Genomic DNA, 70,830 nt, shown 5'->3' on the forward strand with positions numbered 1-70,830 from the left:
CTGATAACATCATTGTTCTGATCCAATGTTTTTTGCCAGCATTTGTGGTTGAAATTTAGTTTACCTTACCCTTTCTGTCTTTGTGTTGATGTGGTCTCTATACCTTAACCTCCCCCACCACCACCCTAACATTTACATGAGGTCATCAGTATGCTCTGCCTGGTAGGATTCTTTTGTGTTTAACGGAGGACGACTGCACTGGCTTTGTGGACAAACACTGCTGCAATGCAACTGGCTGTAGTTGTTTCATTTTGTAGATTGGTTTTGCAATCATTTTACTATACTTTTTTTATTTTTAATAAATACATTGATGATAAAGTATGTTTTATTGTCACACACCAGATGGGTGAAGTGAAATGTGTTGTTTTACAGGGTCAGCCATCGTAGAACAGCACTCCTGGAGCATATGAGGGTTAAGTGCTTTGATCAAAGGCACATCGACAAAATATCCGTGTGTTGTCAAATCCTACTGCAGCTGGAGAGAGAGACAGTTCTGACATATGGAATTGTTTTAAGATGGTCACACTATGGATTATTTCGCAATTTAATTTAGAATTTTAAGACCCTTTCAGATATATGTACTTTTTTTGGTTTATAAAATATAGAATTTGGCCTTTACTACTATAGCCCAGAGAAACGCATTGAATAACACATTCATAAATGGCAAAAAAAGATGGCAAAAAAATTGCAAAAAAATGGCAAAAAAAAGGCAAAAAAGTAGCATAAGAAGCAATATTTTGAAGTGTTTGTCCTATAAATATGAGTCCCAGTCAACTTTGGACACACCTACTCATTCAAGGGTTTCTTTAAAAAAAAAAAACTGTTTTCTACATTGTAGAATAACAGTGGTGACATCAGAACTATGAAATAACACATATGTAGTAACCAAAAAAGTGTTAAACAAATCAAAATATATTTGAGATTCTTCATAGTAGCCACCATTTGCCTTGATGACAGCCTTGCACACTCTTGGTATTCTCTCAGCCAGCTTCATGAGGTAGTCACCTTGAATGCATTTCAATTAACAGGTGTTCATTGTTAATTTGTGGAATTTCTTTCCTTAATGTTAATGAATTTGAGCGACTCAGTGTGGAGTAGTATACAGAAGATGGCCCTATTTGGTAAAAGACCAAGTCCATATTATGGCAAAAACAGCTCAAATAAGCAAAGAAAATGAAAGTCCATCATTACTTTAAGACATGAAGGTCAGTCAATTCAGAAAATGTCAAGAAGTTTTAAAGTTTCTTTAAGTGCAGTCACAAAAACCATCAGACGCTATGATGAAACTGGCTCTCATGAGGACCGCCACAGGAAAGGAAGACCCAGAGTTACCGCTGCTGCAGAGGATAAGTTCATTAGAGTTACCAGCCTCAGAAATTGCAGCCCAAATAAATGCTTCACAGAGTTCAAGTAACAGACACATCTCAACATCAACTGTTCAGAGGAGACTCCGTGAATCAGGCCTTCATGGTCAAATTTCTGCTTTGAAACCACTACTAAAGGACACCAATAAGAAGAAGAGAATTGCTTGGGCCAAGAAACACGAGCCATGGCCATTAGACCGGTGGAAATCTGTCCTTTTGTCTGATGAGTCCCAATTTGAGATTTTTGGTTCCAACTGACTTGTCTTTTGTGAGACAGATTAGGTGAACGGATGATCTCTGCATGTGCGGTTTCCACCATGGAGGAGGAGGTGTGACGGTGTAGGGGTTCTTGCTAGTGACACTGTAAGTGATTTATTTAGAATTCAAGGCACACTTAACCAGCATGGCTACCACAGCATTCTGCAGCGATACGCCATCCCGTCTGGTTTGCACTTAGTGGGACTATCATTTGTTTTTCAACAGAACAATGACCCAACACACCTCCAGGTTCTGTAAGGGCTATTTGAGCAAGAAGCAGAGTGATGGAGTGCTGCATCAGATGACCTGGCCTCCACAATACCCTGACCTCAACCCAACTGAGATGGCTTGGGATGAGTTCGACTGAAGAGTGAAGGAAAAGCAGCCAACAAGTGCTCAGCATATGTGGGAACTCCTTCAAGACTGTTGGAAAAGCATTCCAGCTGGTTGAGAGAATGCCAAGAGAGTGCAAAGTTGTCATTAAAGCAAAGGGTGGCTACTTTGAAGAATCTTGTGCAGCCTGCTTCCATTGATCATCCTTGAGATGTTTCTACAACTTGATTGGAGTCCATCTGTGGTAAATTCAATTGATTGGACATGATTTGGAGAGTCACACAGCTGTCTATATAAGTTGACAGTGCATGCAGAGCAAAAACCAAGCCATGAGTTCGAAGGAACTGTCCATAGATCTTTGCGACAGGATTGAGTCAAGGCAGAGATCTGGGGTAGGGTACCAAAACATTTCTGCAGCATTGAAGGTCCCCAAGAACACATTGGCCTCCATCATTCTTAAATGGAAGTAGTTTAGAACCACTGAAACTCTTCCTAGAGCAGGCAACCTGGCAAAACTGAGCAATCGGGGGAGAAGGGCCTTGGTCAGGGAGGTGACCAAGAACCCGATGGTCACTCTGACAGAGCTCTAAAGTTCCTCTGTGGAGATGGAAGAACCTTCCAGAAGGACAACCATCTCTACAGCACTCCACCAATTAGGCCTTTATGGTAGAGTAGCCAGATGGAAGCCACTCCTCAGTAAAAAGCACATGACAGCCCACTAGGAATTTGCTAAAAGGCATCTAGAGATCATCAGATCATGAGAAACAAGATTTACATTTTGGAGATGAATCTGTCTCTCTGGGGAGGCACCAGAGTGTGGAGGTGTTGATGATGATATTCATGGGGCCTGTAGCTGCTAGACCTCTGATGGGGACCTTCTCTGTGGATCCTGCTTTGTTTTTGAGGAGGACTTGGTCCTGGAGGTCCAGTCAAACGAATAATTACCAAGTTATTAGGAATTAATCAAGGAAATAATTTACTTTTTGAAGCTTATCCAACTGAACTGTGATTAACAAAGATTTTTTTGCAATACCATCCCAAGATAATTTGTAGGTCTATATGTCCAATGTAGGTCTATTGCATGTCTTCCCATATTTAAAAGATGTCTGTGAACTGAACATACAAAACTTCAACTGTGTTGCTGACGCCAACTGCAACTGAGGAATCAACAGAACCCACAACTTGTGAAAGCCTACTGTCTCAGTCACGGGCCATGAACGGATAGGCCAGGTTTGGTCAGTCACATGTCCATTATGGATCTCACATGAGATTCCCAAGAAAGACTGAATCGCATGACACTCCTGGAGCCAGGATACTTCCTGCTTTGCAGAGGGGGTTATTATCCATTATTAAATTGTGCAACAAAATGGTTGGAATGAAAAGGTTGCTTTCAGACCAGTTGTAACATCAAGAGTTAGAAGTTGTGGTAAATTGGGTTTAATTGTCCTATGGAACTGGTTGTGCTTCTCACTGCCCACAGCTTCTTTGGGGAGCTTGTGTTTTCAGAGACATACATTGTGCCTCAGCACTAAATGTTCAGTACAGGCCCAAATGGAATTTCCCCCAAGCTATCTGGACAAAAGGCCTAGAACAAAAAGTTTCAGAACCCTAGTGCCAGTTTTAGGTTGAATACAGGGCAGTGTCACTGTGGTCAACCTCCATTATTTAAGCAGTGCTTAAGTCTGCACACAAACAGCACCGTTCAGAGCAGGTCAGTGCTGTAAACTGTGTCCAACACAGGATGATCAGAAAATACAAATTAAGGAGTTGGAACTTGGATGTACCCTGGCTCCTGTAGTATCCCACAATGAACTATATTAAACTTTATAGGTGATATGGCGCAATTTAGAACCCAGTCCTTGTTTTCTCTAGAAAGAAGCACCACATGCTTATTATAATGTCTCATGGGACTGTAGACCTTTCTGACACAGTTGGAGTGCACACAATGGTTGTTTAACCTGACCCTTATCTGGGTAAAGGGTTTTATGTTGGGCCAGACCACACTGATAATGTTCCTCCACGGAACAGGTTTTCACATGACAGGAGTGCACTGGAGCGGGTCAGATCTGGGCAATTTTTAAACAACTTGCCTCCACACTTACATTCTCACCTGTATTAGCCAAATGACAAGGCAGGCCAAGGGCCCTATTTTGAAATGATTATGGAAATGGCAAAATTGGTCCCAATAATATACTTCATCATGAACACTGTATATTCCCATTCCCAGTTTGTTTGCTAAATGAATAGCACAAAACCAAACGGATTTGACTTTTTAATAGATAAAAAAAGGAATACAATTAGATATGATTCCGACTACAGTAAAAGTACATTTGAATAAGAGGCTTCAGAGCCTATTTAAGACATGCATCTACAACAATAGACACGTCTATTGATAAACGATGACAGACTACAAAAGATCAGACTAATTACATAAGTCAATATTGTTTGTCTGGAAAATACTTAAATAGGTTTTCATACAAGAGATAAGGGACTACATCAAACTCAAGCTACAAGAACAATAGTCTCAAACTCTTAAAGGAAGAGACAGGCAGGAAGGTCAATAGAACTTGGGCTTTGGGAGTCTCAATACAATACATGCATTTAAAAAGCATAGATTTTAGATAGTGGGATACTTGGTGGGTTACACAGTACAGTTAGAGGTCACGAGGCCCTTCTTGCTCTTCGCTTGGCGCACCTCCTCCATGAGGTCCTTGAGATACTGGATCTCATTGGCGATGGAGTCTGCTTTCTCCGCAAGCTTGTGGTTCCTTTGCTCGAGGTCGTCGCACTCCGCGCTCAAGGCCTCCTGCTCAGTCTTCTTTTTCTGGCGGTAGCGCGTGGCCGCCGTCTTGTTCTGCGCCATCTTCTTGAGCTTCTTCTCCTTCGGGGGTCCTCCAGTGGAGGACTTCATTTTCCCACTCGATGTGGTGGTGGATGGCTGGTCTGGATGTTGTGGCCTAGACTTGGGGGTTGTTGGGTACGGTTTGCTCTCGTTTTGGAACCTTGACTGAGTTGTGGCGATGGAGGGCTGGTTGAGCTGACCAGAGGAGCTGAAGCTGCTGTCACTGTCAGAGAGGATCTCTGGGATGGTGATAGTGGTGGTTGTCACACCGACCTCCCGTTTAGGGGCCAGGAGGACGACGATGCGGGTCGGGGAGAGAGACAGCACAATGCTGGGGACCGGCTGGGGAACCTCAAGGTGAAGCGGCTTCTCGCTGACGCTCGCGGAGACATACACCTCACTGCCCAGCTCTAAGGTGAAGGTGGGAGATGGAGGAGGAGAGGGAGCTGGGGACTGGGGCTCCGACTTGATCTCCAGCTCCTCCTGGGCATCAGGGACGCAGGGGGGAGGTGAATGAAACCCCTCCTGAGGGTCTTCCTGGGGCTGTAACATGGTCGGGGGGAGAAGTGGATCAGTGGTGGTGGGGAGGTCCGTGGGAGTAGGGAGGGGGAGTAAGTCCAGCTCCATGGGACACTCAAAGGAAGTGATGAGGTCTTCAGGGGAGCTGGGGGAACCGTCTGGGCTGCAGGAACCAATAAGGGAGTCCAGATCAAACTCACTCAGGTCTACCCTCTCGGCCATCCAGTCCATGCCAGAAAAGGCATCTTCTGTGAAGGACAAAGAGAGGGTTAATCAGCTGCTCAATAGCTAAAGTAATACACTGGAATTACAATTTGTGATAAGTCCTTACCTTTTCTATACGGCAAAAACAGATGGGAATCAAATATAAATCGCTATGGATTTCTACACACTGTCGACCAATATGAACATACATGGGAAGGACTAAGGATGTTATGGTCCTCACCTTTCCCATCATCTGCACCAATGTGATGGGTGTGGCCTAGCTGGTCAGCAGATAGCCAAGGGAAGGACAGCAAGTCTGCCTCAGCCTTCTCTTCCTGGAGGAGCAGTGACGGCGGAGTGGGAGGGGGGGATAGAAGAAGTGGAGAAGAGGAAGATGACGAGAGGGGTGAAGCCCCCCCTCTATCGAGGCAACTTCATCTTGGTGGCGCAGCGACCCCATGGGGTCAGCCATGAGAGAGGAAGGCCCCCAGAGTAGGGCCTCCATATCGTCCAGGCCAAACTGTGAGCTCATCATGGTCATAGCTCTGTTGTTCAGTCACTAGGATCTGAGACGGTAGGTACGGCAGTAAGAGGTTGAGCGATTCTTTTATGCTGTCAACTACAGCAGTGCTGAGGGTTTCCAAAAGGGACCTGGGAAAGAGACAGGATTAGAGATGGTGAGTTCATGTAATAATGTAAACAGTAGCTCATAATGTAGGCAAATTAGCTTTTTCTCCTTTGTTGATTTTTATATTATGTCATGGTCTGCAGTGTTATGTTGTGTAATGTAATATTTGGACGCACATTTTTGATTGGGTAGGAAAAACATTAAGTCTGAGCTTATGTTTATATATGTAATGTGTTTTGTGCACAACACTGCCCCTACCATTTTACAACGCTGGCACTGAATACCCTCCCTGCCTTTGTCTTGTGACTCGCAAACGCGCCAAATGAGGTCAGTTTCCACAGCAACCATCGTCAGAATGGAAGTGTGTCTAGCGAATGAGATGGCGGCTTCCGCCTCCCTGACCAACAGCCACACTTGTGCTCACCCTCCCGCGTTAAACACTGATTATATCGCCATTTTGTTCAACAACAAAAAAAGATCACGAACCATTTTGTTTGCCACGTTGGCATTCCTGGAAAATTCCATAAAACCGTACCATCTATTTTTTAACAATTGGTGACAATGTCTAACGCTGTAATTATGAAACTACTCACTGACCATTTTGCCCGAACGAAATACAATGTGACATTCTCTGATCTGACTCGTGACGTTGGTATCCAATGTCATTCCAAGGATTTGTCTGGCGAATGGCGACCTTACGGCAAGTTATACTATATGTATTTGGAAAATACTTCGCCAGACAACATAAGCAGGCTAATAGCTTCACAAATTGACGTTCGAGCTCATTGGCGTCATTGGGCTGTCAGATTCACGTTACCTAGCAAATTGCTTACAAATAAAATCCTTAAATATATACTTACGTCATTTTGACAAATATGAAGTTGAAGCAGTGCACTGGGTTGATGCACTGTTGGATTTGCTGCTGCTAGGACCGCCGCAAGCCGTTAAACTGCCATTTCGCTCAAGAGAGCGGTGTCACTTGAATGTTGATATTGTTGGGCGCTGGTGGAAAATGGCGCATTTTGAGAGCGCCGCGTAATATACAACTCCCAAAAGACCAATGATTTATATATACACACTAGAACACTTATAGGAGTCGCTGTTTTGAAGCCTCCCATCGTGGTACCCCCGCCATTATAAAACAGATTTTGGAACTTATAGAAAAGCATTTATTAATGTCTACATTCATTTTTGTCACGTTTATTCTATTACCTTAATGCATACTTTTAAATTATATTATGTGAGATAAATATACAAATAAAAAGTGAAAAAATGCATAACATTTTCCTTAGTCACATTTTTAGAGGTTACTAATGTTACTGTCCTCAACTACAGCAAAAAATACTTCAATATATGTAATTTTGTCCTTGAAACATTTAATTGAAATAGAATTCCATTCAGTCTTATGGCGGACTGAGCGTACTGGTGAGTACCAATATGGCCGACCGGTGGCTTCAAAGCCACTACATAGCGTAAACTTTCAAGGGTTTATATACATCGTTGATGTAGACCTAGGATATCCTTCCACAGGTCCTCGCTAGCTTCTATAACCACAGTCATAAACCCCACTTATTTCTACAAATTATCTTCTTAAAATTTGATATTAAACCTACCCTATCCACACTGCTAACCGTATGCCTAACCCCTCAATTTGAATTAAGACCAACATTTTTGACTTGGTGGCTGTGGAATCAGACTTTGTGGCTATAGAAGCTACTGGGAATCATATCATTCCGCACATTGGGGGTTAACAGGGGCCAGTTTTAGAAATCATCCTGTGATGTCTTATACTAATCACATTTATGTGAGCCAACAACTTTTCAATAAAGTTTATTGCTGTCCTTTTTAATATTCAGATCATTCACAAATAGGATATAGATAAAATGTCCCATGGATATTCTCAGCAGTACACACTGCATAATAAAACATTTCACACATACTCTTACATTTTAAATACTTTATTTGAAACCACAAATCGCATGACAGCATACAGCAAAGCTGTATCCATACATGAATCCATACAGCAAAGCTGCCCAAAACAGCGGACACCGAGCAGTACAGCTGCTTTGCCTTTGTCCTATGCAGGCCTGCAATCTGAAAGCCACTTACTGTCAGCCTATGTACATGGCTGAGACTCCCAAATATTAGTACTGCAAGTTTGCACTGATAACCAAGGCTGTTCACAGGGGCTGAAATTTCAGCAATTTGTCAGCAAAGTCTGGCTTCATGTAGGCTTCATTAGGGCAGCCCACTTCAAAAATGAGCACCTCCCTACGCCCCCCCCCCCCCCCCCCCCCCCCCCAAAAAAAAACAAACAATATCTTGCATGTGTCCAAAAAATTGCCAGACATTTACTGCAATAACGACGGCAGACACACACCTCAAAATCTACTGGCTGCTAGAAAGAAAGTCTGCCACACTTGGTGCAGTTCATTGAGCTCCTCCTGTAGCTCTTGGGTCACACCACGGATCCTGGTGGCAAACATAGTCTCAGAGCCCTTTTTCAGCCTCTGGCCATCCTTGTCAGTATAATACAGGTCCATGTCTCCGGCAAATCCTTGCAGGATCATCTTAGACTTCATGCCCAACTGTTGGGACTTATTACACCCAGGATGCACTGCCTCCGCCACCCTGGCTATCCGCAGGGCCTCAGGATCAGCATGCTGGAGCCTGTGGAAGTTATACCGCCTCAGCTCAGCCATCCCACTGTGGATGAAGCAAAGACACAACTCCACGTCTGCTATCTCAGCTGTGTACTTTTGTACCACCTCCTCCAGCCTCTTTCTGTCCACAGAGTTGATTTTGTTGTCCACGGTCGCTTTGATGCCCATACCAGTACCCGAAGCCACCATGCCCGCCCCAACTGCCGTCCCTATGAGGGAGGCACCCATGGTTATGGGGGCGAGGACAATCCCCACAACGGCCACCACCCCTCCCATTACGCCCGTGGTGCCCCCTGCGATGCTCATGGTTTTGGTTTTCTTCTGCACTTTGTCCAGCTTCTCGGCAAGGTCGTTGAGCTCTGTGATGTGGCCTCGCAGGGTATCGCTACGCTTCATTAGCAGGCAGTGGAACAGACAGAGGCCATTTTTCACATAGAGGCACCTCTGGCTGAACTCCCTGGTGGGATGGATTTTTTTTTTTTTTTTAAATAGATTTAATCAAAGACGTGCTGATTAAATGGTATGCCTGCATGTATTAGATGTAAGATCAAAGCTCTATCCTTGAAATGGTGTATTAACCACGTGTACAGTAAGAGTTTAGTCTGGTCTCACCTGGTTTCATCCTCTAGACTGAGGCCATGAAATGAAGGAGGCATGTTTTCCCAGCCTGAAAGAGAAACACATGCACAATTACAACCCAAATGTATTATCCCTCAGTAATATATGGTCATCTATTGAATCATAGACAGCTGAGAACAGTACAACAATTACAGAAGAACAGTTGCATGTTCTTTCTTCTTAAAAATGAATGAAATACAATGTAATGTATTGTAAAATAATACGAAATACAGTACCAGTCAAAAGTTAGGACACCTACTCATTCCAGGGATTTTCTTTATTTGTACTATATTCTTCATTGTAAAATAATAGTGAAGACATCAAATCTATGAAAAAACACATATGGAATACTGTAGTAACAAAAGAAGTGTTAAACAAATCAAAATATATTTTAGATTTTAGATTCTTCAAAGTAGCCACCCTTTGCTTTGATGACAGCTATGCACACTCTTGGCATTCTCTCAACTAGCTTCACCTGGAATGCTTTCCAACAGTCTTTTCCTAGTCACTGTGCTTCTACATTTGCATTGCTTTCTGTTTTGGGTTTTAGGCTGGGTTTCTGTATAGCACTTTGACATCTGCTGATGTAAAAAGGGCTTTATAAATGAAATAGATTCATTGAAGGAGTTCCCATATATGCTGAGCACTTGTTGGCTGCTTTTCCTTCACTCTGCGGTCCAACTCATCCCAAACCATCTCAATTGGGTTGAGGTCAGGGTGATTGTGGAGGCCAGTTTATCTGATACAGCACTCCATCACTCTCCTTCTTGCTCAAATTGCCCTTACAGCTGGAGGTGTGTTGGGTCATTGTCCTGTTGAAAAGCAAATGATAATCCCACTAAGTGCAAACCAGATGATATGGTGTATCGCTGCAGAATGCTGTGGTAGACATGCTGGCTAAGTGTGCCTTGAATTCTAAATAAATCACTTACAGTGTCACTAGCAAGAACCCCTACACCGTCACACCTCCTCCTCCATGGTGGAAACCGCACATGCAGAGATCATCCGTTCACCTACTCTGTCTCACAAAAGACAAGGCGGTTGGAACCAAAAATCTCAAATTGGGACTCATCAGACAAAAAGACAGATTTCCACCGGTCTAATGGCCATGGCTCGTGTTTCTTGGCCCAAGCAATTCTCTTCTTCATATTGGCGTCCTTTAGTAGTGGTTTCAAAGCAGAAATTTCACCATGAAGGCCTGATTCACGGAGTCTCCTCTGAACAGTTGATGTTGAGATGTGTCTGTTACTCGAACTCTGTGAAGCATTTATTTGGGCTGCAATTTTTGAGGCTGGTAACTCTAATGAACTTATCCTCTGCAGCAGCGGTAACTCTGGGTCTTCCTTTCCTGTGGCGGTCCTCATGAGAGCCAGTTTCATCATAGCGTCTGATGGTTGCACTTGAAGAACTGCACTTGAAGAAACTTTTAAAGTTCTTGACATTTTCCCAATTGACTGACCTTAATGTCTTAAAGTAATGATGGACTTTCATTTTCTTTGCTTATTTGAGCTGTTCTTGCCATAATATGGACTTGGTCTTTTACCAAATAGGGCCATCTTCTGTATACCACCCCTACCTTGTCACAACATAGATGATTGGCTCAAATGCATTAAGACAGAAAGAATTTCCACAAATTGACTTTTTACATTGCACACCTGTTAATTGAAATGCATTCCAGGTGACTACCTCATGAAGCTGGTTGAGAGAATGCAAAGTGTGCAAAGCTGTCATCAAAAATATGTTCTTAACTGATTTGCCTAGTTAAATATAAAATAAAAGTCAAAGGGTGGCTACTATGAAGAATCTTGAAAATAAAAGAGAGCCGCACACTCTTGGAGCTCAGATGCAAAAATGTAATACCAACGTTTCGACAGCCAAGCTGTCTTCATCAGGGTATAATCACAAACACTGCGGGATGACTCGTTTATATAGTGTCAAAAGACACAGGTGTCTGTAATCATGGCCAGGAGTGGCCTAATATCATTGGTTAATAATCAAATATTAAAATGTCATACAAAGAACAGCATACAAACAAATGGATAGCATACGATCATAGATTAATTTGACTATACAAGTTTACACACAATTACAATGGCAAAGTCACAATAATCACAAGAATGGCTTCAGATCAAAGTCTACGTTGAGACCGAAGGGCGCAAGGGTCTTTAAATTAAAGATCCAGGCAGCCTCTCGTTTTAACAATTAATTATCAAGGTCACCCCCTCTCCTAGGGAGGGTGACATGTTCGATGCCAATATAACGCAGAGACGAAATCGAGTGGCCTGCCTCCAAGAAGTGGGCCGCAACTGGATAAGTAAAGTTTTTACACCTAATGGTGCTACGATGCTCTGAAATACGTACTTTTAATTCGCGCTTTGTTTTACCTACATCATTTTTACCACAAGGACAAGTTATAAGATAAATAACTGCCTTTGTGGAGCACGTAATAACACCTTTTATTGGGATCGATTTCCCTGTTTGTGGGTGTTAGAAGGATCTACATTTATAAGTGCCATTGCATTGAGCACAGCCATTACATTTGTAATTTCCATCCAGTAGGGGCGCAAATATGAAGCATCTAAAATATATTATATTTTAACTTTGTTTAACACTTTTTTGGTTACTACATGATTCCGTATGTGTTATTTCATAGTTTTGTTGTCTTCACTATTTTTCTACAATGCAGAAAATAATACAAATAAAGAAAAGCCCTGGAATGAGAAGGTGTCTCCTAACCTTTGACTGGTGCTGTACATCTGTCGTAATAATGTTTAACTCACATCCAACTGTCTTCATCCACCTCATTAGATTTTCAAATTCCTGCTGAAAAACAAAAATAGGTACAAATAGGTTTTTAGGTCAAATTGAATTGATGGATAATCTAATAATGCAGGTGAACAGCAACAGAAATAGGGAAAACCTCATGTGAAGCCTGGCTCTGGCTTCGACACTGAGAATAGGACGTACTGCATGCATTGGTACAAAAGAAGGATAGAAAATCCCCCCAATCATTACAATGCAAATCAATAATTTCAGACTTCACTCTGTACCTCTGCTTCCTTATTGAATTGATAGTTCTGACAACGTTGACCAGGTTGGAACTGTGGTGCTGCCTGTGTTTTGTCAACGCTGCTAGATGCGTTGAACTGAAATAATAGAGATACAAAAACCATTGGTAATTATTTTTATTGAATACAATGTAGGTAGGATTATATCCACTTATTGTCACGTGTGTATGTGTCTCTCACCTGGAATGTGTTCTCATCAGGCAGTACTTCTAGATAAGATAATTGGTCCTGAACCTCGCTGACCTCGCTGTAGACTGACTCTGAGTGGAAGATGGTGGTAGGTCGATACGGCAGTGGTGGTTTATTTACAGGTGGTGGTGGGGGGGTGAACGAGGGTGGGGGTGGGAGTTGAGGACGAGCAGGCGGAGATCCTCCTTTTCCGTTGGTGGGCTATGGAATGAATTTAGTTTTGTTTCACAGACACAAGCAACTCTATTGCTGCAACTTCGTCATAGTATCATAGCCTTCCCTTACGGAGAAAAACACATGGTTTCACATGTGGAAGGTCTCCTTTTTGTGAAAACCCAAATTAGTCATTATGATACACACGCAGTGATTTTCAACTTACTTCTTTTACACACATTGTGTATGTTGATTTATATTTTAGTCATTCAGCAGTCACTTTTATGCATCCATTTTTGTATTTTTCTGTAATCATTATTCAGAGTGTCCTCATCTGGGATTTGAACTCACAAGCTCTTGGTTCATGGCATTATGATCTTTATGCTACTCCACCACATCTGTGTCAATAACTGATTTCACCTGCATTACTACATTTTGGATTTCAAAGTAAATCTCAGCTTTGTATAATACACTCAATATAAACTATTATATTTAGCATAGTGATTCCGGAGTAACATTTAACACAATAATATGCCCCATGAACATTAGACAACAGTAAAACCTCAAATTGTTGAGAGAAATAAATTAAATCAATGATGAGACAATAGTCAGATTCAGTAAAATTGCAGGTCAAATGGCACTCTTTTGCTAAGTGCAGAGACTTATTATAAGTCATTAATGTGAAGGGCAATGCTACAGACATTATGGTGCCGCAGAAAGATCAGCGCACCTCAAATCCAGAGGTTGTGAGTTCAAATCCCAGGTGGGGTCATGTTTCAGCTCAACAGCGTACCACTTACTAATAAAACCACCATATAATTACTTTATTATAATGGTTTGGGGCCATCTGGGACCATCGTGACATCCTGACGACTGATAAAACAAATGTCTTGAGAACATCTTACAAACATCCTATCATGGTCCTTACCCTTACGGAAAAATGACCTGAATTTCACATGATCAAGTGTTTAAGTTAAGTTAATGTGACAGCAAGTAAAGCAACATGTAATAACATGAAACTAAACACGTGACAACATGTGTAAATGTGGTCTCGTGAATTGTTCCAAAAACACGCTTGCAAATGATTTCACAGTTGAAATTTCACTTGCATATGATTTCACATATGAAATGTCACAGGGGAAGTGTTCCAAAAACACACGTTTTCACATGTGAACAATAACAACAAATCAACAAGACACAAGTACATTTCATAACCACGAGGGGACTTTTTGAGTTTCAGGAAGGAAGGAACACAAAATAGAGATTTCACACATTTCATTGTGAACACTTCTCTGTCACACAGGTACTGTATCTGTTTCACCTCAGATGAAAGCAATGACAGCATATCACAGTAAATACATGTTGTACTATATCCTTTGAACTGCACCACGTGCGTATGTGTTTGTGCTTCTGTCAGCACCAGTTGGAGACAAGGGGCATGTACTGCTCTCACCTGCAGCAGGGGTTGGAGTTGTGTGGTCGTTGTTTCGATCCCTGAGGGGGAACGGGACAGGGTGTGGGAGGGGGGCCCTCCTGGCCGTGGTGGGGGCCGTGAAGGGTGAGGCGACCTCTTATTGTCTGTGTTTGAGGGCTATTGAAAAACCCCAAAGGCGATGTTAGTTGATGTTAATTGATATAAGGGCCTAAAAAAGTTACTTGAGTGATGCTAATAATGAGTGGTGCTTACCCTCGGACTCTGGGATCTATTGACGTCATAGCCCCCATACAAGGACTGGGTTTCAGATTTGGGTCGAGCTGGGGGTCGAGCAGGGCGAGGGGATTGACTGTGCTTTCGTTCTATGGAATCCTATACCAATACATAGAAAGCAAAGATATGTTATTGACAGTTTTCTTCTTTGCAATGAATTTGAAGTACTCTCTCTCACCTGAGGTTGTAATAGGTGCATTTCAGGTAGAGTCCTCTCATACTCTGAAGAGGAGCGGGACATCATGGGGGACCGAGGGGGTCTCACAGGCCTTGGGAGAGGAGGAGGGGAGGGCTTATTTTTGCCATACACATCTAAGGCCTGTGTTAAACCAAGAGAAGAGTAGTGGGTAGATTTTTTTATTCAACCTATCTTACTGTATACACTATATACTGGCTTATTCAGTGGTCCTCTTGGTTTACCTTCTCAGTCATTCCAAGTTTAGATCGATCAACATTGTTATAGTCGCCGCTTGCAGTTGGAGAGGGGCTTAGAAGAGTGCCATGGGTCTTGGGAGGAACTGGAGGGCGGCGAACAGGACGGGGGCTCAAACGGGGACTCTGATAGTCCGTTAGGGAGCCAGTCTGACTGGAGGTCTGTCAAAACAGTTCATAAATCACTTAGCAACAATAATTGGAACAGTAACTGCAAAACACAGTGAGCCAGACTGAGAGGGGGGGAAAATAGGAAGAGGCCCCGGCCTCTGCACAGCAGTGCGTGCATCTCCTATGCTGGTTCTGACAGGAAAACGGATTAGAAGAACCTAGATATAATGAAACACAAGAGAAGAAAGAGTGTTGTTGACTCAGCTGGATATCCATCACATTGCCATAGCTGGGGGGGAGCCCTGGGTTCTGTCTCTTGTCCAGGGGCTCTAAGTGGGACATACACCAGGGTAATGCCGGCTGAGTCTTGATTTTGTACACAGATTGGCTTCTTTCTGTTAGACTTGAGATACAAATCACAAAGTCACAATTATGTGCAGTTAAACAGTATATAGACTGTTGTGTCATAGAGCATTGGGCCAGTAACTGAAAGGTTGCTGGTTTGAATACCTAAAGGTAAAACACAAATTTAAAAAATCAGTCGTACTGCCCTTGAGCAATGCTCTTAACTCTAATTGCTGCAGGGGCTTTGTACAATGGTGACCCCACTCTCTGCGGGTGTCTCAGAGGAAGTTGGGAAAATGTAAAACATTTCCATTACATACTTTTGTTTTGAAACCCAGGTCTCCTGCATACGACAGTATAAGGTGCATTTCTTCATGTCTTTGAATCATACCTTGTTAATGCTGTCATAGCAACTGAGCCTGGGGAAAAGTTTAGTGCTGTCCTGTATTTGATCTCACTTGGCTACTGCTCACCTGGGGCTCTGACATCTGAGGCCTCCGGTCACTAGCAGTCACAAAGTTTGGCCGAAAGGGAGACTGGCTTCTTGACATTGCAGCCCCTGGTGTCTGGCTATTCCATAGGCTTCCATTGTCCCTATCATTCTATCAAACGCAATTAAGAAATGTAACACTGTCAAAGAAGCATTTGAAAAACTTTCCTCCTGGCATCATCCTTACCGTTGATGCGTTTTCCTCTTGGTTATCTGAATCCTCCTGTAAGGATGGGAGGTCACAGGACCCGGTGACCGTAGACGACTTCACCAAGAATGACTTCCTGGGGGGTATAGGAGGCTGGGGGCAGAATGATGGGAAACCACAACATCAAATCACTGCAAACTCTCGCTTGTCTTTTTACATGGCAAATCCTCAGTGAGAGCTTTGTTTTGAAATGTTTCCCCTGATATCAAGTCTACTGTGTGAGGAACATCCAAGACTCATAAATACAAGATACATCTAACTATGAGCAATGACAAATGCTTTTAGCCATAGTGTTGGATTAAGGCTTCAGTTTCACACTGAAAGTTGGCACTGTTTTAATGATGACACAACAGCCAACCAATGTATAGGATATCCGACCATTTCACAACAAACCGTCCCTGAGAGTTCCTGTCGCTCAAAAGCACTTGACTGGCCATCACCATTGTCAGATTATCAGTAACATGACACTCAAAACAAATCTTGCTAAACATTTATGTTACTGACTGGTCTTTTAGATATAAAGATTGTTTGTTATCTATAACCAACTACTACTGTCTCTCTGACTGCATATTATGTTGAAAAGCCTGCTTTAATGTGCAAATTGTCAAATATGTCAAAGCCATCAAAATGCTTTGACATGTGCTAAGTTCAGATAATGAATATATCACTGGTTTGACCGGTTTCTTTCTTTCGCCTTTACGGGACTATCCTCTTCTTTTGTGTCTATGGAATTTCGATTATGCAACTCTGTACGTCATAGGTATTTTGGCACTGCAGGTTTTGTCTGTACATGAGGTTGGCATATTGTAGTGTCTTACGTCTTCATAATCTAAACCATTTTACATGATTTTACAATCCTTTTATTGTTTCATTAGACTTGAATTTCATATTATCCTCTAAAAGCCACTGCTATTTGTAAGGCCAGAGTAAACGGTCACTCTGGTTAGGTTTAGGTTATGGATTAGATGTATCCTTAATGATAATTTGTATGTTGCCCCATCAAAACAGAATGTTTTCCCCAAAGTCAATGTAGGACCTTACCGTTGTCATGCTTTCAGCCTCGTCTCACCTTCAGTCTTTCCCTCTCTTTGAGTCTCTCCCTTTACACTTCTCTCTCATGCATGTTCATGCTCTTAACACCTGTTGTGGAATGGATGATAATGATGTCTGTGCCTCTGTCTTTGTCACCTATGCCTTTGTGATGTCAAATAGGTGTGCTCTCACTGCTGCTTGGGAACAGAAAATACATGGATCTCTTTGCACCACTGCTCTCAGATAGACTTTCCTTTGACACAAATGGCACCCTATTCTCTATTTGGTGCACTACTTTGGTCAAAAGTAGTGCAACCTTTGAGGGAATAGTGTGCCATTTGGGATGCAACCTGTTTCTCCTCAGATAACCATTTCCTCATTCCTCTTTAGCCCTTCCCCTGTGTATTTCCCCCTCTTATGACTCTGTGTCTTGGGCTCTGGTCAAAAGTACTGCACTATGTAGGGAATGGCATGCCATGTTTGAATGATGTCTGTGAGTATAACATAACTCATTTGGCAGGCAAAAACCTGAGAAAAAAATCCAAACAGGAAGTGGGAAATCTGAGGTTTGTCAAATTCACAGTGGGATATGGGTTATGTTGCACTTCCTAAGGTTTCCACTGGATGTAAACCGTCTTTAGAACGTTGTTTAAGGCTTCTCCTGTGAAGGGGGGCCGGATGAGAGCTGTTTGACTAAGGGATCTGCCAGCAGCCTCGTTCTCAGTCACGCGCATTTCACATGAGAGGTATCTCTCGTTCCATTGCTTTTCTACAGACAATGGAACATTATTGAACATTTATGATAAAAATATCCTAAAGATTGATTCTATACTTAGTTTGATAAGTTTCTTCGACTCGTAATATAACTTTTTGAACTTTTCGTCCGACTGGACCTGAACACGCTTTTGGATTTGTTTACCAAACGCCCTAACAAAATAAGCTATTTGGACATAAATGGACATTATCGAACAAAACAAACATTTATTGTGGAACTGCAATTCCTGGGAGTGCATTCTGATGAAGATCATCAAAGGTAAGTGAATATTTATAATGCTATTTATGACTAATGTTGACTGCTCAACATGGCGGATATTTATTTTGGCTGGTCTGGGCTCTGAGCGCCGTTCTCAGATTATGCTTTTTCCGTAAAGTTTTTTTTAAATCTGACACAGTGGTTGCATTAAGGAGAAGTGTATCTAAAGTTCCATGCATAACACTTGAATTTTCATCAACATTTATGATGAGTATTTCTGTGAATTCATGTGGCTCTCTGCAATATCACGGCCGTCTGAATACTTATGTAAATGTCATATTTCAGGTTTTTATTTGAAATAAACGTGGGAAATGTTCTAAAAGCCTTTTGCCAAATAGGGCTATCTTCTGTATTCCACCCCTACCTTGTCACAACACAACTGATTGACTCAAACGCATAAAGGAAAGAAATTCCACAAATTAACAAGGCACAACTGTTAATTGAAATGCCTTCCAGGTGAGTACCTCATGAAGCTGGTTGAGAGAATGCCAAGAGTGTGCAAAGCTGTCATCAAGGCAAAGGGTGGCTACTTTGCAGAATCTCAAAATGTATTTAACACTTTTTTTGGTTACTACATGATTCCATGTGTGTTATTTCATAGTTTTTTTATTTGAAACCTTTCAAATCTCTCCCTATCATGGGGACAATTGGGGGTACCCTCCCCTGTTGTATCTTGGCCTGCTGTATCTCAGGCTCTGTAGTACACACATACCTTTTTCAGAATCCCACAGTTCTTAACTTTCTAACAGTACTATGCATGTATTTTAGGACTTATAGTTTTGAAACCAAATATTACTTAGAGGGTAGTATACAATATAATGCCTCATTTAGAAAATGCCACCAGAGGGTGTCAGAGGTTGAAGTTAAAAGCAAAGCTGCTAAAAGTTCTGCTGAGATTACGTATTCTGTATGTTATTTATCTACACTACATAAACCAAGAGTATGTGGAAACCTGCTCGTCGAACATCTAATTGCAAAATCACGATCATTAATAAGGAGTTGGTCCTCCATTTGCTGCTATAACAGCCTCCACTCTTCTGGGAAGGCTTTCCACTAGATGTTGGAACATTGCTGCAGGGACTTGCTTCCATTCAGCCACAAGAGTATTAGTGAGGTCGGGCGCTGATGTTGAGCGATTAAAACTGTCTTGCAGTCGGCATTCCAATTCATCCCAAAGGTGTTCGATGGGGATGAGGTCAGGGCTCTGTACAGACCAGACAAGTTCTTCCACACCGACCTTGACAAAGCATTTCTGTATGGACCTCGCTTTGTGCTCGGGGTCATTGTCGTGCTGAAACAGTAAAGGGTCTTCCCCAAACTGTTGCCACAAAGTTGGAAGCACAGAAATGTCTAGAATGGCATTGTATGCTGTAAATTTAGGATTTCCCTTCACTGGAACTAAGGAGCCTGATCCATGAGAAACAGTCCCAGACCATTGTTCCTCATCCACCAAACTTTACACTATGCATTTTGGCGGCTAGCATTCCTCTGGCATCCGCTAAACCCAGATTCGTCTGTTGGAATGCCAGACAGTGAATCGTGATTCATCACTCCAGAAACCATGTTTCCACTGCTCCAGAGTCCAATGGCAGCAAGCTTTACACCACTCCAACTCCTCTAGCAGGGCAGAAATTTGATGAACTGACTTATTGGAAACGTGGCATCCTATGACTGTGCCACGTTGAAAGTCACTAAGCTCTTCCGTAAGGTCATTCCACTGCCAATATTTGTCTACGGAGACTGCGTGGCTGTGTGCTCGATTAAATACACCCTAAATAGACAAATCCACTCATTTGAAGGGCTGTCCACATACTTTTGTATATAGTGTATTTATCAGAATTAGATTAATCAATCAATGTGCATGAAAAAACACATATTGAAACGAACAATTCTAAATCTACCTGCAATAAAGCATGCCTAGAAATATGATAATGATGGGGGTGTGGTTTTGAGTGCTAGAATGTTTTGCTACATATTTTAAAGCAGAGTGTGAATTTAACTCCTGAATTAATAAACTTCTCATACATTTTATGCATGGTGGAATTCCACTCTACCTTTAGTATTTAGTATGATACGCAAATGTTATGCAAAAGGTATGTTACAAAGGGTTTTGTTTGAATATTAAAAATGTGTAGGAAATGTGTTTTTAGGGGTTTCACAATCTCAATAAAAAAACAGTTTGGTGATTATTGTAATTGTTTTTAGAGCATGGAGCTTTGTTCCCCACAATGTCCCAAAACCAATTGGGGAATAAACTGTATAACGTAATAATACAGTAGCCACTGTGGAATAGTGGAATAGATTATTTAGCATTTTCTGCATTATTTCATGCTGTTCATATTAAACAGCTTTAACTTATCTATGATATTCACTAATTGGATGGGTTATATTTAGGACAATGTTTTATTTCTTTATGTTTGTATGCTATAATTTGAAAAGCATCTTACCGTATTATTGTATATATTTTACATGTTAAGCGAATTACCCAAAATAACACTCATTCCATTTCTTCCCGAAATGAGCGGCGTTGTGGCACCAACTGGTGGTCGTTTGGGGAACTTGTTTGTGACAGTATCACTTCCTATGTGTCAAAAAAAAAGAAGAAACAAAAAGAATAAAAACACGAACAAAATGATACACAAAATATAGTTACCACACCTTAATAATCTAATTGGACTCTATTCTATATAGGTCCACGGTCTTAACTAAATGACTCTATCATGGCATTTAGTCTAATGTCATATCTAGGGCGATCCTACTTAGTGGTGTGTTGCTTTGGGCACTATCCTAAGTTGATTACTACATGATAAGTCTACAGCTATAAGGCACTAGCTTCGGACAGTCTACAGGGATGATCTATGAACCTCTGGATAGAAACTGGTGATTCATGTAGCTGTAGAGTCAAAGGGGCTTCAGGATCTATTTTCAACTTTACCAAGACTGGTATTTTGCTCAGACCCTTAAGTGATCCTAGTATAAATCCTGATTAAATGTTTTGTTGTGCATGTGCGTTTCTGCTTGCACAAGTACACATGCCAAGGGCAAGAAAACCAAGTATCCTGGTAGGCTGCAACCTGGGTAGAGTGAGTCTGATGTCATTATTTAATTTCCATGTCAATGACCATGTGTCAGTAAGAATCGGTGCCGACCTCAAGCCATATGCCAAGGGGACCTGTAGTGGTTTTACTACAAGTCAATGTGTCTTACACCAATGTAGTGGCGATAGGTATGAAGGAGTCTATTTCATAGCTATGTTATCCACAGAGGAGCTAACCTCACAACTGAAGTACTCTATAAGCACTGAGCCAGTCGTATGCGGTTTGATCATGGTTCATGACTTCTAATAACTTTCCTCCTGAAAGGCAGGTTTTATTTATTAGCGGCATGTGTGTTAACCAACAGAAGACTGTTTTGGAAATTCTCTTCACCGTGTTGCAATCTGAGCGACTACTACCTCATCTGTCGCTGTTATCAAGGGCAATTCAAATTATTTGGTCTTTAACCTTCTTACGGACTGTGGCTGGACTGACTGTTGCTGGCATTGGTACTGGTACCAAAGGGGGCCAGCTACCCTACCAATTTATCCCAAAATGTTATCCTACCGGAACACATGATTAGAGCATTTTACTAGTTGCATTGTAGTTGAGACTACACATGGCAAGAAGTGATTATTGTTGCCATTTTTTGGGGGGTTCTTTTACGCCAACTGTGGTAACTCAGATTTATTCTAAGGTTATCCTCGTTGAAGGGCTTGTCCGCTCCTCTCTGTTTTCGTGGGGAAGTTTACAACTTATTTCCTGATCAGACGGCCTCATACAGTGTTGCATGTAGCCCCCCCCCCCCTAACGAGAAGTTTGTGTCCTTTGTACGAGTTGTCAGTAGCTGCATAGTTAGTAGATTGGCTGTAACCTTTTAACCTGGTGCTTGTGCTTCAAAACGCTCAGTGGCTGTCGTGACCTGAAGGACAAGAGAAGTTCATCTTAGCCACAGCATCGCATGACTCCAAGGAGGAGGGAAGTGGCTCACTCACAGAGACTGCTGGTTCGAATTCATGAAAACAAGAGTCTATTAGGTTTGCTGATTTGAATGTGACGAGATTTTGTAATATCTGCTTGAGTCAAATTCTGCACCAAGAGGTGTCGAAACGTATTTTTCCCAAGGGGTCCTGTCGACAGATGCTCCTTGTGGGTGACTGTGTTACAGCCAGCGTTAGGAGAAGACAGTGTGATAAATGGAGACGGCACAGTTACTTGTGACAATACTTGGTTGTTTTCCCAATCCATTAGTGGGATCAAACGATCCATCAAGTCTGCTCTGAGTAGCAGGTTGTTCAGTGTCGAGGCTGGTAACATACACAGGGTGAACAAGCTATACGTCTTGGAAGTGTAGTTTCAGCATGAGTCCCATTGTGAGAGGCGAGGTAGTCTGAGTGAAACCTCTAAGTTTAGTGTCGCATCGTTCCCTTTTTAACCAACATTTGGCTGGGTTCAAAGCCCTTTTGAGATCATTGAACAATGTTTGAGAGATGAGCGATATTGCCGAGCCCGAATCAATTAGCACATCACAGCTTAAGCAGTCCTCCAGGACTGTTTCCAGGCAGCGACCCTCGGAGTTGCACTCTGTGGTCACATTCCCCACAAAGTGGATTGATTGTTGGCAACGGCGTGATGTGTCATTTGTGTTCATGGTGAAAACAGATTGACTCATCGGAGTTTGAGTGGAATTGGCTATTGCGATGTTGTTTACCTTGTGCGTCACAATATTTGTATCTGAGTCTATAGTCAAAGCCCATGGGCTTGTTTCTTGATCGAGTGGGCCCTGGATAGGGTTTTGAGTGAGAGCAGGGGTAATTTGATAGTTTACGTCCTCGCTAATGGTGTTAATTTCGTCGGACCTGTTCTCAGGCAATTCCATGACTAGTCATGGTGACTTAATTTTTTCCTCTTTCTCAAATTCTTTAAGCTTTTGTACTTCTCTTAACAGATATTCTAGAGAGTATAGGTCTACGTTTTTGATCATCATTGAACCCTTTGTTACCCTTGTGCCCTGACACTTTGTGTGGGGGGGTGGGTGCAGGAACGTAGCGTTCAGGTTGATTGTAGCGGTAGTCGTTTCGCTGGCGACGTTCTTTATAGTTATTTGGACCGCGGTGGTTATTGGTTTTGTGGTAGATACTGTTGTTGTGCAGTCATCTCTCAACACTCATATCCCTGATAAAGCCCCTTCTAACTGGAGTTAGTGCTCCTGTTCAATATTGAAAACCGAGATGTCAGGGCTCTTAGGGCGGCTCACTTTTTATGTCTCAAAAGCTTTGCTTGCAAACTCTCTGAGTTCTGAGATTGGCAAACCAATGTGGACTGTAAGGCACAAGTAGTTAATGAAGTTGGGATACAAGATCGACAGAAAAATGTTGTTTGAATGGTAATAGCTCTTCCATTCCTATTTCAGTGAGTAGGCCAAAGTAAGCTGAACGAAGCCCATGATAGTATGCTTGTGGGTGTTCAATCCAAGCTTGTTTGACAGTGTTAGTCAGCAAGCTGTCGTGTTTGCGAGTCGCAGAACCACTGAATTCTATTTTCAAAGCCGTGGCAAGTGTCACAGAGTCGTTTTGCACGTGTTGCTGTTGTAGACAGATTAACCTTGTCACATGTCTATTCGACGTTCGCTTCAACAGGTAAAGCCTGTCAGTACCCGTAGCGTTAGGGTAGCCATCCAAGGCGTCCTCTATGTCTGCTAAGAACATCTGTGTCGTTTTTGCTTCCCTGGAACGGGGTCAAAGGTGCGGAAGTTTTTGCCGATTTTGTCAAGGCGTTCCATGTCAAGTGCGTGGAGAGGGTTGACTTCATCCTGTGGGAAATTTTGGGCCGTAAGGCCAAGAGGAGAAGCCCAGCTTTGGCTTTGTTGGTGTGGAGGCGCCATATTACTCTGTGCCGGATGGCCAAGAGGAAAAGACTGAGGGACACCTGAGAGAGGTAAGGTCTGAAACCTTCTGTCGTTTTCACTCGTTTGTGTACCGAGCTCCGGTTGCGAGCTTGGTTGCTTTGTTGGTCAGTCACGCTGTAGCGCATGACTGTTCTGGAGTTCCTCCAGGTGGTATCTAAGGGTGGTATTCTGCTGCATAGGAGTTTTGTCATCCAACTTGGTTATTGTGTTCATTAACTGATCGCCTTTGGTCTGCAGATGTATCTAGTTTGGTGTGGATTTCGTCCTATTTATTTTTTGGCTAAATTGAGTAGTTCCTGTAGAAGACGATTTTGTTCAAGAGTTTGTGCTCGTTCGTCATCATACGTTTTTGCCATTTCTTTTAATTGTTCCGTTCTCAAGCGCAGTTCCTCGGCTAGCAGTATCCTTTTTTGGGGTCTCTACTGTGGTACTGGACCAATGTCAATCTCTGCTGGCGCCCATACTTCAGGGCTAAACTGGAGAGAACCTTTACAAGGCCTGCGCCTGATGGTTTATTTTGGAGGATGTTTATCTCAATTTCTGCCGTTTTTTCGCTTATGGCATAGTTTGGGTTTGCATCCCTGCTGAGGTCCTTATCTGAAAGATCAACCTGGTAAAAATGTTTGTTTGGAAATGTAACTTCCTTGTTAAATCAAATGAGACAAGGACACCCAATCAGTTAAGATTGGTTGGATATTATAAAGTGCAACCAGTTGTTACAGATGTGAGAAAAAAGTGTAGATTTTATCACAAGAGGTGATTTACCCCTGAAAACTGAAATCACACGGGATTCCAGCAAAGGCGGTGCTTCCGTCACCCAAAGCGCGGGATTTCCGCTGTGAACAAAGGAGAATGGCTTGTCTCTGTTTGTTATCTTAGCTTCTAATGCAGGGGTTCTTAAAACTTTTTCAGCCTGGGACCCAAGTTAGAAATGTTGTGTTTTCCTGTGACCCAAGCTTAGGAAAATATGCAACTATATGTAAATATCGGTACATTTCATTGTCCTTATGCCGAAAGCAAATCCAATATAGACAAAAACAAATAACAATTAAATAAAATATTCAATTAAATATATATTCATGTTTATTTTCCACCATTAAAAACACTCTTACATATCTGTCTAGGTTGGAACTGTTGCTGTTAAATTAGAATAAATAATTTTAATTCTGAACTGGAACAAACTGATTGATCACATCACACAGATTAGTAACAGAACGCACACACAAGCTTTTTGATAGTGCAACCCTAAGTAACAGTACAGATGAAAAATGATCAGGCCTACTGTACTTCTTATTGTAGAAATTATTGTTGAAAGAAAGTCTAGGTTGGAACTGATGCTGTTTAAAATACAATACACATGTTTTATTCTGAACTAGAATAAACTGATTGAACACATCAGACAGATGTAGACCAGGTAATACACACACACAGTCCTAATGAGAGGTGTGTGGCTGGTTGAAGTTTTCAACAAGCTTGTCTATTTTGGGCTCAGTTTTTGACAGTGCAACATTGAGGTCATACTCAGCAATGAGGTTATTTATGCACTTGTTCTTTAAGTATGTCAGAGTTGAGAACCCTGACTCACATAGGTATGTGGTACCAAACTGGATCAGAACATCTACTGTTTCCCAGTCAGGCAGGAGGCCGCTTCCTGCTGTAGATGAGCAACCCAGAACTGTGTGAGTGTTTGCCTCAAAAAGCATCTTGCATCAATCAGTTTATTCTAGTTAAGAAAACAAATTATTACTTGTATTTTAACAGCAACAGTTCCAACGTAGACTAGTTTTCAACAATAATTTCTACAGTAAGATGTACAGTAGGCCTGATAATCTTTCATCTTCATCTGTACTGTTACTAAGGGTTGCACCATCAGTATGCCGCTAATAAATAAAACCTTCCATTCAGGAGGCTGTGTAACTTACAAGGCCACAGGATTGTTTGAAAGCGAAACTCACATCTACTACTATGAGAGTTAGTACTCCCTTATTTCTGCTTATCATCGCCTGTTATAAAATTACAACAATGCCTTGCTAGCTGACTTACTTTTCTACTGTCGAAGCACTGTTTCCTGAAGCATTCTGCCCTGTTCTGAAAAAACTCCCTGGGTTTACCATCATGCTGTCTGTTTGGTCAGGACGTGTCGTTTGACTAATTTGTTGGTTTTGAGAGACTCATTACTAACGTTAAGCACTTCCCCGCACAAAACACATTGTGGACGCTCCTCGTTATTTCTCAAAGTTTGTATGAAAGAGAAACTCATCCCTGTATTTGGGTTTCATGAGAATTCAGCTCAGACAGAACTTGTGGCTAGCATGAGTACATTTGATGATAGCGGTGAGTGATGGCGAGTGGGAATGACAAGTCAGTGGCTGACAGGGCATCATCTGCTGCTGAATAACAGCGCTGCATCGTGTGTCGTGGAGTGATCTTCAAGAAAACTGCAGAAAAAAGATCCGGTGAACCGCGAAGCACATGAGCATCTCCCTCTCCCACTCACGCAGCTGCCAAACTGAGCAGAGACCACTGCTAAGCAGAGAGCACACTGAAGAGAGAGCACAGATGCACTTGGCCAAATTACTTGGCCTCATAAACTGAACAAGTTCCACAGACATGTGACTAACAGAAATTGAATAATGTGCCCCTGAACAAAAAGGGGTCAAAATCCAAGTAACAGTCAGTATCTGGTGTGGCCACCAGCTGCATTAAGTACTGCAGTGCATCTCCTCCTCGTGGATTTGCCAGTTCTTGCTGTGAGATGTTACCCCACTCTTCCACCAAGGCACCTGCAAGTTCCCGGACATTTCTGGGGGGAATGGCTCTAGCCCTCACCTTCCGATCCAACAGGTCCCAGATGTGCTCAATGGTATTGAGATCCAGGCTCTTCGCTGGCCATAGCAGAACACTGACATTCCTGTCTTGCAGGAAATCACACCCAGAACGAGCAGTATGGCTGGTGGCATTGTCATGTTGGAGGGTCATGTCAGGATGAGCCTGCAGGAAGGGTACCACATGAGGGAGTAGGATGTCTTCCCTGTCTTCCCTTGATAAATGTTTAATGTTTCTCAATGCCCAATGCCCAATGCCCAATTTGGATACCATAAAAGATAAAATAAGTTGATACCTGATTTTCGTTTTGGTTTTCAGCTAGAAAAATGACAAAACTATATTAATTTCCTCGTTTTGGCATTGCTGAGATGAAAGGAAATAGGAATTATCCATAAGCACACGGACCGGGTCTCCTGATCATTTCATGTTTGGTTAATGATATTTGTCCCTCATGAGACACTGTAGACGTGGAAGCTTGAGCAACTCATCCACGCCTTTATTTCATCCCGTCTGGACTATTGTAATGCTATTTTTGTTGGCGCATCTGCCAAGTGCCTAAACAGGCTACAATATGTCCAGAACTGTGATGCACATGTCCTCACCCACACCGCAAGCACATTACTCCAGTGCTGTTCAACCTCCACTGGCTCCCCATATGCTCACAAATCGACTACAAAATCCTGGTTCACACCTACCAAGCTATCCACAACTCTGGACCAAAGTACCTGTCTGACCTCATTCTACCCTCCTGCCCCACACACACCCTTCGCTCCTCCAGGTTTGTCTCCCCGCAGCAGACTAAAAACTATGGGTGACGGTTTTCAGTTGCGCTACTCCACAGCTGTGGAACGCACTTCCAGACACTATTAGGGCTGCAGAATCTCTGTCCTCCTTTAAGGCACAGCTCAAGACCGTGCTGTTCAGAAAAGCTTTCAAGGACCTCTGCTTATTCTGTTCTCATGTTCCCTGGATCTGGCGACACTTATAGCTTTGATTGTTGTTTGTGTTCTGTGTTTTGGATTAAAAAATATATATTTAATTTATTCTTTACAAATTAAAAAATATATATTGTTATTATGTTAGTGGGAAAATTGACATCTTCAAAACCCAACCTTCATTTACCAGTTGTGACACACGGATGATCCAACCTCAGCTTAAGAGAGACTGATTTTATGACCAAAATTATTCTATTTACACTTTCTAGTAAATGTTGACACTAGAATAACTTTTTACGACTCATATCGATGTCCTTAAGGTTTTTTTCAAAGAGATTCGTTGCTTTTTAAAAGCAGTCGCTCTTTAAGAGGGGTTCCTGCAGATGCAGTAACGCCCCGAATAGCGGGCCGCAATCAGATCATTCTCCATCTCTCGTGATCCTGCGACAGTGACTTGTCAAGTGCGCAGTAGGGTGTCTGATTTAAAATGACCCGTGCTATCCGCGATTCCCCACAATCGGTACCCAAAGTGGTGCACGTTTTGTTTTTTGCCCTAGAACTACACACCTGATTTAAATAATCACCAATCTTTTATAATTTCAATCAACTGTGTAGTGTTAAAGAAAGAAAAAAAGGTGCATTCTAGACGTCCAAATGATACCTGCTTGCAGTGACCAATTTAAAACGATGGACTTTATTCAAGCCAATAAGACCGTCTAATGTATGTGCTCTCTCCAATCAGGATTGGACCGAGTGAAGAAAAGCGAGTGTGTACGGAAACGACCGAAACGCATACTGATATAACTGGGTTTAGTGCGTAGATTTGATAGTGCTCGGTCTTCTGTGGACGGACAGTTTGGCCAGCCAAGATTGTCTAAAGTGAAAGAAAAAACAACTGGATGATGAGTTATCGAAGACAGAATATGAAGTGTCTTAAAATATTGTCTATAACCGTCGCGCTGTTGATAGCGCACAGCGCTGCTATTATAAGGTAACATATTTTCGTCAGTTGCTTGGTTAACTTTTGAATAACGCAAGTAATTATTCTTTCGCCATCCCGTGATGAGTATAGAATAAGCTATCTCTGGAGTAGTTTAATTTCCTGACGTTAGGCAATTATTATTGCCAATTTTACATGCATGTTTGTTTAGGCACATGTTGTTCGAATTTTGGTACACCCACAGAACGTTTCCATAACGCTGGCATGTTCATGACATCTATCTCCTAAAGTTTGAATTGAAGTTAACATAGATTGTACATAATAACGAAGCAATTAAGTTGTAAAATAGAATCAAGCTGCTCGTAAATGTATGGGAACATCAGTATAAAACAGGAAGTACGTTAGAGCGCACGAGTTTTGAATTATTTGTTAAACAAATTACGACCGAAACTAATGTATCATATCAATGATCCCTTAGAATTCCCCTCCACAAGACGCGCAGTATGCGCCGCCTAATGAACGACAATGGGATGAGTTTTGAACAACTCCAGGACATGGCCAAGACCGTTGGTGGTGCAGGAGCTGACACACCAACACCCTTACCAGCAACCACTCAGAGCCCGAAAGTGCCAGTTGAGAGACTCACTAACTTCATGGATGTAAGTGGATATTGTCACTAGGCCTCGTTTAACTCTAGCTTGTTCTAGGTTGACTGAAACAACAAGTAAAGCCAGGGTTCTCCAGGAGTTGGGTGTGCAGGCTTTTGTTCCAACCCTTACCCTTCATAACATGCCCAATCTGATAATCATGGCCCAGATTGAAGGTTATGAGATGTGTGTGTGTGTGTGTGTGTGTAATTTATTTATTTGGTTTAATAAAGCTTGCACATTAAGTATCTCCCCAAGAGTTAGGAAAAGAGAACTGTAGTATAGACTTATGCTTATTTATCGTATGAATGTGGTGTTTATGTCAAATCTCTCTACAGGCTCAGTACTATGGGGTGATCAGCATAGGCACACCACCCCAGGACTTTACTGTGCTGTTTGACACTGGCTCCTCCAACCTGTGGGTGCCCTCCATTCACTGCTCCTTCCTGGATGTTGCATGCTGTGAGTCAGTCTATTATTGCCTTTGTTGCACTTCACCATAGCCACAGGAAGTAGGGGTGCAAAAATAAAAGATGCAACGATTTCTACGATTTTAGTTACGGTTCATATAAGGAAAGAAATCAATTGAAATTAAATTATTTGGCCCAAATCTATGGATTTCACATCACTTGGATAGATATAGATATGCATCTGTTGGACACAGATACCTTGTCTGCCTCATGCAAACATCTCCTTCGCATCGAGTTGATCAGGCTATTGATTTTGGCACGTTTGTCCCACTCTTCAATGGGTGTGTCATGCATGTCGATCCAGAACATCCCAAACATGCTCACTGGGTGCAGGCCAGTCTGAGTATGCAGGCCATGGAAGCACTGGGATATTTTCAATTTCCAGGAATTGTGAACAGATCCTTGTGACATGGGGCCGTGCATGATCATGCTGAAACATGAAGTGATGGAGGTGGATGAATGGCACGGCAATGGGCTTCAGGATCTCGTCGCAGTATACTGTGCATTCAAACTGCCTTCGATAAAATGCAATTGTGTTCGTTGTCTGTAGCTTATGCCTGCCCAGACCTTAACCCTACTGACACCATGGAGCACTCTGTTCACAACGTTGACACCCGCAAACCACTCACCCACACAATGCCGAACACACTATCTACCATCTGCTCGGTACAGTTGAAACTGGCATTCGTCTGTGAAGAGCACACTTCTCCAGCATGCCAGTGGCCATTGAAGGTGAACATTTGCCCACTGAAGTCGGTTACGACGCCAAACTGCAGTCAGGTCAAGACCCTTGTGAGGACGGCGAGCACACAGATCTTCCCAGAGACTGTTTCTGACAATTTGTGCACAAATTCTTTGTGAAAATTCTGTTTCATCAGTTGTCCGGGTGGCTGGTCTCAGACGGTCCCGCAGGTGAAGAAACTGGATGTGGAGGTCCTGGGCTGGAATGTTTACACGTGGTATGCGTTAAGCCGACTGGAAGTACTGCCAAATTCTCTAAAAGGACGTTGGAGGCGGCTTATGGTAGAGAAATTAACATTAATTCCTGCAGTCAGTGTGCCAATTTGCACGCTCCCTCAACTTGACACAACTGCAGATTTTAGTGGCATTTATTGTCCCCAGCACACAAAGCTTCTTTATATGCCACACTTGTCAAGTGGATGGATTATCTTGGCAAAGGAGAAATGCTCACTAACAGGGATGTAAACAAATTTGTGCCCAAAATCAAACTTTTTGAGCGTATGGGATCTTTTGATTTCAGGTCATAAAACATGGAACCAGCCACTTTACATGTTGCATTTATATATTTGTTCAGTGTATATACAGTACAAGTCATCAGTTTGGACACCAACTAATTCCAGAATGTTTTATTTTGTATTATTTTCTACATTGTAGAAGACATCAACTATGAAATAACACATGGAATCATGTAGTAACCAAAAAAGTGTTAAACATAAAACAAATAATCTTATATTTGATGACAGCTTTGCACACTCTTGGCATTCTCTCAACCAACTTAATGAGGTAGTTACCTAAAATGCATTTCAATTAACAGGTGTGCCTTGTTTAAAGTACATTTGTGGAATTTCTTTCCTAAATGCATTCGAGTCAATCAGTTGTGTTGTGACAAGGTAGGGGTGGTATATAGAATATAGCCCTATGTGGTAAAAGATCAAGTCCATATTATGGCAAGAACAGCTAAAATAAGCAAAGAGAAATGACAGTCCATCATTACTTTAAGACATGAAGGTCAGTCAATCCGTTTTAAAAAATGTAGTCGCAAAAATCTTTGAGTGCTATGATGAAACTGGCTCTCATGAGGACTGGCACAGGAAAGGAAGACCCAGAGTGACCTCTGCTGCAGAGGATAAGTTCATTAGAGTTAACTGCACCTCAGATTGCAGCCCAAATAAATGCTTAAGAGTTCAAGTAACAGACACATCTCGACATCAACTGTTCAGAGGAGACTGTGAATCAGGCTTTCATGGTAGAATTGCTGCAAAGAAATTACTTAAGGACCCCAATAATAAGGAGAGACTTCCTTGGGCCAAGAAACATGAGCAATGGACATTAGTCCGGGGGAAATCTGTCCTTTTGGTCTGAGTCAAAATTTGAGATTTTTGGTTCTAACCGCCGTGTCCTTGTGAGATGCAGAGTAGGTGAACAGATCTCTGCATGCGTGGTTCCCACCGTGAAGCATGGAAGTGGGGGTTGCTTTGCTGGTGACACTGTCGGTGATTGATTGATTTATAAGTCAAGGCACACTTAACCAGCATGGCTACCACAGAATTCTGCAGCGTTACGCCATTCCATCTGGTATGCCCTTAGTGGGACTCGTTTGTTTTTCAACAGGGCAATGACCTGACACTTCCAGGCTGTGTCAGGGCTATTTGACCAAGGAGAGTGATGGAGTTCATCAGATGACCTGGCCTCCACAATCACCCGACCTCAACCCAATTGAGACGGTTTGGGATGAGTTGGACCGCAGAGTGAAGGAAAAGCAACCAACAAGTGCTCAGCATATGTGGGAACTCCTTCAAGATGGTTGGAAAAGCATTCCAGGTGAAGCTGGTTGAGAGAATTCCAAGAGTGTGCAAAGCTGTCATTAAGCCATAGGGTAGCTAATCTCAAATATTTTGGGGTTACATGATTCCATATGTGTTATTTCATTAGTATTAAATGTCTTCACTAAAAATAGTAAAAATAAAGAACCCTTGAATGATTAGGTGTGTCCAAGCTTTTGACTGGTACTGTGTATTTTGTGGAAATTTTAGATATTCTTCACAAGTAGTGCACTTGGTCCATTAGTAGTCCTGTATTAGTGGACCAATCTAGACATCTGTAGCGCGGGCAAAACATTTTCTTCAGCATCTCAGCTTTGTCAAAAAGGTAGTTGTATAATTAAGAACAGTATCGTGTGGTGTTCAATAGTTGGAATTGTATGAGTTGTTGCCCTGTCCCTTTCTCTGCGATCATTCTAATGGAATCCAGAAAAAACAAAACCCTCTCCTTAAACATGTTACATCAAAAGGTGCAAAGTTATTGGCAAAGAAACAAAACATCCATCAATTAAAAAAAAAAAAAAGTTATTGATCAAATAACATGGAAAACAACCACTTTTTGTGCAATATTAATTACCATCCTTACAAACTTAATGTAAATTAACATTACTGTATTGTACATTGGCTGGTCATCTAGGTTTGTACCTGTGGATTTTCCATCACAAATGCACAATACGTTATTGAGTACATTGAGACATCAAGTGGTTTGTGACATGGCTGAGTTGATTGAGCATGGCTCTTGCAACGCTAGGGTTGTGGGTTCGATTCCCACGGGGGACCAATATAAAAATGTATGCACTCACTATAAGTTCCTCTGCATAAGAGCATCTACTAACATGTAAAAGGAATGAATAGATCATTTCAGTTTCCACAGAAACAAGCTGCATTTGCAAAGTATTTCAAGAAACTGGAAAACCTATATCAAATGTAGAGAATTATCAGACTCAACAAATGCTAGTAAACACTGAAATACAATTATTTTGTTTTACAGTAGTGCACTGGGTCTTCACTTCCTGTATTAGCGGACAATATAGGTATTCAGCGCAGGCATTGTTTTGCACCCCCCCCTGTCGGCGTAGCACCCCCTGCCCCAAATTACTTCCCGTGGCGATGCACTTCACTCATAACATATGGTTATAACATAGTATAGTATATCTGCTGAGTCGCCTATGGATGTCAATTTAAGGCCCCCCCCACACCGCTCTGATTCAGAGGGGTTGGGTTAAATGCGGAAGACACATTTCAGTTGTACAACTGACTAGGTATCTCCCTTTATCATATAGTCATGAGATGGGTGCTAAAGTTGCATAAACGTTTAATTTTTTTTGCTCATCCATGCTTTAGCATGCTGTACTGGAAGTGATATTCATCGTTTTAAGGCGGCATGAGGGACATGTTTGTTTTGTATGAAAATGAGTGCCATTTATCCAACCTGAGACAGTTGTCAACTTTATGTACACCTCTGCTTAGGGCTCCACCATCGTTATAACTCCAAGAAGTCGAGCACGTACGTTCAGAATGGCACCAAATTCTCCATCCAGTATGGCAGAGGCAGCTTGTCTGGGTTCATCAGTGGGGACACTGTCTTTGTAAGTGGACTGTTGTGTGTGTGTGCACATGTTGTTCATTTGCATTCCTCTCATTTAAGTGGACAAATCCACAGAATTTTACCATTGTCCATTTTAAGTGATGGAATGTGGAGCATAGTCTGCATACCATTTCTTACTGTGTATTGTCTGTAAACCTCACGGTTTGTGTTCACGAACAATCTGCTTTGTACATCAGTTCCTGTTCTTCACTCCATCCCTCTCTCAGTTGGCGGGCATGCAGGTCACTGGTCAACAGTTTGGTGAGGCCGTGAAGCAACCTGGCATCACGTTTGCAGTGGCACGCTTTGACGGGGTGCTGGGCATGGGCTACCCTACCATATCTGTCAACAAGATAACCCCTGTGTTTGACACCGCCATGGCTGCCAAGCTGTTGCCTCAGAACATATTTTCCTTCTATATTAGCAGGTTGGTTTTAGGGATTTTTTTCTCTCCTTTTTAATACATTCCTACTGAGGGCCGTAGGTCAATGTGTGGTTTGACTTGTGATTTTGTTTTTAAGCCACTTTTTTTTTTTTTTTTAAAGCTGTGTTTACCGTTGGAGGTCAACTGAAAGGAGTTTATTTTTATTTGAGCTGGGATATTTTTAGCTCCTGTTATCCTGAAATTCTTTAACCACACTTGCTGTCATATTTCCTCGGAAATAAGTGAAATAGTTCACCTAATTTCAGTTTGTGACAACAAGCACGTTATAGTGTAGAGAATCATTGTACCATCTAGACCACTGAAATATATTTTCCATTTTACCAAACATATTGTATTTAGAGCTGTTTGAAGCTGGTGTACAAAACTGAAAGTAAAACAGCAAAAACAAAACTTAAGAATGGGAAGCAAAGAAATAGAACATCTTCTGCTTAGACTTGCATTCAATGAGTGACAGATCTATAACACACATTTCTATGTGAATTGGGTTGGGTCACCCAAAAAGTTACATATTGCAGCTTTAAAATGTATTTATTTTTGTAGGTAACGTCTATGAACTTAAACCACCGGTTAATTCATTTTCATAACTTGTACAACCTTATTCTTGTTGTCACTATCTTCAATGGGGTTAAGGCAATACAATTACATATCTGATAGTAGATTGAACTAAACTTGTACCCCCTTTTGATATCCTGTTCCTCAGGGAGCCATTTGCTGCTGTAGGAGGAGAGCTGATGCTGGGAGGCACGGACCCACTGTACTACACTGGAGACCTTCACTATGTCAATGTCACACGCAAGGCCTATTGGCAGATTGAGATGAGCAGGTAAGCAACTTGGTTCATCTACAGAGGCTCTTTTATAATATCTATACCAGAGGAGAACAACTGCCCCCTCACTGAAGCCATGAAGTTCAAAGAAAGTAGGATCCCCCCATTTATAGTCAATGGAAAAATAACTTTCTCCGTGTAAATAAATAAAAACAATCATTGTACCAATAATTGCTTCTATTACACCAGATGCATGTCCTTGAACCAATTTATTAAAAAATCGCGCACACAGATGTTATAAGGATAATTTAGTCTCGAGTGATCACAGCTAATTGGTGCTCTGCAGTGTGGAAGTGGGAAACCAGCTGACGTTGTGCAAGGCCGGTTGCCAGGCGATTGTTGATACGGGAACGTCCCTCATCACTGGGCCTGCGGAGGAGGTCCGGGCGCTGCAAAAAGCCATCGGAGCCTTGCCTCTACTGATGGGAGAGGTAGGTACAGGAGTCTGTAGACTAAATGTCTACCTGTTGTAGCATATAAGTACATTCTATCAGTTCCAACCTCTGTTTTAGTTCTCCTGAATGGCCAACAAAAGATTTCAATCATGCACGCATGTATTGTAGTGACAGAAGTGAAGTTTTGATTTGTGAAGTACATGCAGTTATTTTTAACTTACTTGCACTCTTATTTATTTTCTTCCTCTCAGTATTGGATTGACTGCAAGAAGGTTTCCTCTCTCCCCATCATCACATTCAACCTGGGAGGGAAGATGTTTAACTTGACTGGAGACGACTATATCATAATGGTAAAGTGCACCTTGAACCAGTGTTCAATGTGGCCTGCCAGTAGAAAGTCTGTGAAATTTGACAACTTCAGTCATCATCACTTAAACGGTTAATGACAGTTCGCATGCATATAGGCATTTTAATACATCTTGAAATGTATTATATTTAATTCTGTGGCCATACCTGCTGTTGAGAATCATTCAACGCTTCTCTCCCCTATGTGCTGCAGGAGTCCCAGATGGGTCAGAAAATCTGTCTGTCAGGCTTCATGGCCATGAACATCCCTCCTCCGGCTGGACCCCTGTGGATCCTGGGAGATGTGTTCATTGGACGCTACTACAGCGTGTTTGATAGAGATGCAGACCGCGTGGGGTTCGCCCCTGCCAAGTAGAGGGGAGAAACCACAAACAACCCCTAGCCACTTGTGGAGATCTGAAAGGATTTGATGGGTATAAGCAATATAGTGGTCCTACCAAACCAAGGTGCAAGGTCTACCTATCAAATCCCCACAGATCATGCTGAATTATAGGAGGAAAAGCACACCACAAATGAACAAAACTCCCAAAAAGAACCTTGTCTTTGCCTATTTTGCTTTTGGGGGGGAGGGGGCTGGCTATGTTTTTTTTTTTGTTTTTTTTTTTAAGTGTTACCATGTGAGTTTGGTGAATGATTAATAAATATTGCAGATCAAAACTGATATGAGCTGCTGTATGCAGTTCAGCTTGGTGTTTTGTATGAAGACAAAGTGGTACTGTTGTATCGCCTATCTGACAATGCAACCACTTGTTTTTGGAAAGCAGAAGACTGAATTCATATCATTGTAGATTAAACTCGGTTTTTGTTAAATCAACCATAATGTTGATGTCAGTTGATGTCAGAAATTGTATCAAACTTTTTTTGTGAAACAATGTCTTGTACACTTGAACTCTTATTGTATGTTGACCCCAAGACCATGACGCTTCCGTTATAGCCTAAATAAAATGGTCTACAGCATCTGATGATCCTAAAATTAATCAAAAGATGTGACACTGAAAAAAGTATATAAAATAAAAATCTAGTCATTCTTGTCCAGGTTGAACTGGCATTTTGTTCCTTTTCAAAAGCTTATGGTAGTAGTTGTATGCTTCAGCAGACATCCTTAAAGAGTAAGTGCCCTCAAAGGAGCTATACAAGTGTGTTCAGTACAGGGAAGGAAATTGACCTAACCAAACTTCTCAACCCCACCCTTTTCATGTTTAACTCTTACAGATTAGGGCTAGTAGACCAGATTGACTAGCCAGTTTTAAAATCTATGCTGTGTGATATTTGACTTTGACTAGAAAAGACATTACAACTGAGTAGTTGACAACATTTTCTACTAGCTAAGACTGAAAAGTACTAGCCTCAGTCTGGTTTAATTTCCATCTCTTCCGGCTGCCAGCTACCTGTTGCTGTTGTATCCTACCCAAATATGATTTTCCCTGCAAGCCTCATGTTTTGAAATTACCAATATTTTTTTACACAAAAACCACACATCTGCCGCAACATTTATTTTTCGGCGTATACAAAGTGCTGTGTACCATTCAGTTCCATAGCTAAAATTAAATCAAACCGTCAACAAAAAAACTAAACATACATTACATGCAAGCATATCGTCGCTAGGCTGAAATCCACAAGGTAGATGTCTACTTTGTGGTTCATAACAGTTGTAGCAAACTTTGTGTGGCAAAATGACCCCAACAGCACAGAAATGTTTGTAGGTCTACAGAGATCACACAAAAACATCCTTTATAATTAGTCCCATCACGGATTGAGCTGTTAATCAGCACACCCAGAATTAAGCACTTCAGAACACTGTGTTGTGGTGGTAGCATTGCAAGCATACTCTGCTTTTTTGATTACAAACATATATAATGCTAAACTATCTCCATAACATGTCAAAGATTTTCTTGAAAAATACTCTACTGTACCACGCACACCCTCCACTCCTACCAGGATAGACACTACATACCTGTGAGACAAGTGTTCATTGGGAAGATATATATTTTTCAATCACAGATGAGCAAAGTGCTGATTTATATTTTATATTTGCATAACACTTATATTTAACCTTTAACTAGGCGAGTCAGTAAAGAAAAAAATCTTATTTACAGTGACAACGTACACTGGGCCAATTGTGCACTGCCCTATGGGACTCCCAATCACGGTTGGTTGTGATACAGCCTGGAATTGAACCAGGGTGTCTGTCGTGGTGCCCTGCACCACTCGGGAGCCCACTCTCGAAGAAGGCTTGTGATTGGACATCTGGGCATGGGATGGTTATAGCTGCTACCTGACCTGGTTTAAATCCCCGTCTGTCTGCTGGACGTCAACATCAGATTAACCCTGGCTGTCTTTCAATGTGGGTTGATCTTATATGTCAGTGGGCTTGACCAGCCCCCTTAAATGCACACAGTGAGCACCAAAATGAATACCTACCCACCCGTGTCTAAGTGTAAAGTTAATGGAACTACCATAAATAAAGGAAATGTCTCTAAACTGAACATACCTTTGCTCCAATATCCACATTAACATACCACAGAAGACGATATACAGTACCTTGAGAAAGTATTCACACCCCTAGCCTTTTTTCACATTTTGTAAAAATGAAAAGCTGACATGTCTCGTGTCAACAAGCCTAAATCATTTCATGAGTAAAATGTTCTTTACAAGTCACATAAGTTGCATGGACTCACTGTGCACAATAATAGTGTTTAACATGATTTTTGAACGACTACCTCTTCTCTGTAATCCACACAGACACACCTGTAAGGTTCCTCAGTCGAACAGGGAATTTCAAATACAGATTCAACCAAAGACCAGGGAGGTTTTCCAATGCCTCGCAAAGAAAGGCACCTATTGGTAGATGGGTACATACATTTTTTTTTTTTTTAAAAGCAGACATTGAAAATCCCTTTGAGCATGGTGAAGTTATTATTTACACCATTGATACACCATCCAAAGTGTATTTAAAACAGTTAAGAGGCTGCGATAGAAAACTGAGGATGGATCAACAACATTGTAGGTACTCCACAATACTAACCTTACTGACCGAAGGAAAAGAAGAAAGCTTGTACAGAATACAAACATTCCAAAACATGCATCCTGTTTGCAATAATGCACCAAAGCAAAACTGCAAAATATTTGGCAAAGAAATCAACTTTATGTCCTGAATACACAGTGTTATATTTGGGGCAAATCCAACCCATTGCCAAGTACCACTCTTCATATCTTCAAGCATGGTGGTGGCCGCATCATGTTATGGGTCTGCTTGTCATCGGCAAGAACTAGGGAGTTTTTTTTAGGATAAAAAATAAACAGAATAGAGCTAAGCACAGGCAAAATCCTAGAGGAAATCCTGGTTCAGTCTGCTTTCCACAAAAGACACAGTCAAATTCAGCTTTCTGCAGAACAATAACCTAAAAAAACAAGGCGAAATGTATACTGGTGGTGCTTACCAAGACAACATTGAATGTTCCTGAGTGGCCTAGATACAGTCGACTTAAAACTGTCTTGAAAAATCTATGGCAAAACTTGAAAATGGCTGTCTAGCAATGATTAACGACCAACTTGACAGAGCTTGAAGAATTACAAAAAAAAGTGCAGATAATGTGCAATCCTGGTGTGCAAAGCTCTTAGAGACTTAACTAGAAAGACAAACACTGTAATCGCTGCCAAAAGTGATTCTAACATATATTGACTAAGGGGTGTGAAGACTTATGTCAATGACATATTTCTGTCATATGTCAGCTTGGCGGCAGGTAGCCTAGTGGTTAGAGCGATGAGCCAGTAACCGAAAGATTGCTGGATCAAATCTCCAAGCTGACAAGGTAAAACTCTGTCGTTCTGCCCCTGAACAAGGAAGTTAGCCCACTGCTCCCCGGTAGGCTGTCATTGTAAATAAGAACTTGTCCTTAACTGACTTGCCTAGTTAAATAAAATATATTTTCTTAAACATGTTTTCACTTTGGGGTATTATCTGTAGATGGGTGAGAAAAATATATATTTCATCGGTTTTAAATTGAGGCTGTAACACAAAATGTGGAAGAAGTCGATGAGTATGAATGTTTTCTGAAGACACTATATCACGACTGAGCAACAGTTACCAGTAGGGGCCGCTTAAGCAAGACCAAACTGACAAATACTGTATTTGCAACTGGAAACATTTTTTCCACAGCAACCGACAGAGGTGCTCTGTCTTTGATAAATTTGCTCTCAGCTTAACATCCCAACTAACGCAAAATGTCATTTGAAAAAAAGCACACCAACCATTTTGTGTTATGAGTGGGAGGAAGTCATGCCAGATTTGTTTTATGCAAAGCTATGCAACAACCAGTTTTAACCAACAAAGACCTATTAATGAACATATAGGTCAAGTACTTTATCTTAACGTCACAAGACATATTTGACGTCATAAACAGACAGTACAGACAAGGTGTGTAACAATAACCCAACGTATGATTAACTTTCTACATTGGTATTCTTATTCATGCAAACGGCACACATTCCTAACATAAAAGTGTATATTCTTATTTCTCAACGTTCTTTCATTCAACAACTTTGTGGGAGGAGTCCTAGAAAACACACAAATCATCCGCAACTTAAATACCATGAAGATAGGTTTCTATGTGATTTATACATTAGGCTTTATAGTGGGCGTTTCCACCACTGGAGGCTGCTGATTGGAGGATGCCTCATAATAACATCTGGAATGTGGTATATTGGCTGGAATGCAGTTAATGGATTCAAACACATGAATGTGTTTGACACCACTCCATTCCGGCCATTATTATGAGGCGTCCTCCCCTCAGCAGCCTCCACCCTTGCAAAGTTTGCTACAATTTCAGAACTATAACTTGAACCAAATTCAAAAACTCACTTCAAGAAATCTAGAAAAATAAATAGTTTTTTTTTTTAAACTCAAGAATGTCAAGATTTCAGTCTTACCACAATAATTTATTTGCTTTCGCGGCGGCTCACATGGTAAACATTACATTCTATCCATTTACACAGTTAGAGCGGTAGAGTAGGCTAAGTGTAGCCTGGTCCCATACTGTATGCACTGTAGGCAACTCTTCTAACCTTGCCATGCCAAACATGACACAGAGAAGAGTTGGCTACAGCACAAACTGTACGATACCAGGCTACAGTACTATAAGTACCCTGCAGTAGAAGAACAACCCCCTGTCATGTTCCACTCACTGGTCTTATTTCCTAGTGGACCACAACAGTGCTTAAGACCATTTACCTTGTTAGGGGTGACAGTATTGACGCTGTCACCAAACTATCCATCCATCTGAACTGGCATCTCATGGCAGAGTGTAAGAAGCACCCTACCTCCAAGTCTCAGCTTAATAGCAAGCTAGAAATGTCGAGAACAATGCTTGAGCCGATTATGGAGGCTTGTTCTGAGAGATCTCTTTCAGACATGATATTAACTAGCATTTAACTAATGTTACCCATCATAATATGTTTGAAAGACCTGCAATCTGAGGATGGAGACACCAAAATAGCTTTCAAATAAACCCCAATTTCCATTCCCACAAATTATAATGAATATATATATATATATTTTTCCCCCCTTGACACGATTCAATCCAAATTGGCTACATAATATTATGGTAACATAATATTAGCCAATGAAGCAATCCCCAATTCAACAAACAGAGTCCTAACCCAAGGGGTATACTACAAAACAGGTTCAACTTTGATAAACAGAAATAACTTCTTTTTGGGGGTTCATTAAGCTAAACTTGTGTTTTTGGTTAAGTCAATTAGACTAAGCCCATTTGAAGTTATTTCAGGATAGCTAGGCAAGTTAGTTGGCCAACTCCTTGATCGTGCTTTAAAGTATACCCCTCTGAACAGTACTACTTATAAACGGCTTACGTGCAGCATAGGGACCATATGAAGAGACTGGTTTCATCATCTGAGGTTTAACTGGTATTTGGATGATCCTGTATTCATTGTTAAACCCACATACTAAAGTGGTTGATTTTGCATTTCTACTTTATCAAACACAATTACACAAATAAAAAGTACAAGAGAAACATATTGATCGATGAAACCGGGACTCCAGAGACGTGATGTTGAATCAATCACACAGCGACATGGTCACAGGGGACATGGTCCATATCTGAAGCGCATATGAATTACATATCCTCTTCTGCAGTATGGAATCTTAGAATTATATACCATCTGTCCTAAACCCTCGAACCCGTGACCAGACTTAGTCAGACTGAGGAGTCCTTAGGAGTGCCTCTGGGTCAGAGAGGGAACAGTAGAGGGTGTATCCTAGCTCATCCACCTCCACTGGCGTCAGCTCACAGAACAGGTTGACTTTGGGGACCAGGGCGCAGGGGAGCCTCCCAGCCTCTAGGTGTCCCACTAGAGAGCGGAGCAACTGCAGGAAGCGGTCAGCCAGCGCCTCCTGGGTCCAGTCGCCCTCCTTCTCGCTCAAAAGCAGTATGGCGTTGGTCAGCTGACTGGCCGACAGGCGCGCCAGGGCCGGGTTTAGCTTGCACACGGCTTTAGTCACCTTGAGGCAGGCACAGCGGCAGCCCCCGTCCTCTTGGTCCAGAGCCCGCAGGCGCGCAGTCTCCGCCACACGGAAGCTCTGCCGCCACAGGTTTTCATGGCGCTCCGCAGCCAGCCTGTGTGGCTTGGCGATGAGCGAGGCGCCGTCGTCCATCACCAGCAGAGGCAGGAAGTCCACGAAAAGAAGGCGGTCTGTCTCATACTGGACCTCCAGGGTGAGCGTCTCCGAGGGAACCACCGGCCGGATCACGTAGTCCAGAACGCTGCCGATGGCCGGCCAGTTGATGGAGCCCGCCACCAGCTTCTCGAACACCTCCAGGACAGACTTGGGGGAGAGGTAGCCACCTACCATGCAGCGGTCCCAGTAGCTGCTGCCTCGGGGGAAGTATTCCAGGTTCTCCCTGCGAATCAGCCAGAAGCCCGGAACGTTCATGATGGTGTCCTCCCCAGGGACTGACGACCACAGGTTCTTCTCCAGGGTCAGAGGGACCATGAGCTGAGCGTGATCCGCTGTCACCACCTGAGAAAGAGTGGGAGAGAGTCAGAGAGCACATGGTGTTACTCTTGTAAAACCATAACATTTCAAACCCAGAGACAGGCCCCGAGGTTAAAAAGCATTGTTTGTGGTCACAACACTCCTAAGCCAATGACCTGTGAAGTGATATCTTTACCCTTTCCCCCGGAAGGATCAAGTTTACTACTTCTACCCTCTTATTACCTGCAGGTCGTCATAGAGGCTGCCGCTGAGGTACATCTCTCGGAGAGGCATGTCGGGCAGCTTGGCGTGCAGGAAGATCCTCAGCTCTGCGCAGATGTCCAGGGCAGCCCGGCGGGCTGTGGCCTGCTCCTCAGCGGGGATGGCCACACGCTCCTGGTAGAACTCCCACAGTTTCTCCTGTAAGGAGAGGCGCATCCTGGCCCGGAAGAGGTCGGTCTCCCCTGCAGCGCTACGTCCCCGCCCCGCCGCCCTCCGCATGCAGTCTGAGTGGGATACAGCCACGACAGGCAGAGGTTAGGAATGTGCAGGTATGGGTTATCGCATATAACCCATGTGGGCTGGGCATTCTGATGATGCAAGACACTTTAATAATGAAGTAAATCAAATATGTTGAAAGGGCATGGGAGGTAAATAAGAACAAAAGTAAGGCTACTGGGTGACGACAGGAAATCCAACCCAACTAATGGGAACACGTACCACGAGAGGGGCTGCTTTACAGACTATCCTCTCCTACAGAGAGTAACCTACTACTAAAGCCAGAAGTACACCACACAATTTTTTTAAGTTGTTGAGATCAGACATGTTTCGTTTTTCACGAGACAGCGTGGTATGGAGAATCCTCACGACCAAGTGAAGAACCTTGTAGTGTGTGACCCCCCCCCCGCCTCCCGGTTTGTGCCACATCGTTTAGCTTGAGCACTAATACACGTTGGGAAGACAAAGAAACGACACGAAAGACGGTCGTTAAATGTGAGAGGCTCAGCAATGTTACCATTTTGAAAGTTGCGTAGTGTACACCCGGCATAAGAGAACCACCCAAAATACCACAGACTTTGGGGTATTTTTAACTTTATAACACATATCTAATGGAGCTCAATAGAAACTAGCCGTTTGAGTCTATCTAGTGGGGTTTCTACTAACAAAACTATAGGGTCGTTCCATTAAATTTCAATAGCTTTGACCGCACCCCTTGTAATTTTAACAAAACTTTCCATACATGTATGCCCATGGTAGAAGTGGTCAGAAAATAACTTTTTTTGACCTGAATGCCAAAACATTCAGGAGATAGAGGTGGCCAAATTGTGATCCATGATGCATACCATGAGACAGACACTGAATGTCTCGCTCTCTTGAAAATATAAAATGGCTCAGTTTGATATAATTTAAAAGCTTACTAACAGGATTGTCAAACTATTTGGTCATTCCTTAAAAAAAAAAAATGGTTTATGTTGAGACCGCCATCAGTTGAGACACAGCATGCACTTAAATAGAGACTAGGTCTAACTAAAATGGGAACAACATTGACATTTCAACTTTCCAATTGGTTGGAGGTCCACACAGAAAATATTGACTTGAATGGGAATATCAGTTGTTTTAAATTACAAATGTCAATCTTCCATACGAATCCTATTAAAATCATAAATATAGATAGAATCAAATCAAATGTTATTTGTCACGTGCGGCCGAATACAACAGGTGTACAACAGACCTTACAGTGAAATGCTTACTTACAAGCCTTTAAACCAACAATGCTTTAAGAAGTTAAGAAAAAAACGTGTTATGTAAAACATGTCAAATAAAAGTAACAAATAATTCAACAGCAGCAGTAAAATAACAATAGAGAGGCTATAAAAAGGGGGTACCGGTAGAGTCAATGTGCGGGGGCACAGGTTAGTCGAGGTAATATGTAAGTAGAGTTAAGGTGACTATGCATAGATAATAAACAGAGTAGCAGCAGTGTAAGATGGGTCTGGGTAGTCCTTTGATTAGCTGTTCAGGAGTCTTATGGCTTGGTGATAGAAGCGGTTAAGAAGCCTTCTGGACTTAGACTTGGCGCTCCGGTACCACTTGCTGTGCGGTAGCAGAGAACAGTCTATGACTACGGTGGCTGGAGTCTGACAGTTTTTAGGGCCTTCCTCTGACACCGCCTTGTATAGAGGTCCCGGATGGCAGGAAGCTTGGCCCCAGTGATGTACTGGGCCGTACGCACTACCCTCTGTAGTGCCTTGCGGTCAGAGGCCGCGCAGTTGCCATACCAGGCAGTGCTGCAACCAGGATACTCGATGGTGCAGCTGTAGAATATTTTGAGGATCTGAGGACCCAATGCCTAATCTTTTCAGTCTCCCGAGGGGGAATAGGTTTTGTCGTGCCCTCTTCATGACTGTCTTAGTATGTTTAGACCATGATAGTTTGTTGGTGATGTGGACAAGACATTCCCATTTAAATTGACATTTGATGGTGGCTATCTTCATGGTAGTAATTGGAATGTAAAATGTCAATTCAATTACTTTCAATGGTGTAACAGCTAAATTGCAGTTGTCTGAAGGGATAGGTCCATTCTATGAATTATACTTCTATGATTAAAATGACACCCACCCTGTATTCAAGAGTATACTGTGTCTGAACCGATGGCAGGCACAACACATACACCTCAGATGATATACATTAGGGTCTAAGCGTCAACATAGATTTAATTAAATTTGCCTGAGTTTACATGTTTTTAGATAATTTAAATTAAACATCACACGTATTTTTCCTACAATTTATAATAGTTTGGCAACCCTGGTTTCAAGCTTTTAAACTATATCAAACTTAACCGTTCATCTTTTCAAGTGATGAATACATGGACGTCTCATGGTATGCTGGGATATGCAAAAATTGGTCAACTTTGAGCCCCTCCATCTCCTGACTGTGTTGGCATTCAGGTCCAAAAAGTAATTTTCTGATCACTTAAACCATGGGCAAATATGTATGGAAAGTTTTGTTTAAATCAAAAGATGTGCGGTCAAAATCTGGTTGATATCAAATGGAACGACCCTATAGCTTCCTACAACAAGCAGAGTCAGTAGCATCACCCACAATACAGGAAGTACAGCCATCCTGACATCAGCCATCCTGTCGTCAATAGACACAGCCAAGGATTAGAAAACACTGCACAGAGATGAGGTCAAACCATCTGAAACACACTACTACCCCACTGTGACCACCTGCTACATCAATCCCAAGTGTTACTGTTCAGGCCTCGCTCTGAACAGAGTTAGGCAATGCGTGTGAGCAAGTGAGAGTGTAACAGGCGTCCCTATAGCTTCCACGCTCACCAGTCCTTATCGGTACTTGATCTCGCATCCTCTGCCTTGCCAACACACGTAATCGTCCTGCTTGACAACGTACTAACCAGTCGCACCACCGAAAAAGTACCAATTTGGCAGTGCCATTGGCAACATTTCACGCTGTGGGGTGAGCTAACGACAGGATTGTAACTCTGCTAAATGAGCAATGTTGATAGTTGTAATGCGAAACATTGTGTGTGACACCCTAAATACATTAGCGTACCATACCTGGTTCAAAGGAGTTGGAGGAGGTGGGTAGAGTCTGCAGTGACCTGCTCACTGTTGACCTCATGTCGTGGTTAAGTACCCGTGGTGACGAGCCCATCCAGCTTGGTTCTTCCCAACTCCTTTTCCCTGATGGTTCCATCTTAGTAGGGCTGGTCGGAGCACTTATGGCACGGTCATACATCTGAAAGGAGATGGAATTGAAAAGCATATTTGTCCATTAGAGTGTTTCATGAAATGGACATGTCTTCCACTCGTGGTAAAATTACTGATGTAGAGATCAGATGCCAAACAGTGAGCCTACAACTGAACTGGCACAACGGACAAAGAATGTACATAATAACATTTACAAGAATAGAATTGCAATGATCTAACTTAAAGAATGTCCCACTTACTCTTTTGACTGCTAGTGTTGCAATGCCAAGCATGGCAGCTCCTCCGACCCCAAGCACAAGCTTGGCATTAGAGAGCAAAAAGTCAACGGCCGTGCCCATGCCGTTGTCATCCTTCTTTCCTTTACGGTCACCGTTCACTCCCGCCATTCTGTCTTTGTGAATGTAGCATTAGAAAGGGAATATGATGAGAGAAGAACAAAGTACTGATTCAGACGTAGAGTCCTGCGTTCTATTACCATAACTCAAGGACCGTGTACCTTTTATTATTAAAATATGTATTATTAATTTATGAGAGCAAAAGGATAGTTGGTCAGTTAAATAGCTGAATAGTTTACCTGTTAGTGGTCTGCCACAAGCACGCCTTGCTAAAGGTGGTGTTGGATGGTTGAGCCTCACCTACATCAGCCCCCCCAGTCTACTGCTGAGGAAGAACTGGCCCCTCTTCAGTGCGGCCTCCTTGTCACTCGGCACGGTCAGAGCCTGGCAGCGGCGGAACTCGCCGGCCACGGCGCGCCGGTAGTAGTTGCGGTCTGTGTACTGAAGGTGGCACCCTGCACGGAGCAGTGCTCGGTACAGCTCCAGCACCGCACTACGAGACCAGCCGCCCATTAGGGATGCACATGGAGATGGGAGGACTCCTGTGAGGATAGGACATGTATTTATTTCAATAGAATAGGTAATCATTACGCAAAGGGTAGTATTAGCGTAGATTTTCAAACACTGTCACCTAGGCATCTGCCACTAGTGAAGTGGAAGGACAACATGGATCAAGTTAGGCTATACTAATCCTGAACAGTAACTAAACTACTTGATACGATTGGGCATATTTAGCTCGATAACCTTTGTGGATGACGAGATAAGAGATGAGACTGGTCATTTGTTGCAGATGTAATTTGTGTAACGTCCCAACAGGAATCTGTTCCAAAAATAACAAGGTTGCCAACAAACAACGCATACAAAGTTGTACTTCGGCAGAATAAGATACCGGGTAGGGCGTGGGCAATTTAGTTACGTTTTTCACTCACGTTTATTAAAAAAAAAAAAATGTCTATCCTCGCTCTGGTAGCCTATGGACAAACATTAAGAATAAGCTACGGCAGCTAGTTAGCTTGGTGAATTGATCATGCTACTTTGTATGCGTTGTTTGTTGGCATCCTTGTACTTTACGAAGTTTCTGGAACAGGTTCATGTTAGAATCTTCCACAAATGATACCCACCCAGCAGCAAGTCACGTTAATTTGCTAACTATCTAACATTAGCTATGGTATGCCGGTCTAGTCTGCATGCAGCCTAGCCGCGTCAGACCAGAGCAACACATAAGATACACCAAAGATACTGAAATAGCTAACTAACCACTTTCATCTGACATTAGCTAGTTTGCGTTAGCACTCGTCCAGCAGAACACCCCTTAGCAATTTAGCTACCAAACGTTAGCTGCTGTTTCCCGTGTAGACGATACGATAAGTGAGCTAACAATTAGCTATACTAGAATAGCAAAACTAGTACCAATCGTATTGTTCCCATTGATTGGCTAATAGTAATAAAAAATAAAATAAAAATCACTTAATTCTAGCCTAGCTAGTGAGCTAACGTTAATTAGCTTTTTTCAGTAACGTTACCCTCCGAACGATGCTGACCTTGCACATTGAGGAGCTGATACTCACAATAAATTGAATACAAATATACGATATTGACAGAACAACATTTTACATCGTCAAGGGAGACCGCTGAACTTACGTTTGAGAAACGATTTCAAAGGTTTCTCCTTATAAGTACAACAGACACAGTTCCCCCTCGCTTCGGGGTCAGAATGACAAACCGGAAGCTATTGGCTACTTATTTTTGCACTGGAATTACTACATCCGGTTTGAACATTTTTTATGCTGAGAAATGTGACATTACAGCACTCAGTCTTATTTAGCCTACAAACCTATACACCTTTATATGATGGAATACATTTTTATAAAGAAGTCTAATAAGGAAACATATGTGAATAAGATCATAAACCAATGTAATAAGACTATATAAGTAGAGTAGAGTAGGTTAAAGGAGAGTAGAGTATTACTTTATTAATCCGAATTTGGGAAATTGTTTTATCACCTATAGCATCATCACTGATTACCAGGACAAGACAAGGATAAATGAAACACATATAATAAAACAAGTTCATATTAATATGTACTATATTGGTAAAGTTTGTGAGCAGCTAAGATTCGACACAATCCCTTGTGTGATCTTGGGTTAATAGAAAGTGAAGCTCATTTGGTGTTTTATTGCCCTCTGTATGATGACCCGAGACATGTTCTGTTTGGTAAAATTGTTGGTGCTCACTCATGAAGTGTTTGATTACAGGATGAACACAGGTTGAAGTTCTTTTTCACAATGTGAGTTTTTTTTACATTGCACAATTTATTTTCCTGTGGTGGAGAAGTGTATTGTTTGTGTAGAGAGACAAGGTGAAAATTGTAATAGCTAAGTGTTAAATGCATTTAATTTGTTTAATGTAACATTTTTGTTTTGTGCACACCTACTTGACACTTGATATCGTGTCTTATAAGCCCATACGGGCTGGGCACCATGTTGCTGGTGGTTTCAAGTTTAATTTGTCACATGCACAAGTAAACTGAAATGCTTAACTTGCAAGCCCTACCCAACAGTGCAGTATTCAATATAAAATAATATAACTAATAACAAAATATAAAAAGTAGTTTTTATTGTTATCATAAATATCTACATTGTTAGGTAATTGAAGAAACAGTTACTTAGGAATTACACTTAACTAAGCAAAGTGGTTTCTGAAATTGGGGAACCAAATGCCATTAAGTGGTGAAATCTCACAACTAGCTACCTAAGCAGCTTGCATACAATCACATAATGTTTGTCTCCATTAGGAATGTCTGAGTATTTTGTCTGCTAAATTACCTTTAGTGAAAATAAGAAGTCCCATTAATCTGCGTTGTCATCAATCCTATGCAAAGGCTTACAATTAATTATATTCTTTCAAAAAATAATAAATCTTAAACAAACAGAAACATAGCCAATGCCCCACGTTTCGGCTAGATACCTTTTCATAAACACAACTCCAAATAGAAAGACTGACAAAAGGAGTAATGTTGAATACTATATGTCTAAAGTAAAAAAAATGTTTTTAAGTGCCAACGAATCGTATCTTATTCATAAGAAAAATGTACAGCACAGTTCTGTCTAAGGTGTGTCTATCTAAGGCTGGTGAGGCCTACTTTGGTTAGGGAGTCTCGGGCAGCTGAGGTCAGAGGTCAGGGGGGCTTCGGGCATCTCAGGTCAGAGGGGTTTCGGGCAACTGAGTTCAGGGGGCTTCGGGTAGTTGTGGTCAGTGAGTTTCAGGAGCAGCACCAGTTTTGATTAAAGTGAAACTACATATGTTAAGAACAGTTCCCACTAAGGGGGAAATACAAATAAGTAATGGGTTTTACTATGTACACAATAAGAAAAAAACATGCATCAGAGTATAAATATAGGTGTGAAACCTCAGGAGGCTCATCACACATCTTTGACACCTTGACTGGAGGTAAAGTATGGACATTTTTTGGCAATTTGCTCATTTACTGAAAAATAAATGTTTAATTAACTAGGCAAGTCATTTAAGAACAAATTCTTAATTATAATGACTGCCTACCACGGCCAATCCCTAACGACGCTGGGGCAATTGTGCGCCACCCCCTGGGACTCACAATCACTGCCGGTTGTGATAAAGCCTGGAATTAAAACAGGGTCTGTAGTGACGCCTCTAGCACTGAGAGGCAGTACCTTAGACCGCTGCACCACTCGGGGGCCCTAGGGATAAGATAATACAAATATTCCCTGAGTTATTCCAATATTTCACAATTGGATACTATTGGTCATAATCAAGAATACCAAGGAAATACTTGTATAGTTACGTCACATGATTGAATGTATGGTGGTCTGTATTAGTAAATAAACCACAGAAATCTCACATTACATTTAGCCCTATGGCCATAATGTTGTTTGTGAGTCAGATAATGTTAGTCTACCTAACAGAACTTCACAGGTAACCAAGTTACTGGCAGCAGTGATATCTGTCAAAGTGTTTTTGAATATGGTCTAAATTGTGTTAAATAGTTAAGACTATTGTAACTTGGGACGGCATAAGACATTGCGAGACACAGCCATTACTAATTCAGCCTCAAGCCTCTTATTCTACTGTTGCTACAAATCTAATTATAGAGACCAGGAGGCATGTACCAGGAGACATTTTCGAAACCAGTTAAAGTGCATTTAATGTTCAGTCACAAGGGTTAAATGGTCATGTGGAAAACTGTCTGCCAATGACTGTTTGGGTGAAATAGAGCATAGAGCATCAAACTAATGGTGCACCTGAAAAACCTTTAAAAAGAGTTCCAACATTTCTTGAACATTGACCATTCCATTAGGGAGAGTATTTGCAGTGAGAGGCTGCCTCAGATTCACCCAGCGTCTATTGAGACAGGAAATGTAATTGCTTAATTGGAATCACTAGGTACATATTATTGCCAACCCTTGTTTGTGTAGTACAACAAAACTTGCTGTTCACTGACTATCACTGCATCTTACGGAGCGTACATATCTTGGGAGTGTTTTCGGTGTTGAGGTAAACTAGTTTCTACTTTTATAAATGACATTTTATGAGCTAATACACGTACCAACAATGGCTGTAGGAATAACACAACTTTATCTACTTATGTGTAGCCTAATTACAGAGTGTAATGTCCAGAGCAACGTATCTGTGAGTGCTTGTGTTGTTGATCATAGTGGTATTTTATGTACCTAAAATGTGCATATTTTTTTTCACCCACGAAGCTGAGCCAGATGTGTATATTGGTCTTTCTTGAAATGCATGTTTTAAAGTTAGTCACGCTTGAATGAGTCATAGCGGTATGACACATTTTTTAGTGGAGGGCAGCCTCCTTGCTAATACTGTTGAGGGGTGTAGGGACTTCAGGACATCCCACTGACAATGTATGTAAACTTAAATGATTTACTCTACTAATTGTCTAAATCATTGCAATTGATCTTAGCAACTTTGATGACAAGAAGTTGCCTCAGGCAGGGGGAAAATGTTTTTAATATAATAGCAGTGTTGTTATTTTACATGTATTTTAGGCATGCAAAATAGTTGGTTAATAGCATTGGTTGTCAGTGGAGTTGTCAAAATCACATTTGAGGAATTTACACATTGTAACCCTTACACATCCTATATTTTGGTTGTGATGCCCTGAGATTGTGAACAGATCTCTTGAAGAGAGCTGCTATCACATTCAAAAGTTAATGGCAAAAATTGAATTTCCATAATACAAGAGAGAAAATTCAAAATAACCACTTTCTCAAAAAAAAAAAAAATATTCTGTGACATGATTTTGACATCTTATAAGCTGGTTTAGTTTGCTGATAACTGGTTTTAATGAAGCTACATTTTGACAAAAGTGACACAACTGTGTTATTAGTTTATTTTTATGGAAATATTACAATGTGGTACTTAAATTCTACAGTTGAATGTATTTCTGAACGTATATATTACCTATGTGGTTTATAGAGGTGGTATTACATAAAACCTATCAATTGTAACTTAATTTAGTTAGAATAATTATTAACTACCTGGTAATCACAAGGTCATAGGCGTAGCTGAACTTGAATCTGGTCTTAGAAGAATGAAAAACAGGCAGCATTGTAAAGAGAGACGGACTAGGCTTATCAGCACAAATCTAATTACCCCAACAGGGTCATGCAGAATGAGACATATTCCCATGACAACTGGCAATACAAACACCATGCTAATTCTTATCATTAAGGGATGAGGGTAATGTAGAGCAGCCACTCTCACACACTGTGTGATAAAGGAGAAGTCACAATGTATCTCAAATAGAATACATTGACCTTACAGGAGGTATTGTATTACAGATGATCTTGCATACAAACTACGGGTACTGTCCATTCACATCAGCCAAATGAATCCATAAAGAGTCCTCTGTGTGTCTCATGAGCTCTTCTCCTAGATAATATGATTAGCCTAATTGAATTACAGCCTTTGTAATCATACAGGTTACAGTATGTATTACAGTAACTATGGTTGAAAGAGAATATCAGGGCAAATTACCTGAGTGTCTTTACCTTAACTCAATTGATTGTGCGTCCTCGCTCTCTCATTGCATTAGGTTCCCCCTATCGACAGGACAGGATGGCACTACTCGATTACCCTATTCCAGAGCTAGATGTCACCTTACAAGAGGCAGGCCGTGTGCTCCAGCTCACCCTGAGCCCCGAGCTCTACCCTCAATTCAAAAATACCCTTAGCCAACAGAGGGAGGTCCTGCAGGAGGCCCAAAAGTGCTTGGCGGCTGCCGCCTCTGGCCGAGAGAACTGGGTGACAGAGCAATTCAAGAGCCGGCTGCTTTCATGTACCGACCCCCTGCCCACCTCGACAGCCATCCCTGCTGTCTTGCCCCCCTCCAGAGCCAGGAAGGAGTGTGCCCAACTGGAGAGGGCTGCTGCTCTGCTCTGGGCTGTGGCCAAGATGTATAGTGAGCCTTCGCTGGTAGAGGGTGAGGGGCAAACTGAGCGCACACAGCAATCAGAGGTGTTTGCTGCCAGCCGCATTCCTGGGAAGACCCAAGATGAGATTAAAGTAAGCTTTGGGAGTACTCCGTGTTTTTTTGTGTTTTCATACACCATCTCTGATGATACTGATAACAATTCATCATACTCCCTTATCTTATTGTCATATAATGTGATTATCTCCTACTTCTTAACATGCTATTTGCATTACAGGTATACCAAGACTGCCTCCATGCCATCGTAATCTGTGCTAGAGGGGTATTTTCAGTCAACATACTGCAGCATCCCAGCCCAGGCGGGCCTATGTCCCCTCTACCGTTCCCTGACATCTACAGCCAAGTGGCTCATGTGATGAGCCAACATAGAGCTGCCAAGAACAACAAGCCCTCTGCCATCTGCGGCCTCTCTGCCCTGCAGCGGCAAGCCTGGAGTGCTGTGAGGGAGGAGATCCTGAGAGCAGGTGGGGCAGCGGCCGCCTCACTGGGGTTGATGGAGAGTGCTGTGGTGGCTCTCTCCCTGGAAGACTGCAATGCACCAGCTGATCTGGCAGACACCCTTAATGCTGTCAGACTGGGAGGAGGAGATGGGCCCTGTCTGAGATACTATGACAAGGTACAGTATGGGATGTTTGTGGTAATGTAATTGTGGATGACAACTACTACAATACAGTACAGTGATGCCGTAGTGAATCAACTGGATTCATCAGGTTACCGGATGAGGATATGGACTTGATTTTTGGTGCTGACAAAAATATACCCTAGACAATGGAGTGAAATCAATTGTTCAATATTGAATCAAATTGTAAGTGGATCTTTACTGCACATCAGACATACGTAATTGCACCAAACAAAATTCAGTTTATTAACTCACTGACACAAGACTTGAAAACATAGGTTCCTCTTCCTCTTTTTCTACAGGTGGTGAACCTGGTGGTATTCAAAGACAGCACAGCAGGGATGGTGTTTGAGCACAGTGCACTGGATGGAATGGTGGCTGGGTTAGTGGCTGAGACTGTGTGGTATCTCTCTGAGTCACTTAATGTAGACCTAGTCCAGGCCAACACAGGAAGCAATGGGTCAGCCTATCTTAACAAGGCTGATTCCTCCTCCCCAAGCCCCTTAGCATTCCCACTACATGCATTCCCACTAACTAAAACAGACCCCCCAAAGTCCTCCCCTAAAGCAATTCATCCCATCATCACGTTTGAGGTTCTCTCTTACCCAGATGTCTTTGCTACCCTCCGGGGTCACAGGGGCCTGTACGATGCCTGGATCAACTTTTCCTTGCAGCTCTCCCTGAGGCAGACTCTTGGGGAATCTGCTGCCAGCCACATTCTTGTAACCCCTACCCATATGCGTCACTACAAGCATGGCCGCTGCGATCCAACATACTCCCTCACCATGCAATCCTACCAGCTCATCAGTGCTTTGGAATCCTGCATCGGACCAGACAACAACCCTCGATACACGAACGAACTGCTCCGTCTGTTCCATGTGGCTTTCCTGGAGCACAAAAACCTGATTAAAGCCACTAAAAGTGGACATGGTGTGGGCCCTCACCTAGCAGCCCTACGCTGGTCCATGTCTCCAGACAACCCTCTCAAGAAGTTTCTTGACCCCTTTGGGTGCCCCTCTGTTTACCTTACTGGCAAGGATTTGATGGAGGGAGTGGAGCTTGCTGTAGGGAATGTGTATGCTAAAGACCAACTTGCTGTAACCTACCTGGGGAGAAGAGACCGGGTCCGTATAGTGCTCAATGGTAAAGGCACCTTTTCCACAGTGTTGGAGAAGCTTCAAGATAGCCTGAAAGTAAATCTGAAGCTGGTGATGCTTCTCGCTGTCAGATATTCCATCGCCGGACAAATGGGAGCCATGGAGTGTCTGCTGCAAGAAGAACAAGCAGGAAGAAGGAATGGATCCTCCCAAGGGGAAATTCACAAATGTATCAGTCCAGCAGGCCAAAAACAAGGCACAACAATGTCTAAGTCAACACTTTCCTCTAACTCTGCCTCCAGCATGAGTCCAAACTTCACTTTGGTGATCCATGGTGGAGCTGGGGAGGAGATGATGCTGAATACAAAGGTGGTAGGCGTCATTGAATTTGCTCTACAGACAGCTCTGACCCTCGGATCACAAGTGCTACAACAGGGAGGCAGTAGTCTTGACGCAGTACAGCGGAGTGTGCAAGCTCTTGAAGACTGCTTTCTGTTCAATGCCGGGAAGGGATCTGTTTTCAACAAAGATGGGAAAAATGAGATGGAGGCGACCATAGTAGATGGAAATGGGATGAACTCTGGATCGGTGGCTTGTGTGCAGAGTGTGAAGAACCCTGTGAAAGCAGCAAGACAGGTCATGGAGAAGAGCGTACACTCACTCTTAGTAGGGGAAGGTGCAGAAGAGTTTTTGCAAGGCTTAGAAGAGAGTGAGAAGCCTATGAGGGCGGAGTACTTCCAAACTGATGTCCGTCGCAGAGAGCTGACAGCAAAACTCAGTACTGGCAACGCCTCCAAGAACAAGCATCCACAGAAAGTGGGAGCTGTTGCTTTGGATCGATGGTGTAGGTTAGCTGCTGCAACGTCCACAGGTGGGTTGGTGGGAAAATGGAAGGGTCAAGTTGGAGACACAGCAGTAGTGGGAGCAGGTATATTTGCTGATGACAAGCTTGCAGTAACCTGCTCTGGTGATGGAGATGTGTTTCTAAGACACACAGTTGCACAAAAAGTGGCCAGTCTCTACCATCATAAAGGCTACAGCCTTAGGGCGGCATGTCGAGAAGTCATGTCTGAGAACTTGAAGGGCAGCTGTGCTGGGATCATTGCTGTAGACGCAAAAGGGGATGCTGTTGTTGAAACCAATGTTGAGGTGTTGTTTGTAGCTTCCATGGTTGGTGGCATTGCACGTGTCGAAGTCCTGAGACCCATGAAGAGTTATTTCAATGTAATCTGGGAGACTGATGAACTAGTTGCTCACCTACACTCCAACCCTTGGACACCAGGTGCCACCATCCTTACCCAAAAGACTCTGAGTGGGCCAAGCAGCATCTTTCAGCTGGTTGAACCAGATTTCTTAGCACTGTTGCAAGGCGCACGGGCTGTTTCAAACCTGCTATGCGAACGACTGGGGGTACAGCGTTGCGCCCTAGTATTTAACCCACATCCCGAGCAGCCGGCCCATATCCGAGTGCTACCACTTCATGGTTTGGAATCCAACTGGCGCTCCCAACCTACTGGGGAGGAGGACTTTCAGGCCTATGATCCAGGTTACTGCACCTCAAAGAGTGGCCCGCGCTGGGAAGATGCAGATCTGGACCAGGTTCAGGCCAAGATTCGGGACAAGCTGCCAACGCCTAACGCACCATCGTGCTATGACTTCTTAGGAGATCCTTCCCACAATGGACTGTTCTGCCGTATTGTGCGTGGGGAGGAGCAACAGTGGCGGGTGTGGGAAGACAGTGATCATGTGGCTTTCCTCACTCCCTACCCTAATACACCTGGACTCACAGTTCTAGTGCCACGTAAACCACTGTCCAGCAACATTTTCCGTCTGGAAGAGACTGATTACACATCACTGATCCTGGCCACTCGTAAGGTAGCTGGACTGCTGGAGGAAGGAATGCATGCTCGAGGTGTTGCACTCATCTTTGAGGGCTTTGAGATCGATTATGCCCATGTCAAGCTGATCCCTCTGGTTCCTCCACGTGGTGACAAGCCTGCTGAGGTGTTCCCAGAGTACTTCCAAAGCTACCCCGGCTACGTCTCATCTGTCGATGGCCCTCCCGCCAGCCCTGAAACTCTAAAGGAAATCCACACCAAAATCACACTTTGCAGGCCTCCTCGTTCCTGGGAGGATCCACAGAGCCACTCCATGTTAGCCATCAAGAGCCAGTGGTACCGCAATCTCTTTCAAATTCAAAATACTCTCTTCCACAACACAGTGGAGTACTTCAACAACACCTGTCAGTACGCGTACGCCCTGACTCCTCTCACCACTGACACAATCTCCTCTCCGATGGGCCTGGGATCAGACTCCGAGCCCGTTTACGTCAACTTGCTGGGGCAGGATGTGTACTTGGCTGACTCCATGCAATTTGTGCTGGAGTATTTCTTGCGATTCCAAGAAAACTTGCCAGGGACATACTACGTATCGCCAAGTTTCCGGGGAGAAGATCCAGATGCCACTCATCTTAACCAGTTCTACCATGTTGAGTGTGAGCTCCTGGGCGACATGGATACTGCCATGCACATAGCTGAGGGATACGTGGCTCATCTCACCAATGCAATGCTGAAGAAACACTCCAACATCATACTGAACTCTGCTGGGACCCTTTCACATGTCAAGGACTTACTGGAGAAGTTGGAGGGAGGAACCCCTCTGCCAAGAGTCACTCTGGACAAGGCCATCCCTATGATGCCCTCTCCAGACTGCTTGGAGTGGGTACAGGACGGCCAGCCCCAGTTTGGCAGGAAGTTAACCCGCAAAGGAGAACGGGTTTTGATTGAGAAGTACGGAGGCGCTGTTTGGCTGACAGAGATGGACCACCTGGGAGTGGCTTTCTACCAAGCATATGTGGAGGGCTCGGGCAGACGCAAGGCAAAAGCATCGGACCTCCTCTTGGGATTGGGGGAGACTCTGGGTCTTGGGGAGCGTCACTCCAGCCCTGAGATGGTGCAAGAAGCCCTCAGACATCATGCAGTCCCAGAGGAATCCTACAAGTGGTACATCAACATGCGGCAGGTCATTCCTCTACTCACCAGCGGGTGGGGTATGGGCACCGAACGCTACTTGTGTTGGCTGCTTCAGCATAATGACATCAGAGACATACATATTATACCCCGTATGAAGGCCAGGAAATACATGCCTTGAAATATCCTTAACCCACTAGTTACCCAAAGACGGATGAAAAAGTTGCCTAACTGTCAGCTCTTTCATTGAACGTCCTAAGGGATTCAAGGTGTATTTTTTATTTTGACTATTTTCTACATTTAAAAAATAGTGAAGACATTACTACTATGAAATAACATGTGTAGAATCATGTAGTAACCAAAAAAAAGTGTTAAACAAATCTAAATATATTTTATATTTGAGATTCTTCAAAGTAGCCACCCTTTGCCTTGATGACAGCTTTGCACACTCTTGGTATTCTCTCAACAACCTTCATGAGGTAGTCACCTGGAATGCATTTCAATTAACAGGTGTGCCTTGTTAAAAGTACATTTGTGGAATTTATTTTCTTCTTAATGTGTCTGACCCAACCAGTTGTGTTGTGACAAGATAATTGTAGACAAGCCAATTGTACCATTTTTTTTCCCCCAAAGCAAGATTTTGTTACATGTAGAACCATCGTTCTGTCTGTAATTCTTAAAAGTATCTGTCAGTAAATCCTTCTATGTAAAACTTTTAATCATTCTCTATCCTTGATATATTTGGTTACATGAGGAATAACTAATTCACACAATAGTTCTTAACATTTCACACAAAATAATTACTGTTCACAGGCATCTCAACTGTCTAAAAAAGTGAGAGAACATATTTGCTAACATAACACATTGGTCAAGGTGAACACTTCTCTGGCCTATTTAAGAAAATGGATGTTTTGCGTATGATTATAAAAACACTTGAGAATACCATACTTGTGTGAATTTTCAAATACTATTGTGGTTTGTTTCATATGTATGATTATTTTAATTGTTTCCTTTATTACCAAGGCATTAATAAACGCTGTCTTCATCAGCCATCAAACAATGTAAATCTATTGTACTTTGTGGTATTAGTACCATTCAAATTAAAAATTGTTGCTGTGTCATATTGTTGCCTTATTCTTACTTCTAGAATGCTTTGAGTAGGGCCTAAATAGAACAACAGTAGTAGACATGGTTTGTAACAAGCGGAACTCCCAAAACAACAATCTCCTAAATCTCTTCCATTGCCAAGAGTCTCTCTTGAGGGAAAATATGTTTGCCTGAAAATGCACAAGATCACAAATCGAAGCAACAACTTCACAACAACACAACACTTCGTGACACCCGAGAAACACAGAGAGAGTAGTCTTGCACTTTTGAAAGACTGCGCAGGTTTGTGGACTTTATGAACCTAAACACTGAGATAACATTTAAGTTCATTGATAATCAAAGGGTCAGTCGAGGTAAACTCCTCGGAATTCATCAAATCACTAAATTCCTCAAGTTGTCAAATAAGCAGAAGTTTATCAAATAGGCTAGAATTGAACAAATAGAGGCAGGCCAGGGATCAGGTTTGTCATTTCTTTCAATTGCCCAGACGATGAGCTATGCACAAGCCAAGCATTGAGCATGTAATCAGAGCCCCATGACAAAGCACACATTCCCACAGCTGAGGCCATCTCCCACAGGGCAGGCAGCACAACATCGCATCTCTGCAGGGTTTGACCCAGGCAGGATTCAGATGGGCACACGGAAACACACAGAGAGAACTGGGTACAGTGTTATCCATCTCTCACAAGGTCACATCGGATGATGGCATAATCCTTCTCCATGGCACATATCCATTGCACATTCCAGGTCTAACTACATACTGTACAGTTGAACCATAGTTGTAATGTGGTATCAATAAGAGCAAACTGATTTATACAAACACCCTTTTGGAGTTTGATTACTTGTTACTGTACTCCCCACTGATAGATTTACACTAGAGAGATTTTGCAATGATTTCCATGTCGAAAGGTGTGAATAATATTTGTTGGTCTGATGTGTGTAATGAGGAACATGCGGAAGCTGCACTTGAAGCATTCATGAAACTGCTTCTTCCAGTTACTGATAGGCATGCACCCATCAAGAAACGGACTGTTAGAGCTGCCAAATCCCCATGGATAGACGACAAATTGAAAAACTGTATGGGTGAGAGGGATGAGGCAAAGGGAATAGCAAATAAGTCTGACAAGGCAGCAGACTGGCAAACATACAGTAAATTTAAAAATACCATAACTAAACAAAAATAATAAGAAACTATACTTTGGAAGAAGGATAAATGATTTGAAGAATGATAGTAAAAACCTCTGGAGTACTTCAAATTAAATTCTAGGCAAAAAAGCAAACTTTGCTCCATCCTTCATTGAGGCAGATGGCTTGTTCATAACAAAACCCTTTGATATTGCCAACCACTTTAATAACTTGTTATTGTTGACAAGATTAGCAACCTTTTGTATGACATCCAAAAAAACAAATGCTTAAAGGAAGGGTACAAAATAAATATCTGCAGCATTGAAGGTCCCCAAGAACACAGTGGCCTCCATCATTCTTAAATGGAAGAAGTTTGGAACTACCAAGACTCTTCCTAGAGCTGGCCGCACGGCCAAACTGAGCAATCGAGGGAGAAGGGCCATTGTCAGAGAGATGACCAAGAACCCAATGGTTACTCTGATAGAACAGAGTTCCTCTGTGAAGATGGGAGAACCTGGCACCATCTCTACGGTGAAGCATGGTGATGGCAGCATCATGCTGTGGGGATGTTTTTCAGCGGCAGGGAATGGGAGACTAGTCAGGATCGAGGGAAAGATGAATGGAGCAAAATACAGAGAGATCCTTGATGAAAACCTGCTCCAGAGTGCTCAGGACCTAAGACTGGTGCGATGGTTCACCTTCCAACAGGAAAACAACCCTAAGCACACAGCCAAAACAATGTAAGAGTGGCTTCGGGATGAGTCTCTGAATGTCCTTGAGAGGCCCAGCCAGAGCCCGGACTTGAACAAATATCTCTTGAAAGACATGATAATAGTTGTGCAGCGACGCTCCCCATCCAACCTGACAGAGCTTGAGAGGATCTGCAGAGAAGAATGGGAGAAACTCCCTAAATATAGGTGTGACAGGCTTGTAGCGTCATACCCAAGAAGACTCAAGGCTGTAATCTCTGCCAAAGGTGCTTCAACAAAGTACTGAGCAAAGGGTCTGAATACTTACTCTGTATGTAAATGGGATATTTAAAAAAAAATATATATATATAAATGTGCTAAAAATATATATATGTTTTGCTTTGTCATTAATGGGTTATTGTGTGTAGATTAATGATAAAAAAAACTATTTTAGAATAAGGCTGTGATGTAACAAAATGTGGAAATAGTCAACCGGTCTGAATACTTTCCAAATACACTGTAGGTAAATTGCAGTTGGTCCTGAACAACGCAGCACATATTGCAATTAGGTGTGCATGGAGGGAAAGTGTCAGTAACATGCATTTCAGTCTCTCCTGGCTCAAAGTTGAGGAGATATTGATTGCATCACTTTTAGTCTTTGTGTGAGGTATTGATATGTTGAAGGTACCGAACTGTCTGTTCAAGCAGTTGGCACACAGTTCTAGTAGTCATTGGTACAACACAAGACATGCAACCAGGTCTCCTCAAAGTCCCCAGGTCCAGAACAGAGGCTGAGAAACACAGTATTAAATAGAGACATGACGACACGGAACTCTCTGCCACCCTAGGTAACTCAAGCTAACAATAAAACCAGTTTTCAAAAACGGATTAATGAAGATCTTACTGCACAAAGGGGACTGTGAAGAGACAGTCTTTTTTATATATATCTTGTATGGTAATTTGCACTGTACTATGAATTAGACCTACATAGTGTGTGTATGTACTGATATGTTGGCTATGTGTGACGTTTTAAATTGATGTATTTCAGTCCTTGACTAATAACGTTCAGTACATTGTAGTATGCCATGTTTCATGTGGACCCCATGTGCAGCTGACGCTTTTGCAGCGGCTAATGGGGATCCTAATACTGTAAATACCAAATTGTACTCTGTATAAACAATAGAAGATTAGTGACATTATACATAGGGACTCCCTCTACGGGTGATTTGTTGGACATGCAGGGGTGGAAGTGAAGTTGCCTGCATAAAATGGGTCAGAAATAACACTAAACATGCAATATTGCATTATGTTATTAAGAAATTTGCAGATTTTGATAAATACCTGGAAATCATGACCCCTGTCTCATAATTGTGTGGAAAAAGTGGAACAACAGACTTGAAATCAAAATGGTACACGTTTACAGTTCCACAAATGACCTACAGAATGAAGGGCCAGTGAAAGCTAATGAAGGTTACTGGAATCACGTGCATGCATCAAATTGCGTAATAGTTCAGAGAAGGGTTGCCATGATCTTAGTTTTCTAACATTTAGGCGACTTTGATAATGTATTCGGCGCTAGTTTTTGGCCGCCATGGCAATTCATAAAAAATATATATTTCACTGTGACCTGCTGCTGACTATCAGGCAGTGAGGCAGCCTATTTCTGAGTGACAGAGAGAGTGGTGGAGAAAGAGCAGCAAGAGTGCACTTCGTCACAATTTTTAACCAGTTGTATGTAGGCTATATAGATTATTATTATTATGGGGACACCCATTTCCAAACTATTTTCCATAAAACATATTAACGCGCTAAAACTGATGCGCATCAACAAATAACGATGACAAAGCACAGGAAAACTACTTAAAAACTAGATAAATTCGCTCGGAGGTGGTTTAAACTGCATTCTAATGTCGAAAACCATATCAAGCGAAGGACTAAAAATGCTCAGCTCTTGGGTCTCGAGCGCTAAGTGGACATTTGAAATTGAAGTTATGGAACGGGGAAAAGTCCACAGCGAAACTGACAATGACACACTTGCATCTATCGGTCATTAGCGAATTCATTTACATGCCTATGTAGGCTACTGTAGCCTACTATATTATACAATAAATATGTTGAAATTAAGATATCACTGGAATCATTGCAAATCAATTTGTTCCACTTGTGTAGCCGACTTTGAGCTGGCAAACTGATTTAATCAATTGCCGATAACCTCAGTTTATCGTTGTTGTAGACTTGTGTTATGTAATTATTCATGTCCATTTTTAGTTCATGAAATTGGAAGTACTCAATTGTGATCATGGTCACAGGTCTATCGCAATTGCTGATCAGCTGTTGTTATAATGCATTAGATTGAAGGTAACAGTCAGCTAGATTAGGCTACAGATTTAAAAAAAAATAAAAAAAGCTGGCAGTTGTTGACCAGCACTCGCTATGGACTCCCTGTACAGGTGATTTGTTGGACATGCAGGGTCAGAAATAACACTAAACATGCAATATTGCATTATGTTATTTTTCCAAGAAATTTGCAGATTTTGATAAATAGCTGGAAATCATGACCTATTCGGTCTCATAACTGTGTGGAAAAGGTGGAACAATATTAGACTTGAAATCAAAATGGTACACGTTACAGTTCTACAAATTACCTACATAATGAAGGGCCAGTGAAAGCTAATGAAGGCGTCATACCAGTATCACATCCATGCATCAAATTGTGTAATAGTTCAGAAGGGTTGCAATTAGGCAACTTTGAAAATGATGTCACTGGTGAACATGTATTTGGTTGCTTGTTGCTGGTTTTTGGACTATTTCTAAATTGCACACCTACTCATTCCAGGGTTTTTCTTTAGCTTTACTATTTTCTACATTGTAGAATAATAGTGAAGAAGTGTGCAAAGCTGTCATCAAGGCAAAGGGTGGCTACTTTGAAGAATCTCAATAGAAAATATATTTTGATTTGTTTCACACTTTTTTGGTTACGACACATGATTCCATATGTGTTACATCATAGTTTTGATGTCTTCACTATTATTCTACAATGTAGAAAATAGTAAAAATGAAGAAAAACCCTGGAATGAGTAGGTGTGCCCAAACTTTTGACTGGTACTGTAGTAACAGTCAGAAAAGTGTAAAAAGGGCGAATTATATTTTCTCTTGTGACATATTCCATTTCCTTTATTAGTCACATTAGCTTGCAATAATTATTATTTTGATGGAAAACCGAATTTTGATTCTAAAGTTGTTAGACGTTAAGTCAAGCCAGCAGTAGCAGCGCTAGGAGACTTGACTGAGATGCCCTCCTATGAGCACATCCAATCTGCCCTGTCCAGCAAGGACAGACGCCTGCCTCGCATGTACAGCCTCTTCCGATAGACCTCCCTGCGTTTACCCTGACATCAATGTATATATATACTGGACACTGACCTACACTACCGGTCAAAAGTTTTAGAACACCTACTCTTTCAAGGGTTTTTATTGGCTAAATGTTGCAACTCCCCTCTTCCTGCGCAAAATAAAAAGTGAATACTTTTCAGGATTTTTGAGCGGGTTTTGGATTAGAATTTTGTTGAAGACATGGCAACCTTGATTCAAAGTTCAAGACAAGGATAATCATGGCGGTGCAAATCCAGGAGTTTGTTTCAGCCAAATGGCTTGCAGATATGATAAAGAGCAACCTTATTGGACCGAATCTTCGAATTCTGGATACATCCTGGCATGTACCGATATTAAAACGCGATGCAAATGCAGAATTTAACCAACAGCACATACCTGGAACTTCGTTCTTTGATATTGACAAATGCTCTGACAAAACTTCCTCGTTGGACCATATGCTCGCAACTGCAAACTACTTTGCAGAGTATGTGGGGGGTTTAGGTATAGGAAACAATACACATGTAGTAGTGTACGATACCAGCGATTTTGGGTCATTCAGCGCACCCCGAGTGTGGTGGATGTTCCGATTATTTGGGCACAATTCTGTATCGGTCCTGGACGGGGGTATGAAGAATTGGCTGGCCGAGGGGCATCCTGTCACTGCAGAATACACCATTCCAGGACGTGCGGACTTCAAGGCGACCGCCAATCAATCATGGGTCAAGTCATATGATGATGTGCTGAAAAACATCGAGACCAAACAGGTGCAAGTTATTGACACAAGACCCGCCGGCATGTTCCGGGGAACTGAACCAGAACTAAGAGATGGTCAGTGGGAGCATATGCAAAGATTTATTTTGTCCTCCTAGAATTGATTACATTTGATGGTATTATACATTTTTGCTAATATGATTTTTTAAATGTCAAGACATATTTTGTCCCAATTATTTTTTAAATAAAATCTCATCTTCCCTCTTTCTCTATCCCCCTCTCTTTACCGCTCTCCTTATCATTTTATTTTGTTCTCTCACACACAGACATTGAGCCTGGCCACATTCCTGGTACTATCAACATGCCTTTTACCAAGTTCATGGATGCCTCAGGCAAGGAGTTGGAGCTTGAAGTGCTGGCAAAAATGTTTCGAGAGGCAGGGGTGGACTTGGAGAAACCTTTCTGGGTAACCTGTGGGTCAGGGGTCACTGCATGCCACGTGGTTCTGGCTGCTCACCTGCTGGGACATTCAGGGTCAGTGTCTGTGTATGACGGGTCATGGTATGAATGGTTCAAAAGGGCTGCCCCGGAGCATGTCATCTCTGAGGGCAAGGGGAAGCAAGTGTGATGTGGAGAGAAGGGTAGAAATGAGCACTAAGAAAATTACTGTTGAATGAGCAGGGAGGGGACACTATGACCCACAAAGGAAGCTACAGATTGCACAAAATATGGAGGGTTTAACTGATTTTGACTGACGATTTTTGCTGAGTTGGATGAATGTGTCATTGTGAAAGAGTTCACCATTCAAGAGTCCATGAATACAGTATGCCTATGTTTATATTCAAGATGTCCAATAAAGGTGTTACAAACTATGTGATATTAATTCCTTAATAAAGATGAGAAGGATGGAATGTTTGAGGTATTCGGGTTAGAATTGGACTATGGTTGAGTTGTATGCTCCTACTTAGGGGATTGCAGCCTGGCAACATTGTCTTGTAGATGTTGCCACTGCCAGACATTTTCTAAGGGACTTTTAAAATAATGAAACTTGCTTCTAATGCACCATGAAAATGTAAGGAAAACGTCATTTTCATGGAGTTGTAGTTGCCTTGGTGTGACCTTGTTATGAGATGTAGGCTCATGAAATGTCAAGGGGTTTTTCTAAGTGCAGTTCGGTTTTAGTATTAACAGAATTTTGTCAGTTCGATTGCAGGATGCCACTTTGTTTAATTTGTACAATAAAAATATGGCATCTACTGTACAAAGTTCTCTGTATTGTATTTGTTTCAAAGTATAACAACTTTTACCATATACAGTAGTCCTTTGTACAACTTTTACTTATTCATGGTAATTTTTTTACTTTGGTTAGACAAGAAGTAAACGTGAAGACTCCAATGTCCAACGCGTCTACTTTTTACATAGATGGTCATCAATCTAGTATGTGTAGGTCTATATTTTTTATGGTAACAGCCTTTTAGGTTATACCACATTTTTCTGTCACGCCTCGCTTCGCGTTCCTAGGAAACTATGCAATATTTAGTTTTTTTATGTGTTATTTCTTACATTGGTACGCCAGGTAATCTTAGGTTTTATTACATACAGTCGGGAGGAACTACTGGATATAAGAGCAATGTCAATTCACCATCATTACGACCAGGAATACGACTTTAACGAAGCGGATCCTGTGTTTTGCCCACCACCCAGGACAATGGATTGAATCCCAGCCGGCGAACCAAAACAACGACGCTGTAAAAGGGGCAGACGAAGCAGTATTCTGGTCAGGCTCCGGGGACGGGCACATCGCGCACCGCTCCCGAGCATACTACTCGCCAATGTCCAGTCTCTTGACAACAAGGTTGATGAAATGCGAGCAAGGGTAGCATTCCAGAGAGGCATCAGAGACTATCGTTCTTTGCTTCACGGAAACATGGCTCACACGAGACATGCTATCGGAGTCAGCCAGCTGGTTTCTTCACGCATCGCGCCGACAGAAACAAGCATCTTACTGGTAAGAAGAGGGGTGGGGGGGGGTATGACATGATTAACGAGACGTGGTGTGATCATAACAACATACAGGAACTCAAGTCCTTCTGTTCACCTGACTTAGAGTTCCTCACAATCAAATGTCGACCGCATTATCTACCAAGAGAATTCTCTTCGATAATAATCACAGCCACATGTATTCCCCCCCAAGCAGACACATCGATGGCCCTGAACAAACTTTATTTGACTATGTAAACTGGAAACCACATATCCTGAGGCTGCATTCATTGTAGCTGGGGATTTTAACAAGGCTAATCTGAAAACAAGACTCCCTAAATTCTATCAGCATATCGATTATGCTACCAGGGCTGGTAAAACCCTGGATCATTGTTCTTCTAACTTCTGCGATGCCTATAAGGCCTTCCCCCGCCTTCCTTTCGGAAAAGCTGACCATGACTCCATTTTGTTACTTCCAGCCTATCTTTTCAATGGGATTTCATTGGGAATCCAGATTTCTAAGGGACCTTCTTGCAGTTCCTATCGCTTCCACTTGATGTCAACAGTCTTTAGAAATTGGTTGAGGTTATTCCTTTGTGTAATGAAGACGTACGACCATCTTGAACGAGGGTCACTTGAAGTGTACTGTTAGATAGAGGCGTGTGACCAGAAAGCATGCTTCAGGTTGTTTTCTTCCTATATTGAACACAGATCATCCAGTCTTCAATTTTATGGATTATTTACGTTAAAAAAATACCTGAAGTTGTATCACAAAAGTAGTTTGAAATGTTTTGGCAAAGTTTACAGGTAACTTTTGAGATATTTTGTAGTCACGTTGAGCAAGTTGGAACTGGTGTTTTTCTGGATCAAACGCGCCAAATAAATGGACATTTTGAATATATATCAACGGAGTTAATCGAACAAAAGGACCATTTGTGATGTTTATGGGACATATTGGAGTGCCAACAAAAGAAGCTCGTCAAAGGTAAGGCATGAATTATATTTTTATTTCTGCGTTTTGGGTTGAAATATGGTTTCTCTTTGTGGTGCTATCCTCAGATAATAGCATCGTTTGCTTTCGCCGAAAAGCCTTTTTGATATCTGACATGTTGGCTGGATTCACAACAAGTGTAGCTTTAATTTGCTATCTTGCATGTGTGATTTAATGAAAGTTTGATTTTTATAGTAATTTATTTGAATTTGGCGCTTTGCATTTTCCCTGGCTTTTGGCATATCCCAGAGAGGTTATTAAGGTTTTTGATTCTCCTGTGCCCGGGAGGGAAGTGGCTCAAACTACTGCAGGTACATCAGAACTCTCGTAGTGTGACAGACTATGCAGTAGATTTTTGCACATTGACCACTGAGAGTTCCTGGAATCCGGAGGCTCTTTTTGACACCTTCCGCCAAGGACTGTCGGAGGGGATAAAGGATGAGCTCGCAGCTCGGGAAATACCACGGGACCTTGATTCCCTCATCGCCCTTGCAATTAGGATTGATGGGCGCATACGAGAACACCGGTGTGAGAGGAGGTCGGGTCTTGAGAACATTCATTCCTCTGCTGATGCAGGTGCCCGTCTGAAGGAATGCGGAAATCCCCAAAGTTTGTATTTTCAAGGATACCCGAAAACACCCGAGGTTCCCAGAGAACCATCGGCGACGGGTGATTTGGATACTCCTTAGCCAATGCAACTGGGAAGAGCTAGATTATCGGTTGGGGAATGCTCACATAGGCTGAATTCTAACTGTTGTCTGTACTGTGGAGGGTTGGGACATTATATAGCCACTTGTCCAGTTTAGAAACCCTCTTCTTTAGTGGGTACAAGTATTTTTTTGAGCCAGCTTGAGAGACTAACTTCCATCACCCGTTCACCTTTTTTTTGTGATTCTGCTGTGGAGAGACCAGTCTATGTCTCCCCGGGTGCTCATTGACTCTGGGGCTGATGAATGTTTTATGGCTGCTACCATGGTTTCTAAATTAGGTATTCCCCCTCAACTTCTCTCTTTCTCCATGGATACAAGGGCACTGGACATCATATAGGGTATTAGGAAACCACAGTGAGATCTTATAGTTCCTCCTCATCGATTTCCCCCCCAATGTTCCTGTAGTTTTCTTTGGCTTCAGAAACACAATCCTGTTATTGACTGGACCACGAGCTTCATCCTGGAGCAGCACATCCGTCCCTGCGACATTCCCCTCAGGACGTAAGCAAAGCCACGGATGTTTCTGTAGTCCCCACTGAGTACCATGACCTCCTGGAGATCTTCAGTAAGGCACCGTCCTTATGACTGCACCATTGATCTCCTCCCAGGCACCACACCACCTCGTGGTCGGCTATACTATTTTTCCGGCCTGGAGACCAAGGCCATGGAGGAGTACATAGAGGATTCTCTGGCTACTGGAGGCATGCGTCCGTCTGCACCTCCTGCCGGCGCAGGGTTTTTCTTTGTGGAGAAGAAGGACAAGACCCTGCATCCATGCATTGACTACCAGGGTCTGAATGATATAACAATCAAGAATTGTTACACCCTACCACTCCTCTCCTCGGCTTTTGAACCTCTCCAGGGGGCCAACATTTTTTCCAAACTGGACCTTCGGAATGCCAACCGCCTGGTTCGGATACACAAAGGAGATGAGTGGAAGACAGCTTTTAACACAGCCAGCGAACATTATGAGTACCAGGTCATGCCGTTTGGACTCACCAACGCCTCCGCTGTCTTCCAGGCTCTGGTGAACGATGTGCTCAGGGACATGCTAAACCGTTGTGTTCTACTACCTTGACAAGATCCCGTTTTTTCCCCCAGTCTGCCCAAGAACACGTTCTTCATGTCAGAAAAGTCCTTCAGCGCCTTCTGGAGAACCAATTGTTTGTGAAAGCCGATAAGTGTTAGTTCCACCGCTCTACAATCTCCTTTCTGGGATATGTCATCGCTGACGGAAATGTCCAAATGGATCCTGAAAAAGTGAAAGCACTGGTACAGTGGCCTCAACCTACGTCCAGGGTGCAGTTACAATGTTTCCTGGGGTTTGCTAACTTCTCCGGCCATTCCATTCGGGGCTACAGCACGCTGGCGGGCCCCCTCTCTGCACTCACCTCTCCCAAAGTACAGTTCACAGAGCCTTCGTGGACCTGAAGCATCGGTTCACCACAGCACCCATCCGGATCCGTCCCGTCAATTTGTGGTAGAGGTTGATGAACCAGCGATCTGCCCAGGACCAAAAGCTCCAAGTCTGTGCCTTCCTGTCCCATCGTTTCAATCCTGCAGAGAGGACCTACGACGTAGGCAACCGAGAACTCCTGGTGGTCAAGATGGCACTGGAAGAGTGGAGGCACTGGCTGGAAGGAGCAGAACAGCCATTCTTGGTTTGGACCGACCATAAAAAGTGGAATATCTCCATACAGCCAAGCGCCTTAAATTCAGGCAGGCCTGGTGGGCTTTATTGTTTACAAGATTCAACTTCACCATTTCCT

At 42.4% G+C, this 70,830-nt stretch overlaps 6 protein-coding genes across 13 annotated transcripts; 3 read left to right on the plus strand and 3 right to left on the minus strand.

Moving 5' to 3' along the window:
• Nucleotides 1-4,214: 4,214 nt before the first annotated feature.
• Nucleotides 4,215-6,092, minus strand: LOC110538017 (cyclic AMP-dependent transcription factor ATF-4). The gene is given in 3 exon segments (XM_036938077.1): nt 4,215-5,564; nt 5,762-5,932; nt 5,935-6,092. Coding segments are annotated over 3 exon segments (1,266 nt in total). The 5' UTR covers nt 6,062-6,092; the 3' UTR covers nt 4,215-4,596.
• A 1,902-nt stretch (nt 6,093-7,994) lies between these two features.
• LOC110538018 lies at nt 7,995-17,413 on the minus strand. 4 transcript variants are annotated; one of them, XM_036938079.1, is made up of 12 exons: nt 17,175-17,413; nt 16,113-16,226; nt 15,909-16,037; nt 14,968-15,141; nt 14,726-14,866; nt 14,527-14,646; nt 14,293-14,430; nt 12,678-12,887; nt 12,480-12,575; nt 12,210-12,249; nt 9,424-9,478; nt 7,995-9,268 (listed from the first exon to the last, which is right to left on the minus strand). In XM_036938079.1, exons 1-12 carry the CDS (start codon nt 17,181-17,183, stop codon nt 8,530-8,532), a joined length of 1,965 nt encoding a protein of 654 aa, XP_036793974.1. In that variant the 5' UTR covers nt 17,184-17,413; the 3' UTR covers nt 7,995-8,529. The 4 variants fall into 4 exon arrangements, with proteins under 4 accessions (XP_036793974.1, XP_036793973.1, XP_036793975.1 ...); XM_036938078.1 differs by having other exon boundaries at nt 12,210-12,252; XM_036938080.1 differs by having other exon boundaries at nt 7,996-9,268; nt 12,210-12,252; nt 17,203-17,413.
• A 10,976-nt stretch (nt 17,414-28,389) lies between these two features.
• Nucleotides 28,390-37,090, plus strand: LOC110538020 (cathepsin D). The gene is made up of 9 exons (XM_021624548.2): nt 28,390-28,893; nt 29,321-29,501; nt 29,828-29,951; nt 33,991-34,109; nt 34,336-34,535; nt 35,254-35,376; nt 35,666-35,810; nt 36,026-36,124; nt 36,334-37,090. The coding sequence occupies exons 1-9, from the start codon at nt 28,802-28,804 to the stop codon at nt 36,493-36,495; spliced, it is 1,245 nt and encodes a 414-aa protein (XP_021480223.1). The 5' UTR covers nt 28,390-28,801; the 3' UTR covers nt 36,496-37,090.
• Nucleotides 37,091-40,398: 3,308 nt separating this feature from the next.
• mief1 (mitochondrial elongation factor 1) lies at nt 40,399-48,960 on the minus strand. 5 transcript variants are annotated; one of them, XM_021624553.2, is made up of 6 exons: nt 48,845-48,960; nt 47,504-47,745; nt 47,108-47,255; nt 46,716-46,896; nt 43,378-43,640; nt 40,399-43,179 (listed from the first exon to the last, which is right to left on the minus strand). In XM_021624553.2, the coding sequence occupies exons 3-6, from the start codon at nt 47,252-47,254 to the stop codon at nt 42,352-42,354; spliced, it is 1,419 nt and encodes a 472-aa protein (XP_021480228.1). In that variant the 5' UTR covers nt 47,255; nt 47,504-47,745; nt 48,845-48,960; the 3' UTR covers nt 40,399-42,351. The 5 variants fall into 5 exon arrangements, with proteins under 5 accessions (XP_021480228.1, XP_021480227.1, XP_021480226.1 ...); XM_021624552.2 differs by having other exon boundaries at nt 47,108-47,259; XM_021624551.2 differs by having other exon boundaries at nt 47,443-47,745.
• Nucleotides 48,961-51,521: 2,561 nt separating this feature from the next.
• On the plus strand, nt 51,522-59,598 carry LOC110538022. Its single transcript, XM_021624555.2, has 4 exons — nt 51,522-51,734; nt 53,296-53,765; nt 53,909-54,307; nt 54,613-59,598. Exons 2-4 carry the CDS (start codon nt 53,319-53,321, stop codon nt 58,555-58,557), a joined length of 4,791 nt encoding a protein of 1,596 aa, XP_021480230.2. The 5' UTR covers nt 51,522-51,734; nt 53,296-53,318; the 3' UTR covers nt 58,558-59,598.
• A 5,178-nt stretch (nt 59,599-64,776) lies between these two features.
• Nucleotides 64,777-66,174, plus strand: LOC110538024 (3-mercaptopyruvate sulfurtransferase). The gene is made up of 2 exons (XM_021624557.2): nt 64,777-65,497; nt 65,707-66,174. The coding sequence occupies exons 1-2, from the start codon at nt 64,909-64,911 to the stop codon at nt 66,006-66,008; spliced, it is 891 nt and encodes a 296-aa protein (XP_021480232.2). The 5' UTR covers nt 64,777-64,908; the 3' UTR covers nt 66,009-66,174.
• Nucleotides 66,175-70,830: the final 4,656 nt, after the last annotated feature.

This window comes from Oncorhynchus mykiss, chromosome 12, assembly GCF_013265735.2.
Source record: "Oncorhynchus mykiss isolate Arlee chromosome 12, USDA_OmykA_1.1, whole genome shotgun sequence".
NCBI lineage: Eukaryota > Metazoa > Chordata > Actinopteri > Salmoniformes > Salmonidae > Oncorhynchus > Oncorhynchus mykiss.

Bases quoted from the DNA above. Each gene is read 5' to 3' on its own strand.
- LOC110538018 (XM_036938078.1), bottom strand. The intron at 15,142-15,908 runs GTGAGCAGTAGC...CTGTTTTGACAG, and splicing joins CTCAGATGTCAGAGCCCCAG to ACCTCCAGTCAGACTGGCTC. The intron at 9,479-12,209 runs GTGAGTTAAACA...TTTCTCTTTCAG, and splicing joins GTGGATGAAGACAGTTGGAT to GCTGGGAAAACATGCCTCCT.
- LOC110538020 (XM_021624548.2), top strand. From the start codon at position 28,802: ATGATGAGTTATCGAAGACAGAATATGAAGTGTCTTAAAATATTGTCT. The intron at 28,894-29,320 runs GTAACATATTTT...ATGATCCCTTAG, and splicing joins CACAGCGCTGCTATTATAAG to AATTCCCCTCCACAAGACGC. The intron at 29,502-29,827 runs GTAAGTGGATAT...ATCTCTCTACAG, and splicing joins GACTCACTAACTTCATGGAT to GCTCAGTACTATGGGGTGAT.
- mief1 (XM_021624553.2), bottom strand. From the start codon at position 47,254: ATGGCGGGAGTGAACGGTGACCGTAAAGGAAAGAAGGATGACAACGGC. The intron at 43,641-46,715 runs GTATGGTACGCT...TATCCCACTCAG, and splicing joins CTCCAACTCCTTTGAACCAG to ACTGCATGCGGAGGGCGGCG. The intron at 43,180-43,377 runs GTAATAAGAGGG...ACTCTTTCTCAG, and splicing joins GCCTCTATGACGACCTGCAG to GTGGTGACAGCGGATCACGC.
- LOC110538022 (XM_021624555.2), top strand. From the start codon at position 53,319: ATGGCACTACTCGATTACCCTATTCCAGAGCTAGATGTCACCTTACAA. The intron at 53,766-53,908 runs GTAAGCTTTGGG...TTTGCATTACAG, and splicing joins AGACCCAAGATGAGATTAAA to GTATACCAAGACTGCCTCCA. The intron at 54,308-54,612 runs GTACAGTATGGG...CTTTTTCTACAG, and splicing joins GTCTGAGATACTATGACAAG to GTGGTGAACCTGGTGGTATT.
- LOC110538024 (XM_021624557.2), top strand. From the start codon at position 64,909: ATGGCGGTGCAAATCCAGGAGTTTGTTTCAGCCAAATGGCTTGCAGAT. The intron at 65,498-65,706 runs GTCAGTGGGAGC...TCTCACACACAG, and splicing joins TGAACCAGAACTAAGAGATG to ACATTGAGCCTGGCCACATT.